A 72089-nucleotide genomic window follows, 5' to 3' on the forward strand; every position below is an offset into this window, starting at 1 on the left:
TTGGCTCAAGACGTTTTTCCTTCTTAAAATTTCTTTTAAAATACATTCAAATATAATATTTCTAGTTTTGGCTATTTTCTTGTTTTCTTTTTTTAATTGGATAATTTATTTATTTACATTTCAAATGTTATCCCCTTTCCTGGTTTCCACTCCAGAAAGCCCCCTTCTCCTTCCCCCTTTCCCCTGCTTCTATGAGGGTGCTCCCCCACTCACCTACACACTCCCACCTTCCTGCCCTGGCATTCCCCTACACTGAGGCATCGAGCCTTCACAGGACCAAAGACCTCTCCTCCCATTGATGCCAGACAATGCCATCCTCTGCTACATATGCAGCTGGAGCCATGGGTCCCTCCAGGTGTACTCTTTGGTTGGTAGTTTAGTCCCTGGGAACTCTGGGGGAGGGGGGTCTGGTTGGTTGATATTTTATTCTTCTTATGGGTTGTAAACTCCTTCAGTTCCTTCAGTCCTTTAACTCCTCCATTGGGACCCCCTTGCTCAGTCTCATGGTTGGCTGCAAGTATCCACATCTGTATTGGTCAGGCTTTAGCAGAACCTCTCAAAAGAAAGCTATGTCAGTCTCCTGTCAGCAAGCATTTCTTGGGATCCACAATAGTGTCTGGTTTTGGTGTCTGTATGTGGGATGGAACCCCAGGTGGGGCACTCTCTGGATGACCTTGCCTTCAGTATCTGCTCCACACTTTGTCCCTGTATTTCCTTTAGACAGGAACAATTCTAGGTAAAAATTTGGAGATGAGTGGGTGGCTCCACCCCCAACTGGGGAGTATTGCCTAACATCTGGATATGGTCTCTATAGGGTCTCCTTTCCCTTTGTTGAGCATTTCAGCTAATCTCATCCCCATTGGGTCCTGGGAGCCTCTTACTTTCCTCGCATCTGGTACACACAGCTCTTCTTTCATAGGGGATAAGGAAAAATTTATCCTGGAACCACTATGAATGACCATGGCCCAGAACACAGATTTGGATTATCTGGCTTCCGTGTTCCAACGTGTCAGCAGTTTCAGGATGATTTATAGGCTCAGAACAAAGAAAAACACAAATGAGGGCACTTTTCAAGTACAGATGCTAACATCAGGTTTGTGTGTGCTTGTGTTGGGTGGGGAGTTTCACCAAAGTAGGAGAATCTCTGCTATGGCTCTCAAATGCTGTCTGATGAAACTGCTTACCTTTTGATTGGTGGAATTTAGTATTTTGCTAGTTAATACATTCCAAAAGCTTTCACCTTTCAGTCACAGGATAATAGGTCAGAAAGAGGTGTGCAAGGAATGACTATTAAGGGAGAAAAGGCTAGCCTAAAATAAATGGTAATTAGGCTTTTGTCTTGCAACGTTCCAGTCTCTCCACAACTAACCTTGCAGAAGGTTCAGGAAGGTGAGGTTCTTTCCAGGAACTTTTGTTCTCAGTGGTCTAATTCTGTCTCTGTCCATATTTACAAAATATGCTGACAGATACAAGTGGTAAAGACAACTTTGTAAAAAAATAAAGTTTGTACTTTGCTTAAAAGTTGTCAATCTGGAAAATTAAAAATATTAACTCCAGACTCAGATTGCAGGATGTTTTCTCACCCTTGGCTTCTATGCACAAACAGCAATGCCGACCAAAATCTCTGCTGCATTTGATATTTTAAATTGTACCTTGCTCTTATAATTTCATCTAATAAAACCTTTGATGGCCTATGAGATGGCTCAGCAAGTAACAGTTCCTGCACCAACCTGAGTTCAAGCCCCATGATCCCCACGGTGGAACCAGAGAACCGAGTCCCACTAGTCGTCCTCTGACCTCCGTGTGCATGCAATTGACTCATGTGAAACCACACACACACACACACACACACACACACGTTCAAGATGAAAACATTTATGGCTTAATTTAAAAACAATAAAGGTAAAAGGCCTGAAGAGACAGGCCACCAGAGAGACTATCTGTACAGCCCGAAACATGAACAGGAATTCAACCTTATCATTCACCAGCACAAGATTCTAGGGAGACTCCAGTCTTTCTCCAGAATGGCCAGCATGAGCAAGGAACCCAGGGCCAGCTGCTGGTGAAAACACATCTCAGGAAACTGCTCCTGGCCTGTGCAGCTTCATTGTAAGCTTCTCTTCTGGAATCAAGGTAGTTTGAGATGCTATGGAAAAGGCCACATCAGGCTTAAAGTAGAACTCCAGAAACTTGTTCCTTAACATTGTGGGTGCTGGAAGAGCTAGTCTAGAAGGCCAGGGGCTTGGGGTGTCTTCCTGGTTTAGAGACAGCCTCTTCTCTCGCCATGCCCTTCATGGTGAGGACTCAGGTTATTTTTTGAAAGAATGTCAATTCCATTCTGAAGGCGCTATGCGCTGGATCCATCAACTGCTGAAAGGCCCACCTAACAAGTTCAGGGGGGGACACTAACACTCCTGTAAAAACAAAACAACAAAACAAAACTAATAAACACACTGGTCCACCAAAGTGGATGTGCATGAAAACCTTTCTTAGCCCGCTAGTGACTTAACTGGGGTGGATGGGTCAAACGTTTCTTTATGTCTCCCCAGGAAAAAAATCACTTGACAACACGAAAGCATACAAAGTTCAAAAACAGGCAAAACCCACCTCTATGCTGATGCAAGGAAGGATGGCGATGGTTTTCTTGAAAGCAGGGAGTGGCCAGTGACCAAGATGCAGGAGAGCTCCCAGGTATAGCTCATATTCTGTTTTCTAGTTTGGAATGGGTTACCCAGGAATGGCCACTGTTTATGAGAGGTGGGGAGGAGGGGAGGGGAAAGGAAAGGGAGAGGAGAAGGTGAAAAAGGAGGAAGAAAGGGAGGAAGAAGGCAAGGGACAGGGATAGGGAGATGAGGAGGGGGAGGAACACTGAGGGGGAGAGACAAGGAGAGGGAGAGACTCTCACATTGTCCAGATTGGCCTGCACCTCACTAATTTGTCAACCAGGCTGATCTCAAACTCAGTAAATCCTCCTGCTTCAGCCTCCTGAAAGCTGTAATTACAGGTGTAAGCTATCATATCCTTTCCAGCCAGAGCTGTTTGTTCTGTGCAAATTCACTGTGTTGACTTCCTCCACAGTTTACGTCCTCTTTCTGGCCAGAGTATTCCTGGTCACAGGTGGTGGCTTTTGACTATTCTCTAGTTCAAGGATGTGGTCTCCTGCCAAGTGAGCCTCCTGTGAAAGACAATGAGTCACGTGTCAGTCACTGCCTGAATGAGTCTTAGGGAAATAGCTGTATCTATAGGTAAGAATAATGGCTTATTATATGTATTATCCTCATCACAAAAAGGTCCTGGCAGGTTACATGATCAATCAAATGAGTTAAGAAAGCGCCATGATCTAAAATTATCTTCTTCCTCACAGAATGTGGGAAAGCAATGATGTCAGAATAATCCATTATATGCTTCCTATGCTTGCTTCAGTTAGCAGGTGAATATTGTCTAGATGTGGGGGGAATAATTCAACTTATATTACAGAAAGGGCAGGGCCCTTGAGTCCTTTATGTAGAGACTTCATTAGTTGGAAAAGATAAAGGTCCCAAAATTTAGTAATGTTTAAAGTACTCACAAGAAGCTAAGACAAAGGAAGGCAGACATGATTCATACTGGTGACAGCAGACAGCAGAATTTTCAAACAGTGAGTTGAGCAAGCATAGTGAAGACAGTCTAGTCTCCATGCAGAGAGAGAGGGGATGGGAGAGAGCTTTTTAGATTGGATGAGTCTGGTATCCTTTTCTTTATTTTGTGGTTTTACCTACTTCCTTTTAACCAGCTTCATGGAGCTGTGAATCACTCAAGTGAAACAGTATGAACTATGAGTCCCATTCTCTACTGTATGAAATTTAAGAATAGTAGAGCTTGGACAATTATATATATATATATATAATCGTGAAAAAAACCTTATCTGCTGCATGAGTTGGGTTTTGGTCCAGAAAGCAGAAATAATATTAAGAGAAGAAGGGGAACTTTATCTTGTTGATGGTTGGGTTTCTTCCATCTTGCTGCCATTTCTGTAGCCACCAAGAGAGTTAGTGGAAAATGGCCAAGTGCAGCCAGCCTCATGGTATGGTGGGCAGCAGATTACAGTCTAATGGTTCTATCCAATCAGACTGCATAACCAGTTTTCATCAGAATGAAAAAGAGAACCGGAGTGTTCTTATGTCCTGACGGCCATGAGACAAAGAGAATTTTATCTTCTTACCTTTGTGATTTTGACATGGCTCATCAAGTATGCTACCAGTGAGGGGGATCTGGGCCAGGCATTTCTAAGTTCTTAGTCTTTTATTCAAAGAGCTAAAAATAGGGGCTCAAAACTTTGTAGAAGTAAAGGTAACCATTTGGTGCATTGCAATAGTGCAAGTTACACAGGAGCACACCATCAAGACTGATGGAACTGATGATGAGCCTCATGAGTGAGAGAACTTAAGAGACCCAAGCTACAGCCTGGCCTTGCCTTTTATGGGATCTAAAGGAGTAGAGGGCTGGTTACTAAGGGAAGTTGTTTGAGTGGTTCTCTATTTGGATTCATTAGATTATATAATCATATCTCTACTACACATATCCCTTCCCATAATGCCTCTGATTTTAATCATATGCGTGTACCCTTATCCATAGGCATAAGATGGTAAATAGGAGATTCTTCTTAAAATGTTACTTAAAGAATATAGCTTTATCTTGCCATGCAAGGACCCCAAACTAAATCAGAACTTATCAACCCTCTGTTATTCATACCTAGATATGTTTGGAATTCACTCAAATAGAAGCTATTTAAACTTGGTTGTTACCATGGGTGGAGAAACTCATAGAATTGTTCAAATATGGCAATGGGAAAACTAGGAGTTCTGAGGTTGCTAGGTGCACTGTTTGGAGAAGGGTTTGTGTGCGTGGTATATAAAGGAGAAGGAATAAATTGCATAGCGTATTATTACAGGGCACATACGTGGGTGCATAAAACCCAAAACCAAATGGAAATCCCAAGTTAAACTCTCTCCTACGCTTGCCTGCTTCACCTTGGCTGCTACACTCCTTGGGTCCACTGTCACTTGTCTGAGACAGCTCTGGGAAGGTAAATATTGGTGACACTGGTATCTTTTGCAACAACTACCATCCTTTGTCCACACTCTCCTTCTGATTGGAATCCCGATCTCGTTATCTGTCTTCCTCTACATTTTACTGAAAGCTCTGGTCCACCTGGAGGGAGGATTCTAAGAACTCTTGTCTGACTGTGGTCTCCTCCAGGGGCTGTTTAGATTATGGTTTCCAATGAACAAACTCCAGACAGACACCCGAGAAATGCTACTGCTGACTTTTGGGCCTTCTGTCTTAGACATATGTTCGGTCCTGTGGTTATTCAGTTGCTATAGCCTACCTTGCCACTAGCCTGTGGTTAAAGCCAATACTGCCATAGTGAGACAGGAAGAATCTGGCTTGCTCAGACCCTGTTCCTCTTCTGCATTACCCAGTCTTCAGAACCCAGTATGGAGAGAGAATTTGCTTTATTATTATGCAGGCCTGTTTGAAACAGGGATTTCTACTAGCTGCTGACAACTGAGACAGAAGCTCAACGTGCTATGTTAGAGACCCTCTTACCATCAATTGTTTAGTGAACTAAGACTAGGCCAGAGGCAAGACTGAAGCTCCCCAAAGCTGCTTTAGGTCCTTGTCTTCTGGCTTGCTTGTTTGTGTGGAGCATGAACACCTTGCACTGTGGCATAATTTCCACATTCATATGGTAATGATATTTGGAAATAGGACCTTTGAGAAAGCAGAACCCTATGGAATGGCTTAACCTATTTGCAGATTAATAAATTATTAGATTAGGGGCCATCTCAGAGGTGGCTTTGTTGTAAGGTGAGCTCCCCCTAGCTTCCTGCTCTGATTCACCAAAAGATGCCTCCACAATCCTACAGTATTGAATTTTTGAGAAAATGAGCTTATTTTCTTTAGAAATTACCCAGTGTCAAGTTATAAGTCACACCAGCTGATTGTCAACTACAAAAACATCTGATTAAAAAGAGGCCACATGATATGTATATTGATAGATGAGTTTGACTGTCCATTGAATCATACTTTCTGTTCACAAATTTGTTTTTTTTTCCTCAAGATGCAACTTCCTCCCATTTAAAGCCCCTATCTTAGTTACTTTTTCATTGCTCTGTAAAACACAGTACTAAGGCAACTTACAAAAGAAAACGTTTAATTTGATGCTTACAGTTTCAGAGTGTTAGAGTCCTTTGCGGTCATGGAAGATAAGCAGGCATGGTGCTAGAGTAGTAGCTGAGAGCTCACATCATCAGAGAGAACTGTGAGGAAGGGGGCAGAGGGATTCTCTTTAAACGGTACAAATGTTGAAACCTAAAAGTCTACCCCAGTAATAAACCTCCTCCAAAAAGGCCACACCTCCTAATACTTCCTAAATAGTTCCATGAATTGAGGGAGGAGGCAAGTGTATGAGCCTATGAGGGCCATACCCATTCAAACTACCAACTACCACTCCCTGGACCTCATAGTCTTCTGGGTATAGCATAATACGAAATGTGTTTAGTTCAAGTTTAAGAGTCATTAAAATCTTTCAATCTCCAAATTATTTTCTGAGATTAAACAAATCACTGAATTGTAACCCCTGGTCAAATAAAAAGCACATCACATTATGTCTAACATACAATGGCAGCTCATATCCATTACCAAAATGAGGGAATGAGAGTATAAGAAAGAAATACTGGATAAAGCAAGAGCAAAACTTAGAGTGGCAAACTCTAGATCAGTTGCTCCGTGTCTGATGTTAGAGGGGGCTCTTCCCTTCCAGCTCTGTTGCCTACCACACACTTCTCTCTCTTGGGCAGGATCCAATTACTGTCTGCAGTTCTGCTGGGCACTTGTTCCATGACCTTGGCATCTCTAACATCTTGAAGTCCACAACGCAACCCAGCCTTCCCTTTCACAGCTTCATGCAATAGTCTCTCAGGGCCTCTGTGTAGGGACTTGTCTACTACACACCCGACCTCAGCTGCTGTCCTTACCCGCAGAAGATTGCACTCCTTTACTTGGGTATTCTTTGTGGTTCTAAAGCAAAAACCATGCAGAAAACACTGTCACATTGACTACCCACTTGGAGACTGGCCCCTCCATCAATTACATCTGTATAAGCTTTCCTTCATAGTTGCTTTCTAAAATTAATCTATTACTTTATTTACTCACTTTATATCCAATATCAGACCCTCTCTCCTTCTAGCCTCCCCTTTCACAACTCTTTTCCCCATCTCACATTCCATTCTCCTCTGAGAAGGGGGAACTTCCTCTGGGTTACACACACACACACACACACACACACACACACACACACACACACACACACACAGAGTAAATCAGTCACTGCGGGACCAGTGACATCCTCTCTCACAGAGGCTAGGCAAGTTTACCCAGTTAGGGGAAGGGGATCCACAGGCAGGCGACAAATTCAGGGACAGCCTGAATTAGGTAATAACTATAGTTGTTGGGGATCTGCATGAAGACTAACCTGCACAGCTGCTACATATATGGGGGGTAGGGCCTAGGCCCACTCAAGTTTGCTCTTTGGTTGGTGATTCAGTCCCCTAGGGTCCAGGTTAGTTGACTCTGCTGCTCGTCTTTTGTCTTTGGATTCTTCAATCTTTTCCCTAACTCTTCCATGGGACTCCCTGGGTTCCATCTAATGTTTGACTGGGTGGGTGGGTGGGTGGGGGTCTCTGCATCTGTTTCTGTCAGCTGCTGGGTGAAGAATCTCAAAGGACAGTGATCTGTCCAGCTAGGGTCCTGTCTGCAAACATAACAGAGTATAATTAATAGTGTCAGAGATTGGTTCTTGCCCATGGGATGGGATGGGTCTCAATTGGACTAGTCATTGGTTTGCTGTTTCCTCAGTTTCTGCTTTACCTTTCTCCTTGTACATTTTGTCAGCAGGACAGATTTTAAGTCAAAGGTTTTATGGGTGGGTTGCTGTCCTTATCCCTATACTGGAATTCTTTCCTGGCTCCAGGAAGTGGCCACTTCAGGATCCATATCCCCTACTGCTAGGAGTCTCAGTTAGAGTCACCCCTATAGCACCCTTGCCTTCCCCAACTTGACCAAGTCTCTGCCACATCCTACAGATGCTTCCTGCTACCCACCACCAATTTTGTTCTCTCTCATGCTTTCCTTACCTCTAATCTCCTATCTCATTCCCTTTCCCATCCCCTCTCCCAACCAGTTCCCTCCATCCCTTCACCTCCAATATCTATTTTATTTCCCCTTCTAATAAAGTTTCAACCAGCATCCCTTGGGCCCTCTTGTTATTTGAGGTCTTTGGGTCTGTGGATTGTAACATAGTTATCCTATACTTTATGGCTGATATCTACTTATAAATGAGTACATACAAGACCCTACTACAGTAGCCCATTAACACTGGTTGAAACATTGCTTACACTGTTTAACTGCTTTCCTAGTTCAAAGTCCCAAAGTCTTCCACATTCCAAGACATGGCAAGATTAGCAATATTTCACTCCTGGATATTGCTGTCTTAGTTGCCCTTTTGCTGTGATAAAATTTCATGACCAAGAAAATATATCAAACAATGTGTCTAATTTGAGACTTATAGTTTTAGAGAGTTAGAGCCCATGATCACCATAGAAGGGTGCATAGCAGCTGGCATGGTGCTGGAGAAAGAGCTGTGACCTCACACTTGTTATATAATTATGAGGCAAAGAGAGAGAAAGAGAAAATTCCAAGTGATGTGAGACTTTTGAAACCTTCAGGTTTACCCCCCAGTGACCCACCTCCTCCAACAAGACCACACCTCTTAACTCTTCCCAAACAGTTTTACCAAAATGAGGACCAAGTATTCAAACATGAGTCTACGAGGGCCATTCCCTTTCAAACCACCATAGCCCCTTTGGAAAAAAATGTAATCATTCTTAACTGCTGTCAGAAGTATAACCTGAGCTCTATAGTACCTCAGGCAACAGACCAGACACCAAACTTTAGTCAGAGGAAGGGTTCCTAAGGGTTTTTCCCAATCGTATTTTCTGATATTTTGACTTTCCCTCAGGATCCATGAGTAGGCCTCTCAGGGTGGGAACAATTATTCTTTAAAAACCCATCAAGTTCTTCACTCTACAACTTAGTTTGGTGTATGCCTGTTTGTTCTCCCAACCGAGTCTCTTGAGAGTTGCCTAGAAGAGAGAGACTCACAGGTTTAGAGTGAGGAAAGTGGACTCTCCTATGTGGGACGTAGAATAACACCCTCTTCCATCCTTTCTGAAGAAGCAAATGGCTAGGACAGAAATTCATAACTACTATTCCCAGCCAAATTTTCAGGCAACTCATTCATCCAACACACATTTATTGAGGGCCCACTGGGCCTAGGACTCAGTAGTGGCTCAAAATTAGCTTCTGGAGCCTGCTACTGTCTCTCTGTCTTTAGTTTATGGGAAAACATTGGGATCCTGAGTCTAGAAGAGAATAGAGTAGCAGATGGAAATTTGGGTTCAAATTTCTCCTTTTCCTCTTTCTGTAATCTTTTCTTCTCTAGTAATGGGGCAGCAAGAAATTGCCCTTGTGAGTCTTTGATTGTACAACTGCCCATTGTCTTCCTCTTATGTTCCCATGTTTTAGACACACTCAGAGGAAGAATACTGACAGACATTCTGAAGTCTTACCATACTGTCCTTCCCAGTCCAAGAAAAAAATGCCCCTAACTCATTTGAACCTGGCACATGTATTGGGTTACAAAGTAGAGCGAATTGAAGTTTGATCGTGGGTCTGCCAATCTAGTCTTAGTGAACTGGAGGGCAGCATTATAGGTTTGCACACATCCTTTAAGGGCCCGGGGAATTTGGGAGATTAAGAGCCTACTGTGTGCATCCTCAGTCTGTGCTGCCCACCTGAATTTTCTATAGTCTTCAAGAAAAGAACAATACCTTCTTCCCTTTGTAAAACAACAACAACAACATGAACCATTCATTGTTATCTGTCTCCTCCCTAGGCTATTTTCTTTTGGGACAGAACAATTATGCTGGTTCATTTTTGCAAGCCTGATACAAACTAGAGTCACTTGGGAAGAGGCGACCACAGTTGAGGAATTGTCTCTATTACATTGACCCGTAGGCAAGATCATGGGGTATTTTCTGCAATGCTACCCATGGGCAGGCAATAATGGTTTATATAAGATAACAAGCAGAGCAATTCACAAAAAGCAAGATAGTAAGCCACGTTCCTCTGTGGCCTCTACTTCAATTTTTGCCTCCAGACTCTTCCTTGAGCTCGTACATTAGCATCCTTAGCAGTACACTGTGTGACGTCAAAGTGTAAGTCAGTTTCATTTGTTTAGTGCTTTATCACAGCAACAGAAATCAAATGAAGGCAGCCACCTTCTGCAGCTTTGATTGCTTTTGTGTCCCTCTTGTCCCTTTTTGATATCTTTGAACTCTTGCCTCCAGTCGAAACCTGGACATGGAACATCAACAAGACTGACCAAGGGTATGGGATTATGTCCCACTGATAGCTAGACACGATTTTAAACAAGTCTCTGGAGGCTGCTGCTCTTTGGACCTAGGGCTCAGCTAAAACCTCAGATGCAGTAAACATGCCAGGGGAGGGGCTGTCACAGGCTCTGTAGCCAATTTCTCCTCAGTGCAGGGCTTTGAGGATGTCTCGAGACTGTTGCAGACTGACCAATAGCTTTAAGGGCTGTAAGGTCTGAGAAGATACTGGGGCCATCCAAGACTCTGCCCCAGATCATGCCCTCTGCATGGCCCAATCCAAGCTTCCATTTTTCTAGCATATTAGGATGGTTACCAACAGGGCATATTGTTGCCAGGGCACTCTGATTTGGCCTGTGCTGTTCTGGTGGCCTGAATGCCATCCCGCTATGTCTTATCTCCAAGGACACATCTCAAGGCCTTTTCTGTAAGCTGTATCTCCTGGTGCTGCTTCCAGCACAAAGTCACTTGCAAGCCACTAGCGCTGCTTTGCAGTGAAGCAGCAGTTGCTGCTACCCACTTCCTTTGGTTTTATTTTGTTGTTTGTTTTCTGGAATATGCTCTTATGTAATTCAGGCTGACCTCAAATTTGGTATCCTCCTGTCTTGCTCTCCAAAGTGCTGAAATTATAGATGTGTAGTACTGCTCCTTAAATGCTTCTGGGTTGTCTTTTTTTTGGGGGGGGTGTTGGGGACAGAACCCAGGGCCTTGCATGTATCAGAGAAGCACTTGTCCATTAAACTGCATCCACATCCTACAAGATTCTCTCTTCTGTTGAATTGTGTTTCCATTTCCTTTGAGAGGAGGAAAGTGGCTTTCATTACAGATCATGTAATTGCTGCATGCCAGTTGCTATATGTAAAAATGACACTTAATCAGACTGTCTATGTCATGAGGCAGCCGGCATTGACATATTCATTTTACAGATGAAAACTGTGCAGGAAAAGCTGAGAGCCAGAGTTAGGATTGACACTTGACTGATGCCAATGCTGTATCCTTGCAGCATGTTCCCTGAGTCCTAGGGTCTCCTTCTCCCTTCTCGGCAGTCATATTGAAATGACCTTTATATGAATGGTTCTCAAGAAATTCCTGTTTTAGTGGATAGCCTCAGAGCATGAAGAGAAAGCAACCAGCTAGCGTTAGTAATTTAGACTTAGCCAATAGCTTCCTAAAGAAAGGGGTTTATACTTAAGTGTGTGTGTGTGTGTGTGTGTGTGTGTGTGTGTGTGTGTGTGTGTGTGTGTGTGTGTGTGGTGATAGAAGAGAATGTGCTGGTCTCCAATTGATAAAAGGCAGGGATGTCTACCATTTCTTCTGTCCCTCTATTTCCCTTAAAGAACAGCAGGGCACAGCACAGTTGGGCAGGACTGGCATCCAGGACCATTCTTTACTTGCCCAGGCTGGCCTGTACTGCCACCCTCATATGCACAGGCCTTGGTGGGGTTGTAGCTGATATCTTCCATCTTGTGTGATCTCTATTATACTCTGGACTTGTATTCTGACAGAACAGAAGGCCAGAACCTCTACCCCAACTGGAGACACCATGCTCCCACCTCCGTCACTGCAAACACAATTCTGTCTCCCCTCCCTGCCATTGGACTCTCCATACCTTGCAGCCTGCTACAGAGCGTCTGTCCTTTTCAGAGGGCCAGAGTGGTGACAGGGCCCCTAGCCTGTCTTTGGTGCTCCAGGTTCAGGAAGCATCATTGCTAGCTGCATTGCAGTATTTCTAAATATCACCGCATAGACCTCTCCAAGTGGGTCTGCTAGGATTCTTCCCTGTCAAAGTAAGAGGCAAAGGACATTTGGCAGATATTTCTGAGACTTGGACTCTTCAAGCATCTGTCCCTTAGCTCTCACTCTGAGTCACAACTAAACTGGCTGTGGAGTCAGCTCTCCAAAGTTGTCTCTCTGAATTTGGCTCTCTGCTCTGACTCCGGCCTTGACTCAAAGACTGTTGGTAGAGGTTGGGGCAGAAGGCTTTGAGGGAGAGCCTTTACAATGGATGGTTTGGCCTTGTCTCTGGTCTCAATGTCCATGGGACAAGTATCCATTGGACAATTGTTGACACCAACCCAGTGGCCACACAGAGTCTCGCAGCCTGACTGCTTACTGTGAATTACTATGACTCTTGACTGGAAGTGAGTCTCAGCTCTCTGGTTTGCCTCCTATCGATGCCCCACACAGGATTTTCTAACTCTGGACAGCCAGAAACACATAAGAAAACATGACTCTTATTCTCTTCCTGGAAACATTCTTTCTTGGGTTCTTGGGGGTATAGACTTAAAAGCAAAGCAAGCCCAAAGCAGGGGCACTTGGAATCATACATAGGATCAAGAAAATGCATTCAGCATTTCTAGATACAAAATTAACTCAAAGTCGTAGCCCTGCTTTACACAACTGCTAAGTGGGCTTGGAAAGTTGTTAGGGAAACAATACCCTTCACAGTAACCACAAATAACATAAAATACCTTGGTGTTACTTTAACCAAGCAAGGGAAAAACCTACATGACCAGAACTTCAAGACTCTGAAGAAAGAAATTGAAGAAGATATCAGGAGCTGAAAAAAGATTCCCCTTGCTCATGGATCAGCAGGATTAACGTAGTGAAAATAGTCATCTTACCAAAACCAATCTACAGCTTCAATGAAATTCCCATCAAAATCCAGCACAAGAATCTTTCAAGATTCTTTACAGATCTTGAAAGAACAATTCTTAACTTCATATGGAAAAATAAAAAAACTCAGGATACCTAAAATGACCCTGAACAATAAAAGAACTTCTGGAGGTATCACTCTCCCTTCAAATACAGACTTCAAGTTGTACTACAGAGCAATATTAACAAATCTGCATGGAGGATTGGTATAGAAACAGAGAGATTATATGAAAAGAGAACAGGGGAGAGAGAAGGGAGATCAGCTGTGGTGGGGGCCAGTCTCTAGAAGGTGCCAGAGACCTGGGATGGGGAGAGACCCCAGAGGGTCTTAGGGGGTCTCTAGCTGAGATTCCTAGCACATTCTGGATCCTCAGGTGGCCACTTCCTGTAGCCAGACAGGACTCCCAATGGAAGGATAAGGACAGTAACCCAACCACAAAGCCTTGGACCCAAAATTTGTCCTGCCCATAAGATGTGTGGGGACAATGATGGAGGGAATGGCCACTTAATTACTAGACCACATTGCCCATCCCATGGGCAAGAACCAATCCCTGACACTATTAATGCTACTCTATTATGCTTGCAGACAGGAGGCTAGCATAACTGTCTTTGGAGAGGCTCCACCCAGCAGCCAATGGAAAGAGATGTAAAGACTCACACCCAAACATTAGATGGAGCACAGGAGTCTTACACAAGAGTTGGGAGAAAGATTGAGGGACCCGAAGAGGACAGAAACTCTACAGGGAGACCAACAGAGTCAATTAACCTGGACACTTGGGGGTTCTCAGAGACCGAATTACCAAAGAGAGCACTGACTGGACCTGGACCCCCTGCACCTATGTAGCAGATGAGCAGCTTGGTCTTCATGCGGGTCCTCCAAACAACTGGATTAGGGCTCTCCCTGAGCCTGTTGCCTGCCTGCCTGCCTGTGGATCCCAAGCTCCTAAATGGACAGCCTTGTCTGGTCTCAGTGGGAGAGTATGTGTCTAGTCCCGCAGTGACTATGATGCTCAGGGATTCATACCCAGAGGGTGTATTCCCCTTCTCAAAAGAAAAGGGGGTATGGGGGGAGGACTTGTGTGAGGGAGTCCTGGGAGGAGAGGAAGGGCTGATATTGGGCTATGAAGGGAATAAATAAATAAATGTAGTATAAAAATAATACATTCAAAATATCCCTCACATCTCTGTGTTGCCTGTGACTTCATGTCAGTTATTCAACTTCTCTAGGTCTTATTCTCCTGATAAGTGTGCTGTCATCAGGAATGATTGTGCATGTGTGCGGGTATTCATCAACATATCTATTTTTTTCCTGGTTTTGGGCTTGCATAAGCGAACAACATATAAAGCTCTAAATGTCCTAAAAACAACAACAACAGCAGCAGCAGCAGCAGCAACAACAAACTCCTGTAGCACCAGGCCATGGATGACATTTAGTGCCTCAATCAAGATCCAAAGTTGTTGATATTGTCTGGTTTTGCAGAAAGTTAACAGGAAAAGAAAATCCTGTATTCTCCAGACACACATTTTCTTATCCCAGTGGCATCGATGTCCCAGGCTTTGTTCCCCAAGACACCAGCACTTTCAGGAAAAAACTCTAAAAGTTGTTTTTCTCTCCCTACATGAGGAGAGAAGTAGCAGAATTTTGTTACTTAACTATCAGCAAAAGTGAGATAAACAGGAGAATGTACTTGTCAAAACACGTCTCCTATGTGGGGGAAGACAGGATTTGAAACAATAGCACTCTGTTTTCAGTATGTGGACTTTCTGTCTTAATCCCTTAATCTGAAAGGGTCAAGGCAGGTGTTCCAGACAGAGAAGACAAACATGACTGAGGAGGCTGCAGGGTTGGGATGTGTGCATCCATGGGAAGCAGCGGACCATATATGGGAAAGAAGTTGCTTCTGAGAGTCACCACATCACCTACATCAATACAGACCAGAATGCTCTCACCTCGGGAGGATAGCATGTGGCAGTCCCCAGAAAGCCCTTCAAAACCCATACACCTAACTTACCCAGTCCCTCCACCACACTGAAATTCCACAGAGATTTCAGTATGCCTTCCTACTCTACAAGTACCGAGCTTGGGGTGGGGCAGTCCACATTCTCTCTCAGATTACCTATACTATTTCCATACCATTCATAAACCAGAGTCTAGACAAAAGGGTTTCCTACTTTCTGACAATCAAATTCTTCCCCAGCCCAGGCAAGAGTGTCTTAGCACAACTCCTGGTGTTCACTGTCCTTATAAACTTGACCATTTTTTTTTAGATAGAATAAATACCATAAGCTTCTATGCAATGTTAAATTGCCAGTAGCTGGAGACCACAGTGACATGGATAAATGATTATTCACTAATCCTGACCCTCTTTTGGGTTGGTCATTTTAACTCTCCCTCACTACAGCTTAGCTCTCACTACAGCTGCTAATATTGTATCTCTCCTCAACGGCTTAAGCCCTATCTCTCAACCTTGCCTCAACCCACCTTCTGGTCCAGGTGTTAAGTAACAAAGAAGCCACAGGTCTGCCCGCAATTCAATGAAGGAGCTGTGAAGTGTTGTTGTGTCTTCAAACCCCATTACAAGAACAGCAAATACTGAACTATCTAAATCATAAAACGATGAGTGGGTGAGTACTACCAGGGTGCATCACAAACATTCTTCTTATTCCATAAGCAGACTCCCCGTGAGAGTTTTTAGTTACATGGTTATTAATTTCAAAGCGCTCTTAAACACCCTTTTCTCAAAATACTATAGTAACACATTTTTGCTTAATAGTTTTACAAGTTCCACAGAGCTTCTCAACAGCCTGTAGGTATGGTGCAATATAAACAATAAAAAGATGCAACCATTTCCCCTACCAGCTTATAACTTAAAGGAAAGAACAGCGTGCCAAACAAGAGTACGTGTCATAATGGAAGGCACACAGTGAACTGGTAAAACATACAGGCAAGCTGATTACATAGATGTGTCAAGGAGATAAACATTAACTGAGTGCACTTGTGTTACTTTAGAAGTTCCTGTTGTCATATCCTTATAAGCAAGTGCCCCAGGGAATGAATGCACATATGATTGCTATCTAAGTCAACTGGGGCTTCTACAGAGCTACTGCTGTGGTACAAAGAGCAAATATTTGCGAGAAGAATGATGTTGGTGTGGATGCCACTGCAAAGGCTTTTATGGGAGCCCCAAGTAGTGTTTGAAAAGAATTCCAACAGTCAGTGTGACAGGAACCACAACCAATAGAAATGGACCAGCAATAAACATGATGACACTTTTGAATTAAGTGTCTTTGGCATTTATTGAAACTTTAGGAGCATGCAAATGCATAGGTAGTGAATTGACTTGAAAACTGTTTCTCCTGCCTCTCTTATATCCTCATGTCATTTAAAGAGATCCTCTTTCTCCACAAAGGGAGTCCTTGCAGAACCCATCTGAAGTACTTTGTTGGTTCTTCAGGCCATGGGTACCAACGCTTGTCCCATACATAGCAGGGAGTTGAGATGGAGTGCCAGGCAGACATAGACGCACAGGGAGAGGTGCAGAAAACTACCATACAGGAACTATGTGGAAAACAACTGCAACTTGGTGAAGATACTTCCCAGGTTAGGAGACCCAATGATGGGGGTTATCAATGGACCAACAGCTCTGTAAACTAGCTTCATAGAAGCTATTTCTTCAATGCATAGAAACTTAGACCTGCAGGGAGTTTCAGATTACCACTCTCTTAACAATGGGAAGTAGGATTCTTTGGACTTAAACCTCTTTTTATTGAAAATATATTATGAGTATTTGGATCAGATTATTTCAACTTATATCTGTTTTAAATTAGGTCTGTATTTTTTCTCCTCATTTTTTTTTCTGTACTGGTAACAGAACCTAGGAACATATCTTACTTACTGTTCTGTTGCTGTAAAGAGACACCAGGATTAAAGCAATCATAAAACACTGTGTTTGTTATGTTTTCAGAGATCTGTCCATTGTAAGCATTGCAAGAAGCATGGTGGCAGACAGGCAGGTATAAGACTGACAGGTTATATTCTGATCTTCAGGCAGGCAGGTGGGGAATAGAGAGGTTGGGGGAGGGACTTGGCCTGACATGAACTTTTGAAACTTCAAAACCCACACCCTAAGACAACAGGCCTTACCCTCTCCAGCAAGACAATACCTCTTAATACTTCGAATTCTACTCAAATAGCATCACCCTCTAGTGACTTAAGCATAGGAATATATGAGCCTATAGGACCCATCTCATTTAAGCCACATAGAGCTACATACTTCTATGCTTCCAAATTTTACTCACACAGGGGCCAGTGAGATTGTGCTGTGGGTAAATGTGCTTACTACCAAGCTTTGTGACTGAGTTTGATCCCCAGGACCTACATGGTAGAGGAAAGAACTGATCTCCATGAGTGTCCTCTGAGCACTACTTGTATGCTATGGCATGCAGACACCCACACACAATAACAAAGAAACAAATGGATTTTGTAATACATGGTGTCTGTAGCCCAGGCTCATGGTTTATTTGGATTAGCTGGTTTTTATTTTTATTGTTGGATAACACACATGCTGGAAATTATATGTGAATCATAACTGTACACATTGAGAGAGCTCCACCAGCTGAATATTTCTGTATATCCAGTATATGGTCAAAGAAGTACAGCTTCACTCAACTCCCAAAACCCCCTGTGCCTCTTTCAATTTGGTCTTTCTGGAAGAGCAGTCAGTGCCTTCAATCACTGAGCCAACTCTCCACCCCAGAAATGTGTAACTCAGCCTGACTTTGAAATTGTGATCCCCCTGCCTCCACCTCCTTCAGAAAATCCTACTGGCATGCATCACCACAACTGGCTTGTTTCCTTAAGAGAGAGAGAAAGAAGATGTGGAGTTGGAAGGATAAGGAGATGAGGAGGATCTGGGAAGAGAAGAGAGAGAGGAAACAGGAGTCCAAATATATTATATGAAAATAACGTCATTTCAATAAAAATAAGATTAAAATTATAGGATGAAATGGAACTTGATAGAATGTAGAAGTTTCAGGAATAATTTCTAAGGCAATGACAAAGCATAGATGGCTCATATTTTTCTCAGGAAAAAAAATTAATTTCCTGACTTGCACATGGAATTGAGTTTGGAACTAGAAGACAGAATTTGGGAGTTTCTGGCAAAGCAATTCTGTGGTTACTGTCAGTATATACAGTCCTAGAACACTGCTGAAAACTTAAGACACAAAAGTTTGACAGGAATTCCAAGCATGGTAGGACAATAGCAAAGTAACCAGAGAACAATGATAGCAAATTAGGCAACTGATGGATAATTAATTAATTTTAAGATATAAGAAAAAATAAGACCCTCATAAAAGGAATATGCCTTAGTGCAAATACAGTAACAAAGTTGGGAGAGGATGGGAAACAGGCCCCACTGCTCAGACCTCCTACCATGGCTAGTTTTCTTTGATGTTTGCCACACATGGTGTAGCCCATAGGCCAGAAGGTAAAAATGCTGTTAAATCATGTTTTTAGCGAAGGGGCTCAGTTCTTATTTGTAGAGCTGCTTGAATCTCGAATGACATTTGATTTTCTTTGTTAAAATAAGTTCCACTAAATTTAATTGATCTGCAGAATTTTCCTTATAACACTTATTTTTGTATCATATCTAAGAATTTCTGTCAACTTCTTTAATTCTGTGGTTCTCGATCTGTAGGCCATGACCCCTTTCAGGGTTGAACAACCCTTCTCACTAAGACCACCAGCAAGCACAACTATTTATATTATGATTCATAACAGTAGCCAATTCCAGTTATGAAATAATAATGAAAATAATTTTGTGGTTGGGGGTCACCATAACATGAAGAACTGTAGTAAAGGGGTCCCAGCATCAAGTAGGTTGAGAATTATTGACTTATTTTCTTATAAACTAGCTTGGTTTCACATAACTGGTTACCTATTCATTCAACTAAAAGAGGCAACAGAATGATCCCCAGCTCCTAAAAAATTCAAAAGCTCAAATCAGTGTGTCATTTTGATAAATTATACCTTAAAATTGCTACCGAGGAATGTAACCCCAAGGTACTCAGAACTAAAACAGCTTTAGTCAGCTCCTCTAAGGTATAAGGAGATTCACATAACCACCAAACAAAATATGCAAATGAAGTAAACCAACCAACAATTCACTGAGCCGAATGGTCACAAACTCTCAGACTAGTGTTGGTGGCTCAAGTCACAAGCCATTCCCATGGTCGGTTCAGAGACACAAGACAAGGTAGGATGCAGTACCACTAGAGGAAGATTTTACACCAGCAACAGAGGCACACAACACGAAGCTCCTCTTTAGTTATATATCAGTGTGTTTTTTGAAATAGAAGCACTAAAGAAGCTCTTTCTGCTTAGAGCAATAATGCTTTCTTGCAATCTATGCCTGGACAGAAACCAAAGGTGAGATGTCAAGAGATGATGTCATTCATGATCACAAGGTATGTCAAAGGAAAGAAGGCACCGAGATTTATTTTAGGAATATTTTGAGAAGACTATTATTGGGCAATAAAGATGGAAATATTGTATAATAGTTCATCAAATGTCTGAACTCTTTCAAGAAGTGGCCATTCTACACTCAGTGGTGACCCTTGACTTTCTATGATGTGCATATGGTTAGCTCAGTGACTTTCAGTATGTGCTTGAGGTTGTCCACAGCTGCTGTGTTAATTCTTGAATTGATGTCTAGATTAAATCACACTTAGGACTCTCTATGTTGAAAAGTTGGGGGACTGTGGGCAAATATGATCAAAGCATGTATGGAATTCTGAAAGAACTAATAAGATTTTCAAAGGACAACTTAATTTATCTGTAATGGTATGAGAGACATTCAAAGGGAAGGCGTAAGTAGAAACATGTGCCCCTTCCCTACTAAAATAATTAATCAAAGGCGGTAAACCATCCAGGGAGTATTTCAAAGGTTAAGGCTGTCATCAATGTCTAGATAGATGAATGACAATTTCTATAGTCCCTCTGACACACAGAGAACAACTGTATACCATCATAAATTTACATAGAGACTCTATGGGTGCTATTCCTGATATAGAAAACTTAGGGAAGAAAATCAATACACTCTTAGAGCTTTGTATTATACATCTATGATGTAAAGAGAAAACCCACTGATGAGGGGGTTAGAGAGATGGCCCAGTGAGTAAGACGGCTTGCTCTGAAAGCGTGGCAGGCTGAGTTTAAATTCCCACCACTCATGTAAAAAGTTGGGCATGAATGCACATGCTTGTAACCCCAGCACTGGGGCATGGAGAAAAGTGAGTTCTGACCAACTCACCAGTTTGAAACAGTAATAAAACAAAGAGTGATAAAGCAAGGCACCAGATGTCTTCCTCTGACCTTTGCATGTGCACACATGGGTACACTCATGTACATGTACCACACATATCCTACCCCCAACACACAAATAATGTCCTCTTACAATAAAGAGACAACATCCAAACCATTTTTATTTCACCTGGCAAGTTACTGCCATAACTTAAGACAATGTGAGTTTTAAGCCCCATCATATTTGGCCTACAGATCATCTCACCACTGATCTGCTGCATTGAGAAGTTCACATTGGTAGGACTTGGGAACCAGAAATAGAAGATACCTAGATACTTTGTATGCTGTCTAGTTTAATGACAGCTTCAAACTAGAGTTATATGGAAGGATAGAACCTCAATTCATAAGATCAGTCTGTAGGGCATTTTATTAATTAGTAGTTGATAGGGTAGGGCCATCCTATTTTGGTTGGGGCCATACCTGGGTTGGTGGTTCTAGGCTCTATAAAAATGCAGGTTGAGCAAGTCATGAGAAGAAAGCCAGCAAACAGTACCACACTATGGACTCTGCATTATCTCCTACCTCAAGGTTCCTTTCTTGTTTGAGTTCCTACCCTGACTTCTTTCAATGACGAACAGTAATATGAAAGTATAAATCAAATAGACCCTTCCCTCACCTAGTTGCTTTGGTTTTTGGTGTTTCATCACAGTAATAGTAACACTAACTGAGACACCTTGAAATATATATATTAGAAAATAGAATATATGAGAAATTAAAAACTTTAGAGTCTGGTAGTTTATTTAAGTGTACCGGGTATACAGAATTTATTCATTGAAATTAAAGACAATAGGCCAGTGAGATGTCTCAGTGGTTAAAGATGCTGGTACCAATACTGATGGACTGAGTTTGATCTCTGGGACCTGTGTGGTGGAAAAAGAGACCTAATTCCTCTAAGTTGTCCTCTGATCCTTACATGTGGATCATAGCACATGTATGTGCACACATGCATGTGCACACACACACTTGCGTAAGTAAATACAATTTTAATTCTTTGAAATTAAAGTAAATACTGCACTTTGTTCTCCATCATTACTAAAGAGATTCATGCTTAAGAGTATGTTTGTTTGATTAGAAATAACATTGTAAATTTGGTTGTATGAATTAAAGTCATCTCCTGAGTAAGTCCCAGGCAACTGGATCTCAGAGAAAGAATGTTCTTTTTGCTGGTTCAAGCTGCAATATAACCGGATTTCTCACTCAAGCCATAAGAACCAGTACCTTAAAATGCCTATAATGGAACAGGATGCTATATGAACTTTGTGCCAAGACCTAATAGTGGAATACAGCACAACCCATGGGGGTTTGGACTAAGTATATGTCTGTCTCTTTGGCCCTCTCCTGATTCTGACTGCAAGTGAGGGCTATACTTAGAGTCTCTTTATCTGACCTACCAACACATAGGTCATGCATGACCCAGGGAATTCCATCATCATTTGCTTGGCGTGACATATACAAGCTGTGTCTAAGCAAGTCCCAAATGTATGAGTCATTTGCATTCCCAGCTTATGCAAACTCCCACAGTATCATCTGTCATGGTACTGCATCTCTCTTTCAGCTTATATTTATGTCTTCATGTTACAGACTCGAGGACCAGATGACTGAACAAGAAAATAATTCAACTTTAATCTGCAGATAGTTCTGCATGCTGTGTGAATTCCAATCAGAGAGGAACCACTGGAACATATGCCCTCAATTGGAGGTTGCCCTGAAGCACAGTGGACAAGAAAAAATGATCTGAAAAGCAAAATTTTGAGTGTTACAGATGATTTTTCTACTACATCTGGAAGGGAAAGTATGGAGTGAATGAATCGCACTGATTTGAAAGCAATGTCTGAATGGTTAGCCACATAGCTAAGCCAAATGTTTAACTCAAAACAAGGGGCATCTGGGTCCTGCTAAGACTGAACCCCCAGTGAACTAGACTGTTGGGGGGAGGGCGGCAATGGGGGGAGGGTGGAGAGGGGAACACCCATAAGGAAGGGGAGGGGGGAGGGGGATGTTTGCCCGGAAACTGGGAAAGGGAATAACACTCAAAATGTATATAAGAAATATTCAAGTTAATAAAAAAAAAAAAAAAAAAAAAAAAAAAAACAAGGGGCATTAGAAGCGATAAAGTTCATGAAGGTGATTGGTAGAAGAAAGGCTACAGAGGATGATGATGTTTGTGGCCTATGTGTCACTCACTAAAAGTTCTGTTAGGAGGCCTTGTCTTAGTTTCATGACTATTGCGATGAAAAAAGAAAACCTACAAAACCAATGTCAGAGAGAAGGTGTTTATTGTATAGGTTCAGGTGTAGTTGATCATGGCAGAGAAGTTAAAGTGACAGGACCCTGAAGCAGCTGGACACATTATGTCCACAAGACAGCAATAGATGTCAATGCTCATATAGGTCTGCCAAAACTATAATCTGCTTGCATAGTTTTCTGCCATATTTATAGGTAAAGAAACTGAACAGAGATTTTGAATGATGTCTGTGGGATAATCAATAGAGGGGTGTAATTTATAGCACTAAATATGGCCTTCTGACTAGTTACTGAAAGCTGGTATTATAGATGTTGGCTTTCTTTTACCCAGGAATGGTCCTGCCTACAACTAAAATTAGTCTTTTCAGATCAATTAATGCAATCGAAGTAATCTATCACAGGCATATTCAGGTCCATTCCCCAGGGGATCCTTGATTCTATCAATGTGACAATTAGTACTAACCATCACAGTTTGATAGTATCGGTGGCCTATTTGATAGAGGCCAAGCAGCTTCTTTTCTAGGATGCTCTACAGGGAAAGCCCCTTGCCTTGGAACTGGACAATAGGTGCCTCTCATCTCCAATGAGACTATGTCTCCTCCTTACTGGAGTAGACAGTCTCAAGATAAATATTTATGTAAGTATTTCTACACTTCTACAGAAGATAATATTGATTTGAACTGACCTATACATTAGTGTTTTAGATTTTTTTTTAATATTTTTAACTGAACACACAGCATACTTATACTGGCTACATTGGCTGGCCAATGCACTTCAGAGGTTACCTGTCTTTACTCTTCCTATACTCTCTTCCCAGAACTGGAGTTACATTGAGTGCTATAATATTTGGGATTTTACATGGGGGCTGGGGATCCAGATTCAAATCCTCATGCTTGGATGGCTAGAACATTATCTACTGATCCAGCTGCACACCCCTTTCTTATTACATTCTTAAAAGCCATTTGCAACTGGACCATCATATTAACTACTACACTTTTGTCACTGTAATAAGTACTGTGACCCAAAGCAACTTAAGAAAGAATTTATTTGAGCTTAAGGTTCTAGAGGGCTAGATGTTCATAATAGTGGATAGGGTATGGTAGAAAAAGCAGGAAACCGAGGGATCACATCTCAACAGCACATAGAAGCAGAGAGCAGATTGGAAGTTATATAGGCTATAAACTTTCAAAGCCCAAACTCAGATATGTGCTTCCTCTAGCAAACCTAACCTATATGTTCTAAACTTCCCCAAGCAGTGCCAATAACAGGGACCGGTTGCACATAGGGGGACATTCTTCATTCAAATCCCAAAGGTCATACAGGCCTGCCAAAACTATAATTTGCTTGCATAGTTTTCTGCCATATTTATAGGTAAAGAAACTGACCAGAGATTTTGAATGATGTCTGTGGGATAATCAATAGAGGGGTGTAATTTGTAGCCCTAAATATGGCCTTCTGACTAGTTACTGAAAGCTGGTATTATAGTAGCCACAAATGTATTTTATTTGTTTCTGCTGGGCGTATTTTCCTCCATACTAACCACTGACCAACTCTTTTTTTACTAGTTCTCTTTGCTTTGCTGAATTATATAAGTATTTTTATCACAAGTTAACTATGTAATTCAATATTTGAGCTTCATGAAATTAAAAAAAAGGATTGGGACTGACCTGAAGGAAATGGAATTTCACCTGATACTGAAGCTGTTAGGAGAGAAATTAGGGTTGTGCCCTTTCGGAGAGAATATGCTGAAGACCGGAAGGACAAGCACGTCTGCAGAACACTACTGGCATTATGTTGAGAGAATATATTCACTGCTGTTGCAGAGGAATCAGACCACAGAAAAGTGGTAAACACAAATGTTAAGTGTCTCAAGCAGTGCACACCATGTTTACCACCTCTCTTGACATTCATCCTAGGTCTAACCTATGGTATTCCATGCTACAAAAGCCGAGTACAAAATACTTATCTTGCTCCGATTTCATTGACACCATGACCTACCGATTCAATACAGTTAGACCATACCTTACAACTGAACCACACACAAAACAGAGGCAATTACAAAGCATCCACTTGGGAAATGGATGGTGGCAAAGGCTATTTGTTACCAACAACCTGTTTGGAGGAACTCCCATCAGCAGCCTGACAGCTTTCTCAGTTGCAGGGCTAATATTCTGTCCCTTTGCTTTTTAAAGCCTCAATGGCAAAGCTCCCATTTATGGCAAGAGCAACCAATATGAGTCTGAAGACTGAAAGATGCTGGGATTTCTATAAAGAGTTTAACAACAAGAGTGAACTTCTGAGAGCTGTCCCATTCCCTCTCTGCTTCATGAGCTGCAGATTTCCATTCTGCCGAAACCCTGGCTGATGCTCTGGGGATGGAAGTGGGAATCATTGTTGAAACAGAGTTCTGGAAATGACAACATCCTTTCTTTAGACTTCAATGATGTTTACAGACACTTACATAGACCATTAAAGGGATGATCAACAGTATTAACACTATATGAAGGGCACTTCCAAAAACTAGTCTAATTAGTCCTTGGGACTACTCCTCTGCCCCCAAGAAATTCTGTATAAGACCTGCCTCCTGTTTAGTTTCCTGCTGTTTCTTACCAGAGCAGAGGAAGCCATCCTCTTGTACCTCTCCTAATAAATCTCTGTATGAGTTTTTTGGAATGGTGTGACTTTATGGTATTCCTTAGCTCCCAACTTCCAGGACGCCTTTTTCTTCAGAGCTGAAACACCTCCCTCCACTGGAGAAACCTTTCCTATCCTTTCCTATCACACTGGCCTATAAGTCCAGTGATGTAGGGCTGGGATAAGAATAGCCTACAGTCTCTAGCTCTGGGTTCAGTGAGTGATCCCATCTCCAGGGAATTGGGCAGAGAATGACAAAGCACAGTACCAAGTGTCTTCCTCCAGCTCCATCATGTGCACACATACATGTTTCTGTACTCATATATACATATACTATACATGCGCAAACTATGCACATATACACTATTCTCACATACACTCATGCACATATATCACATTAATGTACACATACATATATGTGTATACAGAGTTGGGCAGGAAGAGGTAGATAGATAGATAGATAGATAGATAGATAGATAGATAGATAGATAGATAGATAGATAGATAGAATTCTCTCTAGAGGACATCTAGATTGGCATTTGATTAAAAATTAGGTCTCAAGAGTTTGTCACATAAACAACATCAGAGCAACTTTGATTGGCTTGTATTCTACACATAAAACTTGTATTCTGTGTTAGTTGATATCATCACTATGACAAAATAACTGAGAAAGTTAACTCTGAGGTGGAGTGCTTCAGAAGACTCCATCCATCTATAGTTACTTGGCTTCGTTGCTCTAGGCCTATATTAAGGCAAACATAGCAGAATAATGAAGCTTAGCTCTTGGTGGCCAGGAAGCACAGAGAACCAAGGGGCTGAGGTCCCAATATACCCTTCAAGGACACACTCTCAGTGACTACTGTTACCCACCTTCTAAAGTTTCTTTTTCCTCCCATTAATGCTATCAGCTAGAGACCAAGCCCTCAACTTGTGACCCTTGGGGAAGAGTCAAAGTACAAACTATGATGTCCTTCCCCATGGAAATGTGGGAACTTGCTAATGTCGCCTTCAAGCCATGACTACAAGTCAATAATCTGATTTTATATGAGCTCTTCTGGACTTCAGCAGAGTCCACATCCCATGTTCTCTGGGCTGATGTTTTTTTGAAGCATGTCTGATGTGCAGACCATAGTACATGAGAAACTGAATGTGAGACAGATGAGCTCGGAAACTGAGAATCTGGAGTCTAGAGGCAGAGCTGGCTCTGCATCCTACTTCTGATGGTTACTGCTGTGCAACCTGAGAAGAACATTTAATGTCTCTGAGTCTAATTCCAAGCAATGAAATTGGGAAGTGTACATCGGAAGCATGTTGGCAGAAGTCAGTGGGTATTTACCATATTAATATCTGTTGAACAGCTGTTCTGAGCCAGGCACTGTTGGAGTCCCTGGCACAGAAGAGGTAAAGAAGAAAGAAGAGACAGCATGTCTGAAAGTCACAGTCAAGGAACGTTTGTATGCTCATTTGGCCCAGGCCAGAGTCACAGTTAAGCAGAGCTGTTATCATTTCCTGTCAAGAGTCATTGGCTCTCAGGAAAACCTTCATGTGAACAGACAGAAAACTCCTTGTCCATGTTTTGGTGAGGCAAATGAGTGATGTTAGATTGCATTGCCATGGTCACTTGGACATGATGGTTGTTCTTTGTGGATTAAAGAACAACAAAGGATTTATCACTGTCTGACAAAAATGAGAACCCAGCAATATGTTCTAGGGGGAGTCACTTACAGGAATAGTTTCTCTTACATAAAATGAAATTCGGGGCAATAAAGTCAAATCATGAGAATCTAGCATGTATGAAGAACAATGGGGAAGGGGTACAGGAAATGAAGACTGGTCCAATAAAGCCATTATTTTCCCATGGAAAAGCAGGCTGTATTGCATGCTCACCCAGAGGATACAGGTCAACAGGTCCTTTTGCAGCTTTAGTCCCATAGTGAAAGGTGTCTAGTTTTTCCTTCCTTTCTTCCTTATCTGACATCCTCCCACCACACCCTCCAAGATTATAGGTCTTAAATCTTGGAACCTGAGAATGAACCATTTTCTGGGACAAAGAGGAATTAAGGGTGCAGATTGAATTCATATAGCTGCTTCACCAGTGAGCTGTTTACTGATCTGGCCTAGGCCCAACCCACTCACAATGAAGAGGGAGATAGTAGGTCAGAACCAGCAGATGACTGTGAGGAATTCACTCACCCAGCCATTGCTGGCTTTGAAGATGGAAGGGAACATGCCCCAACGACTGTGGGAGTTCAACAGTGCTGGGACAGGCAATAGCACAAATTCCCCGTGAGCCTCCACTGAAGCAACAATCACATAATTAATCCTGCTGCACATTTAGATTATGTTGAGTGTGTGGGAAGGATGTAACTTTCCCTAAGACAAATAAAAGTTAGAAGAAAGAAATAGAATGATGTATAGCCAACACTAGTGAACTAGAATTTAATAAATACTGGAAATATATCTTCAGATCAGCACTTCTATGTACTAGCTAACCTTGAACATTTTGCCTATTGTGGGTTTTTCTTTCTTTTGTTATACAAGATTGTATAAGGTCATTTTTATTTAAGCATATGATGTACTTTGAGTATATGTGCTAAATGTCCCATTACCTCTCTCTCCTACCCCTTACATTAGTCCCCTTTGTTTTCCTAAACACTTTAAATTATACTTTCATATCATCTGTACAAATATGTATTTATGTGTCCATACAGTCTAGAACACATAAATGAGAGACTAGGCAAAATTTGTTTTTCTGAAATTGACTTCATTCATTCAATATGTTTATTTCTATCCATTTTCAACCAATGCTGTAACTTCATTCTACTTTATGGTGAAAAAATATTTTCTTCTTTATTCATCCCTCTGTTGACTGATACCTAGATTGGTTCTATAGCTTAGGTCTGGTGAACTTTGCTCTAAGAAACATTGGTATACAAGTATTGCTGTGACGTAATATCCAGAAGTCACAGCTGGGTCACATGGTCGAAGATGAACAGTTAGGGTCATATGATGGGAGTTGATATTGAATCTGTAGATTACTTTTAGTAGTATAGCCATTGTCACAATGTTAATTTTTCCAATCCATGAGGGTGAGAGAAATTTTATAGCTAAGGAATTTTTTTATTAAACACTTCTTTTCATCTTGTCTTCTTCACTTCTTCCTCCTGTGTTTTCAAGTGTTTATTACTGAAGCAATTTACTTCTTTAGCTAGGTTTCTTTCTACATATTTTTTGAGGCAATTGCAAATGCAATTGTTTTCCTAATTACTTTCTGTGTTCTTAAATTTACTTTCTTAAATCTAATTTTAATAATGGTTCTTAAATGCTTTAACCTCTCTTCTAGCCCACCACCCACTAGAGGCAGTAGAAAAGAAAGGTTATTAGGAAACAAGGGAAGTGGACTTGTTTAGAAATTGTTCTTTGGAGCAAATCCAACCTGCATTGTGAGGAAAGCAGCAGTTCAGTTCACAGGAGTCAGCAGTGGCAGCTTGATCTACTCACAAACACTTCATGGATATACCAGCAGTGCAGTGTGGTAGTGCTGGGAGAGCAAACATCAATCAGCAGTAGTGACATGTCTTAGCAGATACAACCAGGCCTCAGCTGAATCAGCATGAGGCTGCAAGAGTGATTAGGACCAACAGAGATACCAGGAGAAGTTCTCTGCCATGCCTCTCTCAACGAAGGGAAAGTCAGCAAAAAATGCAAGACCAATGAAGTGTTGCAAAGCCAGCTATGCAAGCCCCCGTCACTGTCTGTCAAGTCCTATTTATACTTCCACCAATATCATATATCCTCGAAGGGTCTTGCTTCACCTTGGGTCTTGCCTTAGCATGAGAGTCTTAGCAAAACTCTACATGAGTCTGTGTCAGCTGACATGACTCTGCCAATTGACCAAGTCTGTAGTAGCAGCAAGAAGCTGTTAGGACACCACCAGAAGATTTTTGGTGCATTTCTCTCTATGGAGTAACAAAATATGGAGCTCAGCTATGCAATGTAAGGCGAACCAATACATATGCATTGTTAGTGAAGAATCAATCCTTCATTGTGAGTCTTTTCATGCTTGCCTTAGCAAAACATCCCTTCATCTGTGGCTACTTCAGCAAAACATTCCTTCATGTGTTTGCCCCAGCAAAACACCATCTGACACAACTGACTTTCCAAAAATTCTATAGGTTTCCACTTCAACTTTCTCAGCATGTTTGCAGCTAGTGTATATGTTTTGTCAGGTTTAAAGATTTTCTACTGGAGTCTTTAGGGACTTATGAGTACAAAAAAATTATCATGTATAAATAAAGACACTGTGACTCCTGTTTCTTATTTGTATCTCTTTTATTTTCTTCTTCTGTTCAATGGCTCTAGTCACAACTTAAGCAGTATACTGACCAAATAGTGGAGAGAGTGGGCATCTTTGCTTTACTCTGACTTTACTGGAAATGTCTTCAGATTTCCTTACTTAATACAACATTGGCTGTAGGCTTGCCATACACAGTCTCTATGCCTAGCTACATTCTCTCCACAGTTTCTCTTTTTTTCAGGATTTTATCATGAAGAAAGATTGGATTTTGTTAAAAGGCTTTTCTACACCTATAGAGACAATGGTGGGACTTCTTTTTCTCTTTGAGTCCATTTATGCAATGCATTACATTTATTTTTTTCATTTTCATTTTTTAAGATTTATTTATTTTATGAAGAGATCATCAGATCCCATTACAGATGGCTGTGAGCCACCATGTGGTTGCTGGGAATTGAACTCAGGACCTCTGGAAGAGCAGTCTCTTAACTGCTGAGCCATCTCTCCAAACCACTCTGAAATTTTTTAAATCTTTTTAATTTCCTTCAATGGCTCATCCATTATTAAATAGTGTATTGTTCAGTCTTTGTGAGTTTGTGTATGTCATACATTGCTGTAGCTTTATTCCCTGTAGTCAGATAGAATTCAATAAATTACTTCAATTGTTCCATCTTTGTTAAGACTTGCTTTGTATCCTATTACATGATGTGTTTTAAGGAAATTTTGATGGACTATTGAGATAATTTTGTACTCTGCAGTGTTTAGATGGAACGTTCCATAGATGCCTCTGAGATACATGTGATCCACGATGCCACTTAATTCAGATTTTTATCTGTTTGTTTTGTTTCATTTTGTTTTACTTTTTGGTTGGGAGGACCTATGTTTTCGTTAAAGTAAGCTATTGACATCACACATCACTCAGTAGTGTTGCATTTGAATTAATCTATGTTATCTCTTCTGAATTTTCTGTTTTAAAGTCTATTTTAACAGCTTTTAGAACAGCTTCCCCAGCTTGCTTTCTAGTTCCCTTTGCTTGGAGTACTTTTTTCCATCTTTGTCACATTAAGGTTCATTTGCCTTTAATTCTTCATGTATTTCTTAGAAGAAACTGATAGATGGATCCCTTTATTGTTTTCTAAGGTAGTCTACTATCTTTTGATTGGAGAATTTAGTCTGATAGTTTTCAAAATCAATATTGAAAAATATGTGTCAATTCCTGTCATTTTGTTGAATTTGTAGTGTCTAGTACTGACACTCAGTACCTTCTTAATACTCAGTAGTGGTTTACTCCTCCATATGTTTACATTTCTCTTCAGTCTAAAAGATCCCTTTAAGTGCTCTCTATAGATCTGTTTTAGTGTCATGAATTTCTTTGGCTTGATTTTATCATGGCAATGTTTTTCTCATTTGTTTATCACATATGGATTTGTTGCATGTAGTAACTAGATTGACAATCATTGTCTTTCAGCACTTAGAATACATTGTTCCACAGTCTCCTGGCTTTTAGGGGTTTTGTTAAGAAATTTGCATTACTCAGTAATCCTCTCAGATCTGGTAGATTCCGATATTCATTCAGTACTAGAGGATCTGAAAAAAAAGTTTTCAGCCTTCTTCTTCTTCTTCTTCTTCTTCTTCTTCTTCTTCTTCTTCTTCTTCTTCTTCTTCTTCTTCTTCTTCTTCTTCTTCTTCTTCCTCCTCCTCCTCCTCCTCCTCCTCCTCCTCCTCCTCCTCCTCCTCCTCTCCTCCTCCTCATCCTCCTCCTCCTCTCCTCCTCTTCCTCTTCTTCCTCCCTCCTCCTCCTCCTCCTCTCCCTCCTCCTCCTCCTCCTCCTCTCCCTCCTCCTCCTCCTCCTCCCTCCTCCTCCTCTCCCTCCTCCTCCTCTCCCTCCCTCCTCCTCTCCCTCCTCTTCCTCTTCTCCCTCCTTCTTCTTCTCCAGTCTTCTTGTTCTTCTTGCTCTTGTTGTTGTTGTTGTTGTTGTTCTTCTTCTTCTTCTTCTTCTTCTTCTTCTTCTTCTTCTTCTTCTTCTTCTTCTTCTTCTTCTTCTTTCCTCCTCTTCCCCCTACTCTTCCCCTTCTTTCTCCTTTCCCTCTTGTTTGTCTTTTACTTTACTGTATTTCTTAGCATTGCTTTCATTTAAGTTTTGGAAATCTTTATTTTTTAAAGAAAATTTTTATTGGTTCTTTGTGAATGTCTCATCTCTCTCTATCCCACATCTCTCTCAAACCCACATTCCACTCTTGCAGCCTTTCCCCAAAGAAAGAAAAAAAGAATCTCATCATGGAAGCTGTAGTGTGTCACAAGGTATCCCACAATATACCCCTTTGTCTACCCTCATTTGCTAGCAAATGTTCATTGCAATGATTCAATTGGTCTGGTACAAGGCCTCTGGATTCTGCTGTTCTCAGATATTCTATTATGGCCCTGTGTCAGAGATCCTGTAGTTTGGTTTCTGTAGGACTGGCCCCTTTGATGAACTACATTGATGGATATAGATGTTGGGGAGGATGTAGATGGGGGAGATGTGGGGGAGATCCAATTCAAAGCCTTGGATCTAGACCTGAGAGCTGGTCATCCCAAAGATTCTCCTGCTCTTTTACACTATGGGATGGCTCACCAGTGATCCCTGTAACCAGGGTCAGCTCTACCCTGCTGCCCAGGTGAGATGAAAAGCATACTCTTCTACATGTTGCAGCTGATGAGGGACATAGTCAATTTTCCTACTTTCACATCCCCACAGTCAGTTCTCCTACCTGTCATACATGGTAAGAGACATAGGAGAGCAAGAGGCACTTTGTTCTTACCCATGCTGACAAGAAGCAGGGCCCAACTCTCCTGCATTCATGCCCTCAGGGCTGTCTCACCAGCAACTTCCACATCCAGAGCCAGCACTAATGTGCTGCCCTGGCAAGGTGCAGACCCCACTGTCCAAATGCTGCAGTACGTGAGGGGCATGAACTGCTTCCATGATCTCAGGGCCAGGTTCCACATCTGGTGTAATTGGTGATGGGAAAGAGGGGAGGAGAGTGTGATGGTTTGTATATGTTCAACTCAGAGAGTGGCAGGATTAGAAGGTGTGTCCCTGTTGGAGTAGGTGTGTCACTGTAAGTGTGGGTTATAAGACTCTTATTCTAGCTTCCTGGAAGTCAGTATTCTACTAACAACCTTCAGATAAAAACATAGAACTCTCAGGTCCTGTGCCATGCCTGCCTAGATGCTGCCATGCTCTTTCCTTGACAATAAAGGACTGATCCTCTGGACCTGTAAGCCATCCCCAATTAAATGTTGTCCTTTAAGAGTTGCCTTGGTCATGATATCTGTTCACAACAGTAAAACCTTGACTAAGACAGATGTTGTCTCTCTCTTGAATTATCCTAGATGCACAGAACACATGAAACTCAAGAAGGATGACCAAAATGCGAATGCTTCACTCCTTTTTTAAAAGGGGAACAAGAATACCCTAGGCAGGGTATAGGGAGGCAAAGTTTAGAACAGAGGCAGAAGAAACACCCATTCAGAGCCTGCCCCACATGTGGCCCATACATATACAGCCACAGAACTAGATAAGATGGATGAAGCAAAGAAGTGCAGGCCGACAGGAACCAGATGTAGATCTCTCCTGAGAGACACAGCTAGAATACAGCAAATACATGGGCGAATGCCAGCAGCAAACCACTGAACTGAGAACGGGACCCTTGTTGAAGGAATCAGAGAAAGGACTGGAAGAGCTTGAAGGGGCTCGAGATCCCATATGAACAACAATGCCAAGCAATCAGAGCTTCCAGGGACTAAGCCACTACCCAAAGGCTATACATGGACTGACCCTGGGCTCCAACCTCATAGGTAGCAATGAATAGCCTGGTAAGAGCACCAGTGGAAGGGGAAGCCCTTGGTCCTGCCAAGACTCAACCCCCAGTGAACGTGATTGTTTTGGGAAGGGTGGTAATGGTGGGAGGATGGTGATGGGAACCCCCATACAGAATGGGAGGGGTTAGGGGGATGTTGGCGGTGAAACCGGGAAGGGGAATAACAATCAAAATGTAAATAAGAAATACTCAAGTTAATAAAGATGGGAACAAAAAAGAAAGTTTGTGAGAGCCAAAGGTTTGGGAGATCAGTGTCTTCTGGTCATGGCAAGGCTACTGCACTCATGACTTCACTGAAGATGTGGCTACCTGCATAAGATCTGCACAAGGACAAGACAGTCAACATTCTAGTATGGATGAGGGATGGGCACACAAAAACCCATCCTTATCTGGAAAGCTATCGGAAGGTAATGTCTACTAAAAGAGAGAGTCATTTTTCTTCAGGAATGTGACCCTTGGTTAATTTCCCAGGCTCCTGCAGATATATACTGCTCTATACCTGTACCTGAACATAGTGTACTTATATCTATACAGACCTATACCTTCCGTATATGGACAGGACTAACTGGACTCATTGGGTTTTTTAAAAAAAATGACATTAATTTTGGAGAAGGGCATTATGGGAAGGAAGCTCCAGGAATTTTATTAAAATATGCTGTATACATAAATTTCTCAAAGAATAAATGAAGATATTATATAATTTTTTACTTTTCTATATACTAAAAAATTAACCTACAAGAGAAAAGGTATGGAAATAATCTCATTTACAAAGTCTAAAAACAACAGAAAAACCCAAAATGCAGAATTCCTACAATGAACATTGTAAAGCATCAAAGCTCTTGGAGAGTACATTGAGAGATGGGAAAAGATCAGCAGAATCGATTCTGTGAAAATGACTCTGTTGCCTAAAGTGATCTATATAGTCAATGAAACCCTGTGACATTTTTCAAACACACACACACACACACACACACACACACACAATTATACACAGAGCAGTCCTAAAATTTATGCAAAAACACGAAGATGTTAAATAGTCAATAGTTGAGCAAAAACAGTGAAGCTGAAATTATCAAAACACCTGATTTCAAATTATACTATAGAGGCAAAGTAAGAATAATTTTAAAATTAAACAAATGAAATGTGCTTACAATGTTCGAAGAAGTGCGGCTAACCACCAAAATAACAAACAATCCAATCTAAAAATGGTGTATAAAACTAAACAAAGAATTCACAACAGAGCAATCTCGAATAGATGAAAAGCACTTAAATGTTCAAAGTCTTCAGTGATCCAGGAAATGCAAACCAAACAACCATGAGATTCCACCTTATACCAATCAGAATGCTAAGATCAAAAACTCAGGTGACAGTACATGTTGACGAGGGTGTGGAGAAAAAGGAACAGTATTGCATTGTTGGTGGGATTGCAGGCTGGCGCAACCACTCCGGAAATCAATCTGGAGGTTCCTCAGAAAGTTGGAAATAGATCTACCTGAACACCCAGCCACACCACTCTTGGTTATATGCCCAAAAGATGCCCCACCATGCCACAGGACCACGTGTTCCACTATGTTTATAGCGACCTTATTTGTGACAGTCAGAAGCTGGAAACAACCCAAATGTCCCACAGCAGAAGAATGGATACAGAAAATGTGGTTCATTTACCCAATGGAATACTATTCAGCTATTAAGAACGAGGACATCCTGAGTTTTGCAGGCAAATAGATGGAAAATATCACCCTGAGTGAGGTGACTCAGACCCAAAAAGACTTGCATAGTATGTACTCACTATAAGTGGATATTAGAAAAAAAAAAAAGGTACAGAATACCCACAATACCATCCACAGAACTCAAGAAGGTTAACAAGTCAAAGGGCCCATGTGAGGATGTCTCAGTCCCACTTGGGAGGGAGAAGAAAGTAATCACAGGGGGCGGAGGGAGAGACCAGAGTGGGAAAGGGGACAGAGAGGGGAAAAGGATAACATAACCAGGTATTGGGGGAAACAGGACTGAAGTCCTGAGGGCCAGCACAAGAGTCGAAACAGGTAGCCTTGGGAGATAGGAGGTAGGTGGGAGTGCTCTCTAGAATGTACCAGAGACCTGGGAGGTGAGAGACTCTCAGGACTCAAAGGCCTCCAGGGACTTAGGGAAAGGGAACTTGTAGAGTCCACCTCAAGCAGAAAGACATGGCATCAAGTGAAGGAATGGGATTGCCATCTCACAGTCAAAAACAGGCCCAGAATTGTTCCCATCTAAAAGAACTTCAGGGACAAACGTGGAGAAGAGATTGGGGGAAAAGAGGACCAGTGACAGGCCCAAATTGGGATCCAGCTCAAGGGGAGGCCTCAAGGCCTGACACTATTACTGATGCTATGGTGTGCTTACAAGTAGGAGCTTGTCTTCCAAGAGGCCTAACAAGCAGCTGAAAGAGTCAGATATAGATACTTAATACCCAAGCTGGGGACCCCTGTGGCTGAGTTAAGGAGAAGCTGGAAGAAGTGGAGGAGGAGGATGGCCCCATAGGAAGACCAGCAGTCTCAATTAACCTGGATCCCTGAGATCTCTCAGAGACTGAGCCACCAGCGGGACAGCATGCATCAGCTGATAGGAGGCCTCTGACACATACAGCAGAGGACTGCCCTTCTGGCCTCAGTGAGAGAAGATGCACCTAACCCTTGAGAGACTTGAGGCTCCAGGGAGTAGAGAGGTCTGGTGGGATGGGAGTGGGGGTATGGGGGCATCCTCTTGAAGCCGGGGGTAAGAGGAGGAGGAGGTCTGAGATGAGGAACAGTCAGAGGGTGGACTGGGAGGGAGATAAAGACTGGACTGTAAAAAAAAAAAAAGAATAAAGAATTTTTTAAAATGACTGAAAATGTCACAATAATGCTTCCTTACTTCCCTAATAAAATTATCATATTAAACAGAGAGAGAGAGAGAGAGAGAGAGAGAGAGAGAGAGAGAGAGAGAGAGAGAAATGTGGTACTGCCACAAAAAGACACATCAGCCAATGTTAAAAATAGAGGGCTCAGAAATAAACCTACCCAGCCACAGACACGTGATATTCAAATGTGACAAAAGCATGCATCAGAGAAAAGACAAGTCTCTTAAACCAATGGAAAAAGAAAGGATCCCCATATCAAACAATGAAACTTGATCCCTATTCCTCACCTTGAAGCTAAAAACAGCCCAGAGACCATAATGTAAAGCCCGGAACTCTGAAGCCATTAGAAGAAAACACTTCAAGACTAGGGAGATGCAGGCATTGACCTGCTGAAGGAATCAAGCAGCTCAAGAAATAGCAAGAATTGACATATGGGATTATTTCAAAATGAATAGCTGGTGGACAGTAAAGGAAACTATTTCAAGAGTGAAACTATAGCCAATAGAATGGGTGAAATATCTTCTAACTATTTAACCAACAGGGGAATAGTATCCAGAATATAAAAATAATCCAGAAATTAATCACCAAAAGCTAATATTCTCCAAAAATGGGTGAATGAGCTTAATATTTCTCAAAAGCAGAACAAATGGCAAATAAAAACATATGCAATACCTTTAGCTGTCACAATATTGAGATTTCTTATCACTCTATTCATAATGACAGATCATCAAGAAAATAAAGCTAACCCATGCTGGCAAAGATGAAGAAACATAAGTTAGTATAGCCACTGTAAAAATAATAATAATAAAAAAACAGCTATAGAGGGTCCTCAAGATCTAAGGAGAGAACTACCATATAATAGTAGTTGTGTCACCTTTGAGTTACATAAACTAAGGGAGCAGAGTGAGAAGTTCATCAAGATATCAGCACACTGAGTTTTATTGTGGCACTATTCACAATAACTAAATTATGGAATCGGCCTGTATGTCCACTAGGAAATGAACAGATAAAGAAAATGTGGTAGATGTGCATTCTGTAGTAATTCAGGAAAAGAATAGGATGGCACTTTCAGGAAAATTGATGAAATCTGAGATCACATTGGGTAATACGTCACACTCAGAGAGAATAACTTCACTTTATTTTAATCTCATATGCAGAACCTAGATATAAAATAAAATTCATGAAAGCAGAACAGGTAGACTGGGGCCACCAGTAAGCAAACAGGAAAGACATGATGGCAGTGGGGTAAGGGCCAATATGATCACAATATATTGTTTACATATCTCAAAATAAAGTGAAGCACATTATTTGTACAATTAATATATGTTAAAGTTCTTTAAAATATGGCAGTAAATAAAACAAAACTTACTAACCGAATGAGAATGCATTTAATGGAAGTTTCTATGCAGTTATCTGAGAAAGCCTTACTCAGAATAAAGAGAAAATTTTAATAACAATAAAAGAACTCATCAGGAATATACAACAATTCTAAGTTTGGATGTACTTCAAACACAGTTGAAAATTTTTAAGTCAGAAGTTGAGAAAATTAATTATTCAAATTCATAATCACAGTAGATTAACATCTTCCAAAGTTAGTACAGCCACTGAAAAACAATAAAAAGCAACAGGGGAGTTTTTCTTGAGGGCAAAAGGGGAAAAAATTCTATAATATATATAAAAAAAGTCTTGTACATCTTGATTTTTAGATAGTTGGCATAGTGACACATGGAGAATACTGAACCCCAAATCAACAATCTATGACATCTTTAACTGCCATTGAAACAGCCACAAAAAGTATCCAGACCAGGAAGTGAGTCATTCAATTATTTGAAATCAGAGGACTGAAATCATACAGAATGTAATCTCTGGCTAAGATAGATTAAGGAAAGAAAAACATATATGCCTCATATACTTCTAGATAATACACAGAGGAGAAAGAGATAACACGTATTAGATTATTTTGAACAGCTAACCCTGAAAGGAGGTCATCAAAATGTATGGGATATGGCCAATGCCACAGAAGCAGGGTGCTTAAAGATTTGACTTGTAGGGCCAGAGAAATGTCTCCGCAGCTAAGAGCGAGTAAAGCTCTTGCAGAAGGCCTGGCTTCAATTCCCAGTACCCATATACTGAATAAAAGTGTCTGTAATTCCAATTCAATGGAATCTGATATCTCTTCTGACTTCTGAAGTCACACACACTAAGGCTGTCACTGATCATTTAAAGGCTATAAAACATGATATAAATTTCCATATAGAAAATTTGAGGCAAGAATTGAAATTGTAAAGAATATGAAGTCCTTGTGCTTACAAGTCCAAGGGAAACCAGGAATGTTAGACACACAGAGTTGTCTCTTCAAAGGAAGATGTATAGCTGCTTTCCACCTGGAAAGCTGGGAAGAGATGTTAATAACCTTGTAATCTGCATTATCTGGCGGACCAGACTAAACTTGAATCCTACAGATTACTATGTTTGTTTATCCCTGACTCTTGCTCTCCAGACCTTTATCTTGAGCATAGACAATAGAAGTCATCCTTATAGGAGATGTCACTTGTATTTTACAACAGCCTAGGCTACTTCTGTGCTATCTCTAAGGCCAGGCCAACTCTGACTCTCTCTGGCTTTCGTATTTGTCTCAGGCATTGTTCCTAGACCATTATCTTGAACATTGTTTCTGACTCAACCTAACTGATCTTTATGGAAGATGCCATGTATGCTTTGAAAAGAGTTTCAATGTTAGTATCTTAAGTCTTGTTGTTAATGTTATTGAGTTAATTACCATCAAGAAACTTTTCCCCCAAATTGTACTGTGCTTAACTATACCTATAATAAACTGCTCCATCAGACTCTATGAATTTGAATAAACCTGGCTAACTAAGTCTTCTTGAACCTAATTTACTTTCTTGCCTCTTATGTTGCTGGTGCTGGTGTTTCCTGAGACCCCCATATGAAATGTGTTGTGATTAAAGGCGAAATGTCCCTCACAAGTTCATATGCTTGAAACCTTGGTTCAGTTGTCCAAGAAAGATGAGTATCTTTCAAGTGATGGAGCCTTTCTGGATGAAGTACATCCCTTTGAGGTTTTACAGCCTGACCTTAATTAGCTTCCAGATTGCTAATAAAATGAGATGAAGCACCTCAGGCTCCTTCCACTATGCCTTCCAAGATGGACACTATTTCTCTAGAACTAAGAGAAAAGAAAACTAAAATAAATCAAGATGGGGGAAATTGTAAAAATTAGAACAGAACTTCAAGAAGTAGAAAGCAAGCATGCTACAAAATATATTGTTTATGAGGGCAGGGAGATATTAAAGCCTCTATCTGTCCACTGTGAGGACCTACAAATTCAAGGCAGTGTGGAGTGGAAATGGTGCAATTCCACAGGCAAAACTCTGGTGGCATACTGGTAATTTTTTAGATGTAGTTTCTCCTCAGGTAGGACTGCCAGCTGAATGTATTGGGCAGCCTGTAAGACCAGAAGGAGTGAGGAATTGGAGCAAACATTCAAGACAAGATTCATGTCTTTGGGAACATGATATTGCCTGCAACTACATACAAAAAATGCCCAGGCTCTCTGGAAGAAAAGAAAGGAGGCCAGTCTAGAGGTCACACTAGACTAGAGGCCATCACTGGAAGGGTGCAGAGATACCAGCTCCAACACAAGCAGTTGAGTAACCCTCTCCATGGTGCCTTTGCTTCCTCACACTGTGCCTGGCACATTCCTCTCTCTGCAGCTATTTTCAGAAGGAATAGAGATGCACACAGCCCAAGGAAGAGTGAAAATATTAGATCAAAGCTGATCTTTTGGGGGAATAAACCAGTGTCCCTGAGAGTAGGACTGTGTAAGCTTAGATTTTTCAAAACCTACTTTCATAAGGATTCTCAAATACTTTGACCATCCTCCTAGCCCACCATCCAAAGGTAGGGGAGAAAAGATGATAAACAAGACAAGTGGATGTGGACCTGTTTAGAAGTAGTTCTTTGGGGGTGATTCCAATCTCTGTCAGCACATGGGCAATCCAGTTCAGTAGAGTCAGGCTACTAATAATCCAGTTCAAAAATGTCAACAGCAGCAGGATACAGCAGAAACCACCAGGCCTCCGCTGAATCAGCATGAGTCAGTGGGAGCAGCCAGGACCAGCTAGAATGCCAGGAGTTCTCTGCCATGCCTCTCTTAATTAAGTGAAGATCAGCGACAATGTAAGACCCATGAGGCATTGCACAGCTAGCTGTGAAGCACCCCCTCACTGTCCATTTGTTGAGTCCTACTTGTACTCTCTCCAAACATCGAGTGTCTTCTCACAGGTCTTGCCTCAATAAAACACCATGTGAATCTCCTTCAAGAAAACATCACATGAGTCTGCATCATATGACCCAATCAGAAATTTCCACCTTAGGACTTTATGGTGCGTGGAGAGTCAGGAAAGAGACCAAGGTGCAGTTTGGTAACCCCAGAGAAATGGAGGAGATATGACATGTAGAATAGCCTGGTAAAGGAGCCTGCCGTTAGAGTCCATTCCACTGACACACCAGTTCTTTCTTAGGGGTGAGGTTAGCAGACATAGCCAGTCCCATATTGATATCCCTGTTGGATTTTTTGTATGAGATGTTTAGAATAAGTTTAATTTCCTGTTATCATCATATCTGCTATGGTAGTATAAGGGGTAAATGGATTAATCAAGGTTCTTTAGAGAAATAGAACCTGTATAATATATATATATATATATATATATATATATATATATATTGACTATACATATATGTTAGAGTGGCCAACATGATTGTGTCTGGGTAGTTCAACAATGAATACTTTCAAACTGGACAGGCTAAGAACTGGCAGGGTTTTTTTTTTGGTCTACAATGCTGGGCAGCTCAGAGGTCCCAGTCTAGTGCTTCAAGATTCCTGGGGATCCACTGGTGCTTCTTTGATCACCTCACAGAAGAGAGATTCTGAAGAAATCAGAACAGCAGAACAGATGAACTCTCCAGGGATACACAAGGAAATCAAAGCAAACTACAGATCTCCTTGTATCTGGGCCACCTTCCCAATGAGTCTTCCATTTAAACTAACCTAATAAATTCTCTTATAGATGTTCCCAGAAGCTTGCCTCTCAGTTAATTCCAGATCTGGGCAAGTTGACAACCATTGTTAACCATCACAGTGAGTTAGAGGATAATATCTGTGGGGCTTTGGCTTATCCTTGATGTAGGGAGGAAGATCCAAAGGTTCTGTGATGGTTCTGTGGTGGGTTTGATGGTCAATCAGGTAATGTATACAGTGCTCTGAGAATTTAGTGGGCCTGACATCAGAAATCCTTCGGCCCTCAAGCCTAGAGCCATGGGTCCAGACCAGCACTATGAAGGCAGGGCATGGGGTGCATAGGTAAACCTGATAACCCTGTGAAGAAGAAGACAGAACCAGCTGGACTAACAACCTCTGTCCTGATTTGTTCCCCTAATGTTCTAACATAATTTAACTTGATGTGCATATTGGTTTTTAACGTGTTTCACATGAAACATAAAAACATAATTTTAAAAAATAAATTTTTTCTTTTGGGAAAAAGCTAATAGAATGTATAAATTATGGCAAAATAAGCAACAAAAGAATACAGACGTTATCAGGAAGAAGGGAGCATTGTGGGTAATTTTACAGGCAACAGATTGAAAAATAGAAATGGAATGAGAAATTTTTAGAAAGCATAATTTACCAAAATGAACACAGCCTGCAGTAGAAAATCTAAATCATCACGCATGTATTAAGGACATTTAAACTGTCATTTAACTCTAACCCAAGTAAAATTCAGTGCCCTGATCCTTTGCTGATGTGGCTTCCAAATGGTCAAGAAGGAAGTGAATTACTGAGCTTATGCAAACTCACCCAGGGGCTGAAAAGGAGGAACCATTTCTCAGTTCATGTAATGAGGAAAATTACCCTCCACTCCAATGTTAACAACAAAAACAAAACCTTATAAGTCAACCTCTCTCACAATATAAAGGGGGGAATACAAAACATTACTAGTCAAATCTAGGAGCTAGCAAGAATGATAATGAAACAAGAATGAATTGGATTTATTCTACCAATATCAGGTTGATTTGGTGATCCAAAATGAGTCAATGTAAGTCACCACAATAAGACAATAAAGGAAAAGCATATATTTGTCTAAAGAAATGCAAAAAAACTTGTAAAATTTAATGGTCTTCCATCACACAAAAGAAAGCTCTTAGAGTAAATATTTTAAGCTAGGATTACTATTGCTGTGATCAAAAATAGTGACAAGTCAACTTGCGGAGGAAAGAGTTTATTTCACTTGCAGTTCCACAAATAGTCCACTATCAAAACTTGAGAAGTCAGTGTCTTAGGGTTCTATTTCTGTGAAGAGAGACCATGACCATGGTAACTCTTATAAATAAAACATTAAATTGGGGCTGGCTTAGTTCCAGAGGTTTAATCCATTATCATTATGGTGAGAAGCATGGCATCATGCAAGCAGACATCGTGCTAGAGAAGGAGCTGAGAGTTCTACATCTTGATCCACAGGCAGCAAGAAGTGAGTTGGCTTGAACGTCTGAGACTTTGAATCTCATCCTCTAGTTATACACCTCTTCCAACAAAGCCACACCTATTCAAAGACTACAGTTCCTAATAGTGCCATTCACTGTAGGAACATGGGGGCCATTTTCCTTCAGACCACCACATTCCACACCCTGGCCCACATAGACTTGTAGCCCAATTCTAAATGCAAAACTGCATTCAGTCCAATTCAAAAGTCCTCATAGTCTATCATAACCTCAAACCCTGTTTAAAAGTTCAAAGTTTCTTCTGAGATTCATTCAATCTCTTAACTGTAATCCCCTATAAAATCAAAATTAAAAGGCACATCACATATTTCCAATATATTATGGAACGTAATATACATTGCTATTCCAATTTGGAGTAGACCATAGTGAGAAAATGCTGGATGAAAACAAGACCTAAAACCAGCTGGATAAATCTCAAACTCCGCATTTCTAAATGCTTTAGGTCTTCAATTCCTTTCAGCACTGTTAACTGCAACACATTTTGTTTGTTTGTTTGTTTGTTTGTTTGTTTCTGTTGTGGTGGATTCACTCCCAGTTAGCAGCTCTCCTTGGCAGGTTTCCATGGCTCTGGTACCTCCAACATTTTGGAGTCTCCAAGACAATTCAGGGTCCTTCTTTATAGCTTCACACAATGGCTTCTCTAGGCTTCCATGCAGAGATACCCCTTAACCCATGCCTGACTTCAACAGCTTTCTTTAGTCATGGAGGGAGATTCCATAACCCTTACCCTCTACCCATGACTCTAAGGCCAGAACCACATGGACTAAAGCTGCCAAGTTCTGCTACTTGCTGGGTCTGGAACATGGCTTCATCCTTCAATTATAATTTTTATCAGCCTTCTGTCCTCCATGGTTCTTTTCCCTATCTAAGCTTAGCTGTTCTGGAACTTGCTCTGTAGACAAGGCTGACCTCAATCTCAGAGATCCACCAGCCTCTGCATTCTGAGTGCTAGAATTAAAGTTGTGTACCAACCCAGTCTGCTCTAAGCTTTTCTTTAATTCCTTTTCACAAGTTAGAAAGCTTATCTGAATGGGGCCTTTCCCTGAGGTCTCACTCTCTTTATTTCATTTAAGATCAGGTTTTCCTTTAATCTGTTTATTTCCTTGAACACGGGATTTAGCTCCACTCAATCCTGGCATTCCCTTTCTCCTTGAACTATACACTTTGTATTCTTCCTTGCCCAGCTTTCTCCTTTGCATTATAAATCTTCATAGAAGTGAATACTAATAACAACATGACGGAACCAGTACTAGGCTGTTTGGAAATTTCTCCTACTACTATGATTAATCTAAAACTTTTCAGTTTAGCCCCAGGTAGACTTCTTGGACAAGGGTAAAAAGCTGCCACATCCTTAGCCAAAATATCACAAACTATCACAGTGTGACCATATGAAGGCATTTTCCAAATTGAGGTTCTCTCCTCTCAGGTTACTTTAGCTTGTGTCAAGGTGACATAAAACTATCCAATACAGTGAGATTAGGAGGTCCTTATCTTCATGGAATTAGAGAGAATTCCTCTAGAAATACTAATGAAATATTGAAAGCTTTTCCTTGCATTTATGAATCAAGGATGCTCATAAATGTTGGTTCTATTTAATATTATATTTAAAAGTTGAAGAAACAAGGGGGAAAAAAACAACAAAATCTGTACGTGTTGGAAATAGGGAGAATTAAAGTCATCACTACTTACAAATGACATGATGGCTCTGCCCACTGCTGGGGAGATGGAACTTGGGTAGCTTGACTGTGTTTACCTTGTGCTGCTCAGGGGGTGGGAAAATGCAGTCTAAGGTGTAGGAGGCTGAAGCTGGAGTTCCTAAGCTCCAGGGCATCCAGTCACTGCTGAAAACCTGCACAGAGGAGTCAGGAATGAAGTATGGGAGTTCACAGGCTGTGACAAGGCCAGGACCAGAGTTTCCTAAACTGCTGGACATCAAGGCACCTCTTGGTCACGCAGCTTAGAAAAACTACAAGTCTGGGGCCAAGGGAATGGGGAACTTCAGCTTAGCTCATCAGTGAAAGTCCTTAGCTTGGCAGTGGCTGTCTAGGAGTGCAGAGGGGCCTTCTGTGAGAGACTTAGGCTGCAGCTCTGTAGGCGAAGGCCTTCTCCATCTCCCCATGGGGTTTTCATTGGAAGAGACAGTCCATGTTTATCTATACCGTTTTTTGACTGCTCATCATGGAAAATGGGGGCATACCGATTCCTCAGGGTGGATCAGAGATTAAATATCTTTTACAGGGAGGAATGCCTGAGAAGAGAAGATTATTGGCTAGACCATCAGGACCTCTAGCTGCCTCATTAGCATGGAGAACTCTGTGATCATAGGTCACCTTTCCTATGTGAGAAGTATGGCATGTGTTCCAGGCCAGGAACCTGGTCGGGAGCAGGGAACTGCCTACTGTCTCAGGTGGGTGCCTGGGTAGCAAGGACTCTCAACCTGCTCAGACTTACCATGTTTCCTGGCATGGTCCATTGTCCCACAGACATACATGTATGTTTTTTTAACCAGAACAAAATTATCAACAAGACATGACATTAACAAACAAAGTTAGGAGTACAGTACAGTTTCACTATACAATGCTTAACTGAATTTCTGTACTTCAGCAACAAATACAATTTAAATACAATTTAAATGATGCAGTCAAAGCAGCAAGCACTAAGGAATGAATCTGGGATGTGTTTGTGCACAATATAGAAAACTATAAAATGCCATGAAGAATTAAAGCCTGAAAAAGTGGAGTGATCAGTCATGTTGGTTGTTAGGAAGGCACACTGTGAAAACCTTAATTCTCTTCAACTATTAACTCAGAACATAATAAAAATACCAGTGGAAATTTTAATGGAAATTGGCAAACAGAGATGAAGCTTTATATGCAAATGGGGGAGACACACAATCACTAAGACAGACTTAGAAGGAAGCTGTGATATATGTTATACTGGTAAGTTTTAACCTACTGTTAAAGCTTCCTGAGAAGCTAACTCCACAAGCAGAATAGACAGACCCTCTCCTTTTTCAGACCAGAGTGCTTGTCTCAAACTGTCCTTCAAGGCTTGTGTTCCAGGGACAGGTTGACTCTTTGTCCCTATGACAATGAGAAAAAGAATAGCAAAGCAGCCCAAGAGTAAAATCCTCCCTTCTTAAGATAATCTGGAAGGTGACCATTGCCAACAGAGGTTACTACTTTCATCTCATAGTGCATAAATACTACAGAGGGAACAAGAAACCAGAAGCTCGTCTATGGAGAGAAAGCTCAGTTTGAGCTCCCTCACAGTCCTGACTTTCCCGTCAATTTTTGCTAGAGGTTCGTAAGCCTGCAATTTGAAAGCATCATTTGGTTACAGTCGAGTCTGCTGAGTATTATAAAAACTTCTGATTTGATGATACTTGCTATCTGCTGCTTCCGTTTGTCTCGGGTAGATTGGCCTGTGGGCATGGTTGTGAGGAATTTTCTGGATTACTAATTGATACAAGAGGGCCCCATCTCTCATGAGCAGTCCCATGCCAGGACAATTCAGCTATGTAAGAAAGGTAGGTGAGCATCAGGAGAAGCAATCACCTTCTCCTTCCCTCACCTATCAGGCAAATAAACCTTTTTCTTCCCAAGTTGTTTCTGGCAATTGTTTCATCAAGCACCTTTCCATACCCTCAAAAAAGGAGGTGTGTCAAAGTGGAAATAAATGAGGCTTGAATAAAATATCATTGTATTTCTAACTTCCAACCATTGGCATAAAATAACGCTGCAGTACCTTATATCATTACAGCATGGGTAAGCACAGAGAGTGGTAGCAAGCTCTAAGGAGTGAAGCACTCGGTAGCACTCCCTCCAACATCCTGCATCGCTCATGAAACAGTAGGGCAACATATGAAAGCCAGCTTAAATTGGTTGTAAATGCATACTGCAAACTCTTGGGAAACATGCTAAACATTTTCAAGTGTAATTGGTATGCTAAAAGAGGCTAGAAAATGAAATCACATAAAATGCTCAATTAAAACCACAAGCAGAAAAGGAAGGTAAGAAAAGAACATAAGAATATGTATTTAGGAAAGTAACAAATATTAATAATTACTTTAACTATAAGTGGTATGTAGGTTGATGTCATCATGCAGGTAAAGGCAGACAAGATTAAATGAGGCCTGTCATTGGATGAGAAGGAAAGGAGGCAGGAACAGAGGTTTTAGAAGGGAGGGAGAAGACGAGAAAAAAGCCGGAGCAAGAAGGAGGAGCTGGGAGAACATGGCGGCAGAGGTTAAGATTCTTCTCCGTTCATAGATACAGGTTGTCATGACAATTTTTAAGGGATGGGTGTGTACAAGATTTTGTGTTGCCTTGATGGGCAAATTGTATCTTATCAATTGGGTCAAAGGATATTGTACGATGTGTTCCTTCTTCATGTGATGACTTAATTGAGTTCAAGAGAGTGTATGGTGATGGGATGCACCTGGCCTCCACGAAATTGGGAAATGTATGCATGGTGTGGTAACAACACGCCCTGGGAACTAGATGGGTAGAGAGATTGCTGCCTGGGTCAGAGAGTATTTGGGGACAGCGTGGAGCCACTGAGATAAATTAGCACTAGTTCCAATGGCACACTGGAACCAGAACTAGCAAGATTGCAACCACCAGGGTAAGCACAGGACTCATTCCATCATCTTTTATATTTTACCACAACAGTGGCAAGCAAAAGACAAAGGTTGCCATAGTGAATTCAAAAATTAAGCTCTGACTATGTACATTTTCAAGAAATCTACTTAATTTTAAAAAACATTTTCTCAAGATATATATTGCATGTTTTGTATACTTCTTCCCCACTCTCTCCTACTCTCTATTTTCAAAATTTCTCTTGTTCTCTTGACAATTTCTCCTCCATTTCTACTGAATTTGCACATATGTGACTTTATGTGGTAACATAAAATCTAAGAATCAAAAGCAAGAGAAAACATCTAGCATCTGTCTTTCTGAGATTGGCAGGTCTCTAGTTGAATCTTCAAGAAACCTACCACATACATATATACATACATACATACATACATACATACATACATATATACATACATACATACATACATACAAACACATATGCATACACATACAGATTAAATAAAATTTATTCACCTAGATTGACACTTCTCTCCATTAGAGACATACTGTCTAACAAAAACCCCACTCTCACTCATGAGAAACCCCCATTTTGAGATATTGGTCAGAGAAGTAGAAGAGACTCCCAAACCAGTATAGGCTATTGTTGTTGCCATTGCTTTTCTGCCAGTGGTTGAAGGTTAGTTTTTATTGCTGAAGATACCATGCACTTTGAACTCAGGACCATGAGGTTTGAAGCTGGATCTGACTTGAAAGCTTTTTCCCTGAGATTAGCTTTCGTGATACCCAAAGATGCTGTGTAAGCTTCCAAGGAGGGACGCAGGCAGTAGACCTATTCAGCCACAATGTCTATGAGTTACAAAATGACCATCCTGCCATGAAACCAAAAGGAATGAAATACTCATGCTAAAGAAGAGGCTTGTTTCTAGTGTCTTCTGCTGTGATTAAAAAGGTCTGGTTGGACCCCAATGAGACCAAGGAAATTGCCAATGCCAACTTCCATCAGCAGATCAGGAGGCTATTCAAAGAATGGGTGATCATCCGGAAGCCTGTGACTGTCCATTCCCAGGCTCACTGTCGGAAAAACACCTTGATTCAACGGAAGGGCAGGCATATGGGCATAGGGAAGAGGAAGGGTACTGCAACGCTCAGATGCCCGAGAAGGTAACCTGGATGAGAAGGATGAGGATCCTCCGCCAGGTGGGAATCTAAGAAGATTGACCACCATGTGTATCCCAGCCTGTACCTGAAATGGATTCTCATGGAGCAGATCCAAAAACTGAAGGCAGACAAGGCCTGCAGAAGCTACTGGCTGACCAGGCTGAGGCTCACAGGTCTAAGACCAAGGAAGCATGAAAGCGCTGGAAGGAACGCCTCCAGGTTATAAAGAAGAGATTATCAGACTCTGTCCAAGGAGGAAGAGACCAAGAAATAAAGCTTCCCTCATATCTGTACATAGTGGCTTGACTGTGGCCCCACATGGACCAGTCATTAAAATAAAACAAGCCTTTGTCCATTACAGAAAAAAAGAAGGATGAACTAGTGGCACCCACTAATTAGACTTAAGTTGTACTCAACAAGAGGAAAACCATGCCTGACACTGAAAACTTACTCAAGTAACGAGCAAATAAGGTCATGGATCTTGGAAAAAAATCTACAACTGGTATTTTACCAAACCAGCATAATTCCCAGTTGCATTTTAATGTTTATCTCTGTAATGCATATGGCTCTCATCTCTCACCAAAGACGCTTCTCTTTGCAGCAGACGAACCATTACAGAAAACCATGACTGATAAAATGAAGAGAACAACCAATCATGCACTGCTCAGCTACAACTGATATATCTACATCATAGCTCTTCAGTCTAAGGCTCAGGAACATCTCAGAAAAAGAGACCAAAAGATTCTAAGAGCCAGAGGAATGGGAGGTCTGCTATGAAACCGGGTCTCCTCGAAATGTCAGGGCAGCTAGACGCAAGATGTCTCAACAATACAGCTGCTAAACAAGGCTGGAGCAAGGACAATGTCCATAGTTATGCTAACACGGTAGTGGGGAATCTCACCCAGACTCCAACCCTAGAAAAAGAACAACAGGCAATGCAAGGGTGTTAAGACTAGGGGATATAATCTTTGCCTGGGAAGAGGCCCTGGATCAATTATCTAATACCAAGTGGTCACCCATGAAGTCATATGCACACAAGAAACATTATACAGACTGAGCGGATTGGGTTGACATATTTAGAAACACACCTATGCACCCATCACTACCACCACCACCACCACCATCACCACCACCACCACCATCCACAACAACAATTAAAAAGAGACCATGAATTTGAGAGATATCTCACACAAATCAGGAGATGGCTCAGTGAGTAAGATCACTGGGGGTTGGGGATTTAGCTTAGTGGTAGAGCGCTTGCCTAGCAAGCACAAGGCCCTGGGTTCAATCCTCAGCTCAAAAAAAAAAAAAAAAAAAAAAATCACTGGCTGCTCTTCCAGAGGCTCAGGGTTTCATTTTCAACACTCATATGGTTGCTCATGACCATCTGTTACTCCAGGTCCAGAAAATTCAACACCCCTTCCTGGCCTCCTTAGGCACCTGTGTGTATGTGTTAAACAGACATATATGTAGGTAAAATACCCTTATACATAAAAATAAATAATATAAACTTTTTAAAATAATTTAAGGCATCTGTGTTTAGTTTAGACCAAAAGCAGCATTACAGAGTAATGAAGGGGCCAGTTGTCAAAGATAACATCAATCCTTGATGCATATAGGATCAAGTAGTGTTTAAAAATATGTGAATTAGAACCAGAAGATATGAGAGTTACAGACCTAAACTCTATCAATGTGCAATTAACAGACATAGTGGCAGAAATTCAGTATGGATATGGATAGCTGAGCTTCACCACCAATTAACAGACCTTATTAACATTTGTCTGACACTTCACACAACAGCAGAATATACATTCTTAAGTTCACAGAAAACATATACCAAGGCAGAACACCACCCCGACCACAAATGCCTAAGATCATTAAAATAACGGCAACCATGCAAAGTATTCTTTCAAACCACAATGGTCTATGAGTCAATAGCAGAAAAGTAGCTGGGACTGGACAAACTCTTTGGATATTATAATCTCAAGAGAAATGTTAAGTACTTTAAGTTAAGTGAATGAAAGTACAGTATGTGGGGTGTAGACGGAAATCTGTGCCTAGAGGGGAATTCATAGCATTGGGAAAATATATAAAACAAAAGAGAGATGTGAATTATGCAGTCTGCATTTCCACCTAAGAGGCTAGAGAGAAAATAAATGCAACATAAGCCCAGGGAAAGAAAAAGAAAAAAGAAAATCCAGGGCATCAGTGAATAAGACTGAAAACAAATGATTACTAGAGAAATTTATCCAAATCCAAAGCTGGCTCATAAGATCAATATGATTCATAAACCTCTGGCCATCTAATCAATAACAAAAAGAGATAATGCAATACTCATCTAGTGAAAGAGGCTCATCACTACCACCCCACAGACACTTAAAAAGACGGTAAAAGAATGCATAAAACCTTATGTCAACAATTTAAAACAAATGAAATAGGTAATTTCTGTGAAAGACACAATCTGTCAAGCTCATATATAAGTAGATGACATGAATAGGTTCATGTTTATTACAGAAATGAATCAACAATTAATAATCTCTGAAAGGAAGCTGGAGACAGAAAGAAACAGGCCCCCATGGAGAATTCTATCACATATTAAAGGGGAAAAGTATACCAGTTTTTCTAGTGTCTTTCAAAAGATAGGAGTAAACAAACGAACAAACAAAAACCTTTCTAATTCATTCTACAAGGTAAACACCACCCTAGTGACAAAGTTAGAAGAGGACAGTAGAAGAAAAGGAAACCATGGACCAATATCTCTCAGGAACAAAGATGAAAAAGCCTTAAAATATCATGTTATCATGTGGATGTACTGGTAACAGCATATTCTCACAGATGTAGTGATGACATATTATCACATAGATGTTATAACATCATGTTATCACATAAACCTAATATTGCTTGCAACAAGTTACATCTCATGACCAAGTGGATTTATTCCAGATATACAGGTTGGTTTAACACTTGAAATTTGGTTTTGGTTTTGTTCTTTTGTTTGTTTGTTTGTTTGTTTCAAGACAGAGTTCCTCTGTGGAGCCCTGGCTGTTCTAGAATTCACTCTGTAGACCAGTCTGGCCTTGAACTCAAAGATCTACCTGCCTCTGCCTCTCAAATGCTAGGAGTAAAGGTGTATGCCACCAACACCCTGCATAACACTTGAAATTTAAACCATCTCATCATCTCATTGGCAGGCTAAGAAAAAAAATCACATGATAGCATCAATAGCTGTGAAAATTATTTTTAAGTGTTAATGTTACATGTTAATATACATGCTAATATGTATGTTAGTGTCTGTAACCTAGTATGACGGGTGTTCTCAGCATAATAAAGAACATGTACAAGAATTTCAGGTTCCAATCACATTTAATAATTAAAAAGTGGTTCTTTCTCTACAAAATCATAGTCAAGAACAAGGTGTCTCTCTGACCACTCCTATTCAACATTGTACCAGAAATCAGTACAAGACTACATGGAGGATAAAGGGCAAATAGATTAAAAAGGAATAAATTCCAAAGAGTTGACCAAAACCTGCCTGAACTGGTCGATAATAATATTAAGATTACAGGATAGTTACTACATAAAAGTTGTTTAACTTCTTATAGTCTATTCATGGACAATTAGAATTTGACATTTTCAGCTCAATATAGCTCTTATTACCCAAAATGAAATCTTAGGACTAAATCTTAGAAATAATCTGCAGGAACTCCTGCAAGCTGAGGAAAAACTGTAAACCGCTGATGATCTAGGCAAATGGAGAGGCATTCTATGTCCATGGACAGGAAACTTCCATGTTGTTAAAGTGTCAGATCTGCGCCTAATTGATCTATAAAAGCAACACGATCCCAGAGAAAATTTCAGCATGTTCCTGTATAAAAAAAAAAGTTTATATGAAAAAGTAAAAGACCTAGAATAATCAAAATAATACAAAAGGAGAAAGTCAGAACTGCCACTATTTGACTTTAAACAATCCAAGGCTAATGTAATGGAGGCAACAGGATGTTAGCAGAAAATGGATAATATGATCAGTAAAAATGAACTGAACCCAGGAAGAGACTTTAATAAACATTGTCAAGGGAACAAACGTAATTTAAAGGGAGAAAGGATTCTTTTTAACCAATAATAATGCTAAGATACCTAGACATTTATTTTTATAAATGGGAGATACTTGTAAGAACATGGGCCTGTACTTCATGGCTGACACCTGCCATTTTACTTCAACATCACTTAACAGTACTATTGAAACTCAAAGCTCCCAATGTTTGAATTGCTAGTATTAGAGTCTTCCCTAGAAGCCATTTTGGAAAGAAAAAAATGGGAAGTAGGCAGTGGACACTAGAAATTGTTTTGCTGTGTCTGACTGAGATGCCTGGCTAGGTGAGCCATACAGAAAATGGGAGACTAGGTATCCTGCCAAGTCTGACTTCTGCCCATGTTGCTGTCTCCTGATGACATCTTTCACAACTCCTTGCATCCTGCAGAGCTCTCCCTGGTAACTTGGTGTTACCCCTACTCAACCTTGCCCCCCTGACCTGGACTTCACTCAGTTCCTCCTTGACATAGGACTAACCACTAACCACTAGCCCACTCTCTGGGAACCATAGTGGGCCTTTTGTATTTAGGTTAATTACTCTCATCTATGTGCCCTTTTCTTCAAAAAAGAATTTCCCATACTTGGCTTTAATAGAGCATCAAATAGAGAAGAAAAAGGCAACACAAACTGGGCCTATTTAGCTACCCACATAATTGCATTTCCTTCCCGAAGCAGCAGGCTGACAGAGATAGTGCCTGCTGTCATTCTGATTCCTTTAGTCCTGAGGTCATGAATAGTAAAATATGCAAATTGATCAATCTTGTCCTGCATTGGTCAATAATCTATTACCCAATGCAACCTCCCTGGAGCATTGTGGTCCACCCCTGGTGAGAAGAGGTTTCTCAGCCTCGCGCAAGCCTGCAGTGTATCTCTGCAGGTTAGCCTGTCCTTTGAAATCCAGACTGCTGCCCAAACAGCATTTTCTCAGGACAACCCCCAATTGTGAGTTTGCTCCTTAGGCTCTCCGAGAAGGAATTCTGTTTGCCCAGGCTACAGCCAGGAAGTAGAAAATCGATGTCCCATTTAGCATTTGTATTAGGTACCCTCCCTTCCCCAGAAATGGATTGCAGACCATTATTTGCATTTATAAACTAAGGGACCAAAACACAGTTGTTAGTTTTTCTTCTTTCAAAAGAGAAAAAAAAAAATCTCTGAGACCCTTTGGCTGATGTGACTAACCAGAAAGGCTGCGTGCGAGGTAAAGTTTAAAGTTGCGGTCCCTTTCATCACCAAGCCGCTTTTGAAGCCAGGGAACTAAGCTTTCTTGAAAGAGCAAAAAGGTCCCTCAGAGAGGTCTGCTTGATGGCTTGAAGGCTGAAACTTTGTAGTCCTGCAAATGTTGCATATTTCATTTGCACAGTTCTGGGACTGATGGTAGAGTATTCTGACAGTGTGCAGGCTCGAAGCTTGGGGACACATTAACCATCTCTGGTGGCCCTACTTTTTAAGGCCCAAATGAGGCCAGATGGTTTAGCATGTTTTGTGTTTCTAACATGTGAAACTCCTCCCACCCTGATTATAAAATGGTATCTCATTAGAGTCAGATTGAGTGGGTCAACCTACGCTGACCTCCCGCTGTGTCATCCTCAAGGCCTGGACACCTGAGAGTAGAGAAGCAAGTCCCACTTGAGGGTAAGTTCACTTTTTAAGCCACTGTTTTACTAAGTGGCTCAGTGCACAGCTGTTTATAACAGGAGTCACAGCAAGTAATGCATTCCCTAGTGGGACCAGAGTCTTCCCATGGCATAAGAGAAGACAGGGAAGAAAAATGGCCACATAGAGGTGTGTCCTCTTGTAGAAGCCAGCCTCTCAAAGTGGCAAAATCTCATAAAGCAAGAATTATCATAGACAATGCAGGATAAAATGTGTCCAAGTAACTGAGGCGTTTATCCAATGGTGCTATGGAGAAGAAACTGTAGGAACGCATGTCCAGGACACCTATCCATTCAAGTACAGAGGAGGCCAACTCAGGATCCACACATCACCAGTAAGGCCTGCTCTCTCAGCTTTCTCCCTTTCTTGAGGCTCTTTGTCTTGCTTTGAGATTGCCTTGGTTTTGTTTGTTTGTTTTCCCTCCAACATCTGGATGGATCTAGGTCTTTACATTTGAGAAAAGTGTTCTTGCTTCAACCAAAACTTTACTCAAATTTGCATAATACCAAAATATATCTAACAATTAAAGAAAATGATTGTCCTTCTCAGAAGGGAGATAGGGCCCTGGGCACCTGGGAAATGCGACAATGGACTGGAGGTCAGGATTGCAAATTTTGGTTGATATGCCCACGGTAAAGACACTGACAAAGTCAGTGGTGAGTGTTGAATGGATGGACCATTCTCTGATGACAAAGCGTCTCCCACCCCTCGGACCTGGTACCTTCTATTTAAGAAAATAGCATCTTCCCATAGTGTAGATAAGAGAAGGGAAGACCATTGGTAGAAGACAGTAAAAGATCGCTGTCACCACCATGCATGTTGCATCCCACTCACTACTTAAGCATGGCCAAGAACAGGGTGGCCAAAACAATCTTTCTACAGAGCTGAGATTTTTCATGTCAAATTTCAGTAAACCCAAGGCTGTGTGCCTCAAAGTATGGATTCAGGGTGCTACAGTGTGGAAATGACCCAGGGTTCCATCTAGCTCTGGAGAATTAGACACTTCAGGTCAGCAGCTCTGTAGAAAAAACAGCAGAGTCAGCATCATGGAATATTCTCGGGGTCAGGCTCCTGACCTCGTAAATCATGCGTTCTTGGCTTGGAATCTAAATCTGTTTTAATAAGCTTTCCAGGGAACACAGGCAGAGCAGTGGCTAAGATAAAGTCTTGGCAGGTTTAGAGCGCTCCCCCGGATTTATTACCTCAGTACATAGATAAAAGGTCAAAAGGAAAAAGGAGGAAACAAATAGAAAGCCTGTAAGTTGACACCATCTGAGCCAGCCGTGTGTGAATCAGTCTCCATGTTCATATCCTGTTTTATAGTTCTGTCCGACCCTAACCCTAACAATGATCTCTTCTCATGCTGCCCTATCTTCACCCATTACCCCACCTACAAGATCCCATTTCAAAGATTAGACCTTTTAGGTCTACACCAAGTTAGACTAAGGCTTTCTGTATACCTGTGACTTGTCCTCTTATTCTGTTGGTTTCTGAATAGCTGTGGAGAGAAAACAGTTGTGAGGTGTGCTGCATGGACTAATTCCTACTCCTGTTTTTGCATGCACATTTTAGAATCAGCAGGTTTTCTAGTTTCTATATTTGATATTTGGAAACCAGCTAACCAAAGGCTGTGTCTCCCAGAGTTAACTATTTCCTAAAAATAGTAAAACAATCTGTGAGTATACCTTTGATGTGCAACCAGACAATTCAAAGCCTCCAGACAGTTTTGTATATATTTGTGCATGCACATGCACCAGTGTTAGGAGTACAATGGGATCAAGGGCATCCCATGATTGGAAAGTATTGTCATTGGTTTATATCCTCAGCCCTACCCACCTCCAGTGGCTCTCACACTCCAGTCAACTAGCTACCATCTAACTTATTCATCCCAGATCAAGTATCAGACAACTAGTAACAGCCCTATTCCCCAAATCCTATGAAATATTCTCAATCTTGAGCCTACATACCATGCATCTTGGGGTTTGTTGCCAAGGGAACTGCCACTGATGCCACTGTCATAGCTCTCCCCTCATATTTCATCTTCAGGTGACTCTGACAAATCCCTAATGATTCTTACTCCTTTCTTCTGTGGAACCATGAACAACCAACTTTACAGTGTCAGGCATCTCCTGATCTAACTGTAAATAATATTTAAGTTTCAAATACTCTTTCCCTTCCTGGAGGAAGAACATGAAACCTTCTTAATGCACAGGTCTTAGCTGATGCCCAAGGTGCCAGCATAGCTTAGGTATGTGCATGGGTGCACCATGACCACCAGGGGAGTAGAGGAAGACTGAATCACCTTAAGAGCTCACCCCTTTCTCTCTGGGATGCTCCCAGTCAATACCTCTTTCTGTCCCTTGTGTTCCCCAAAGTAATGACGTTTTTAGTTGAGCATCTGACTACTCAGAATAAAGACTACATTTTCTAGCTTCCCTTGCAGCTACATATTACCTTGTTTCTGAAAAATGAAATTTGAGTTTGTGTTCTGTGGCAGTTGGTAGGACTCTTTCTTAGAGACAATGCAAAGGTGCATTTTGCCATGTCTCTACTTTCTGTCTTCCCAGATAAAATATTGATGTGATTGCTATGCTAAAGAAATTCTTTAGAGATAAGAATTGGTCCCTAGTAATCATGTTCTTGCCATACCAATATTCACTGACCTATATGGATTTGAAAGGGAAATTAATATCTGTCTTGAATAAAATTTTCTCTCTTTTAGATCAGAAAAAAAATCCCAATACCTAATTTGTTTCCATGGGTGATGTTATAGAGGTGGTTAACTAAACATTATGTACCATGAGGCAAAATAAATTCCATATTCCATGTTGAAAAACTATTACTTTAGTTGCAAAATAGTTTTGTAAAATGAACAGCAACAAAAATATTGACTGCCTCTATGCGTGTTGACACACACCTATAATTTCAGCACTCAGAGGCTAAGGCAGAAAGATAATGAGCTTGAGGCCAGCCTGAAGTACTGGGTGAGACTGTCTCAAAAAACAAAGAGCAAGCAAAACCACCAACTATAAGCAATGATATGTTAAATCAAATATCAGAAAGAGGCAAAAGAAAAAATATTTTTTCATACTATTTTTATATGTTTGATTTTGCTTTGAATTTTTTGAGACAGGGTATCATATATACCTCAAGCTGGCCTCATATTTATGATTCTTTTGCTTTCTCTTTTGAGTGCTATGATTTTATAAGCATTTGCCTCCACTACAGGTTTTAATCTTTTTTTAATGTGTGTGTGTGTGTGTGTGTGTGTGTGTGTGTGTGTGTGTGTGTGCATGTGTATGTGTCCTTAAATTTTGCACTGAGGCAAGATCTCATTAAACCCATTCTCTTGCCTATGATGTTATCCCATAATGTGCTATATCCATGGGTGTATGAGAAAGAAAGATTTAGAACACTTGAATGTGCTTGTAACCTCTCACCATCTCAACATGTCTTTTGAGAGGTAAATTAACTTTAACTACAACTATCTTATCTTAAGCCCAATGAAGGGGATGAAAGTGCAGATTTATCTGTGCTCTATGATCTAAACTCACTGAGAGTTAATCATTTAGACCTTCTGAGCTGAAAGCATCAACTGTTTCTGTAGCCCTCGGTTATATTACTGTAAGCAGTGACTTCAAAGGGACAGCCTTGACCAGTCATTTTCAAAGCAACTCCTTTCATGTTAACTCTGCTGGACAACAGGAGACTCCCCAGTAGCGAAGTCAAATTGAGGTTTTTGTCTTTCCACTTAAGCTTACCATCAAATGTCCTCAAGGAGGACACCCCTGAGTTAAAAGAGGTAGATAGGCAGAACATAGAGGCTCTTAATTTAGCTTTTAAGGAAAACAAAAAAAACAAACAAACAAAAAATCCCTTTGTCTACACTGATATGCAACTGTGGCTATTGGTACAAGCAGCCTACTGAAGTCAGACTCAGGGGAGGTCTGTACTTTTGGAGAAATCAAGTCACTAATAGGCGACAAAGCAGACAGGAAGTAGCCTGCTATGTCCTTGAACAACTCGCAGACCTCCTACCTCTGGCCTAGCTGGAAGTGTGCACCATCCACTAAGAAAACACTTTCTCTAGCATCCCCTTGAAGACAAGTGCAATCTATGTTACTATTTCCTGGCACAGAGCTAATTTCTTGGAACTTCCTGGGTGATAGGAACATCTTTTATTCTCAAGAGTTTAGTTTTAGAGGACCCTAGGCAGGAGTCTGGTCACCATAAAAAACAAGCATTGATTAAGAGTTGGGAACTCATCCTTACCCATTTTCTAAAGGAAAGGAAGATCCTAGCTTGAGTTATATAAATCCCTGACCTGAGATTGGAATGGTGTCTGGGTTGTTGAAGGCAGAGGATTCTCTGAAAACTATACATAAGGAGAGAATGTCAATATTTCATATCGTTTCCACATAACTTATCTTATAAATTTCTTCATCTTTGTGATGGTTAATCTTGGTTGTCAACTCATGGATTGTGGAAATTAACTAAAAGACATGTGTCTGTGTGGGTCATGAGGGTATTTGCAGATCAATAAACTGGGGGAAAAGACCATCCTCCAGGGAGGGTAGCACCTCTTTACAGTGTCCCAGGTTAAAAAACAAATCCTAGGTTAAAGGAGGGCTACTTGTCTGCCCACCTTTGCTTCTTTCCGGTTAGCATGTCTATCTATTGCTGCTCTACTGTCCCTCTGACATCAGATCCAGCTTTCTCAGGATACAATAGGAAACCAGCATTTTGAAAGTCCTCCAGGCTCTCAGCACCAGACTAAAAGTGCTATACAGTAAAACACGGTCTCAAAAACAATGAAAGTTGGGAATGATAAATCAGCCTTTTAATCACAGCCCTAGGGAGTTACATGCAGGTAGAGCTCTGGGAATTTTAGACTACCCTGGCCTACACAGTGAGCTCCATGACAGCCAAGGCTACATAGTGAGATTCAAAACAAAACAAAACAAAACAAAAATCACATAAGTAAAAACAAATATCATATCTTCCCAAATTAAGAACTCACCTCTTCCAAGATTTATTTGAAAAGAACTTTTTATGGGTCTACATGTGGGATCTCCAGGTAGGGCAATTTCTTTATGACCTTTCCTTCAGTCTTTGCTCTACTGTTTGTCCCTGTATTTCCTTTAGACAGGAGGAATTCTCAGTTAAAATTTTGGAGATGGGTAGGTGGTCCCATTCATCAACCAGGGGCCATGCCTAACCTCTGGATATGGTCTCTATAGGTTCTCCTTCCTCTTCGTGGGATATTTCAGCTAATGTCATCCCCTTGGGGTCCTGGGAGGCTCTTGCTTTCCTGGCACCTGGGACTTTCTGGTGGCTACCCCCACTTCCCCATCCCCCATTGCTACACACCTCTGTTCAATCTCCCTACCCTCTGTACATCTCCCCCATCTCTTCCCAAACCTGATTCTGCCCCTCTTTTTCCCCTTCTCCTCCTTTCTTCCTCCCAAGTCCCTCTCACCCTCTACTTCCTGTGATTATTTTGTTCCCCCTTCTAAGTAGGACTGAAGCATCCACTCTTTGGTCTTCCTTCCTCTTGAGCTTCATGTGGTCTGTAAATTGTATGGTGTGTATTCCAAACTCTTTGCCTAATATCCACTAATCAGTGAGTACACATCATGTGTGTACTTTTGTGACTTGAGTTACCTCACTCAGGATATTTTCTACATCTATCCATTTACCTGCAAATTTCATGAAGTCATTGTTTTTCATAGCTGAGTAGTATTCCATTGTGTAAATGTACCACATTTTCTGTATCCATTCCTCTGTTGAGGAACATCAGGGTTGTTTCTAGTTTCTGACTATTATAAATATGGCTGCTATGAACATAGTGGAGCATGTGTCCTTACTACATGTTAGAGTATCTTTTGTATATATGCCCAGGAGTGGTATAGTTAGGTCCAAACCCATACACTATTGCTGATGCCAAGAATTGCTTACTGACAGGAGCCTGATACAGCTGACTTCTGAGAGGTTCTGCCAGATCCTGACCAATTCAGATACAGATGCTCAAAGCCAACCACTGGACTGATCACAGGCACCCCAATGGAGGAGTTAGGAGAAGGACTGAAGAAGTTGAAGGGGCCTAATCTGGCATCAATGGGAGGGGAGACCCTTGGTCCTGTGAAGGTTTGATGCCCCAGTGTAGAGGAGAGTATAGGGTGGTGAGGTAGGAGTGAGTGGGTAAATGGGGGAGCACCCTCATAAAAGCAGGGTAAGAGGGGACAGGGTAGTGGATTTGCAGAGGGGAAACAAGGAAAGGGAGTAACATTTGAAATGTAAATAAATAAAATATCCAATTTTTAAAAAGAAAAGATTTTTTTAAATTTAAAATTATGGTAACTTTTTTTTGGCTAATAAACTAGTTGTTTGCTGTTTGACAATCTTAGTAACAACTGAGGTTTATTGATACTGCTTCTATGCTAAACACTAATATTCTGAGAACAGATGCAGAAGAGATAAACATATGAGTCTGGTAAAGGAGTTGAAACAAATGTGAAATTAAGGGACATCAAAACAAAGCCAGTAATCATCTCTGAGACTATGATAATTCTACATATGCCAATTATGCATCCCAAGACGCACCAGATCTGTTAACTATCATGAGCCAATTCAGAAGGCACCAATTCTGGATGCATTCCAATCTAATTGGATATTTTTGTTTCTTCAAGAGATAATTACAAAGTGCTTATCATGTTTTATATACACATAGAGACCATGTTCATCTGAAAATATAGTAATAAGAATCATGGGACTTGCTGAACTTGAAGAACATCTTCTTCTATAAAAATGAGGTATGAGGTATGAGGTTTTCACCAGGATCTGTCCTACCTACCAACATCCACAGATCCCTCCTGTACCACATCCCACCTTTCAACTTCATCAGATATACCTTCATACTTCAGGCATAGATCAGGAGACACATGATGAAAACCAGCCTAATCTACTATGGATAACTGACTTCATTCCATCCAAGCCATTTCCAACCACTAGGCCCAACCTGCCTGCATGCCTTCTTTTCTGCCTCAACCTACTGTGTTCATATCAAACTTAAGGCTAGCAAGAAAAGTTCACCTACCCAGATCTCATCACAAAAATACAAACAACATGAAACATCAAGCCAGAACCTTCTTTTTAAAACTTCTAACCATATAGAAATGTTTGTCAATGAAAATTAACTAGATGAACCCCCAAAACACAGAATTTAAAAGAACAGTCATAAACTTCATTAATGACTTCAAGGAGTTTAAAGAAGACAAAGAAACAGCACAATAAAATTAAGAAGAAAGTGCTTAAGGAAAATAAATGTTTGATGTCCATGAAAATGTAAACATAAGGCTGATGTAAATGCCAAAATCAATCAAAAATTTGAGGATGGAATTTAATAAGGAGGTAGAAACACTGAAGATGAGTCCATCTAAAATGAAGATGGAATTAAAAACCAAATAATTCAACTAGAAATAATTCAACTAGAAAAAATTCAAAGGAAAACATTATAAGAATAAATCAAGCAGAACATACATCAGGGCCTGAAGATAAAGGATCTAGACGAAATGAGAAAGGAATATGAAAAAAAATGGAAGGAAAATGTTAAAAATATGAGCAACATGAAAAAACTCTTCAAATTATAGTCATGGAAAAAGGAAAATAATACCAAGCCAAGGGCATAGACCAGATCTTCAGAAAGATCACACACAGAAGAAAACTTCCCCAAACTAAGGAAAGAAATACCCATATAGATATAAGACATAGAACACCAAGTAGACAAAACAAGAAAAGAAAATCCCCACTGCATATCATAGTTAACAAACTAAGTATACATAACAAAAAATCTATTGAAAGCTGCAAGAAAAAAATGTAACTCATATGTAAAGAAAAACTCATCAAAATAGCAGCTGATTTCCCAACAGAAACTTTGACAGCCAGAACAACCTAGAACAATGCAATCTAAGTACTAAAAATATATGAGATCCAGCCTAGACTAACATACCCAGCAAAACTATCTACCATAATTGGAGAAGAAAGAAAACTTTTCCAGAATATAAGCAGCCTTTAAAATGTTTACTAAAGGAACCAAACCTAAAGTAGATATAGCAAGTGATATTTCTGGATGAAGAGAAGAATGAACATAGACTGTGGATAGAAAAATGATGTGATGATTTCTGGCTCACTGAATGTATCAAGTAACAAAATCTATCTACCTTTTGTCTATTAGAAATATGTCTCGACTTTAAAGATAGGCATTGCCTTAAAGTAGTGATCCTCAACCTGTGAGTCATCACTTCTTTGGGGCTCATATATCAGATACTCTGCATATCAGGTATTTACATTTAAGATTCATAACAGCAAAATTACAGTTATGAAGTAGCAATGAAATGATCTTATGGTTGATGCTCACCACAACATGAGGAACTGAATTAAAAGGTTATATTAGAAGGTTGAAAACTGCTGCCTTAGGATAAAAGAATGGGAAAAGTACTCCAAGTAAATGGGACCAGGAAGCAAGCAGGCATTATGCTCTAATCTCAGACAAAATAAACTTCAAATTAAAACTAATCAGAAGAGATAAATTGGGACATTTCATCTTAATCAGGGGAGGGATTAACAAGAACACATTACTATCCTAAACATATATGCACCAAACTCTAGAGCACCTAATTTTATTAAAAGTGTACTATAGGATTTAGAGACTTTGATTAACATCAATCAATCAATAGTGGGCAATTTCAATAAACTACTTTCTCTAATAGACAAGTCATCTGGAGAAAAATTAAACAGAGAAACACTAGAATTAACTGACATCATACATCAATAAACTTAAGAAATATCTACAGCACATATAATCAAAAGAGTAAGGAGTACACATTCTATTTTCTAAAAATAGAAAAGCATCCTGGGCCACAAGACAAATCTTTGCAAATTAAAAATAAATAAAATCACTCCTGTACCCTATCTGACACAATGCAATAAAACTTTAAAATTACATTACATAAATTTCTAGTAAATACACAACCTGATGGAGACTAAATAGCTCATTATTGAATGATGAATAGGTCAAGGAGAAAAATCAAGAAAGAAACAAAAGAATTTTCTGGAGCTAAATAAAAATGTAAAAAAAAAAATACAACAAAACCTCTGGGACACATTGAAAGCAGTCCTATGAGAGAAAGTTTAAAAATCTGAAAGAGCACAAATAAATGGCTTAATTATGGAGCTTAGCATTTGGGAAGCCAAGAACAAACCAAATCCACACCCAGTTGATGCCAAGAAATGATAAAATTGGAGCAGAAATCAATGAAGTAAAAACAAAGAAAATAACATAAAGAATCAACCAACCTAAGAGCTAGTTCTTTGAAAAGATGAACAAGATTGACCTTTGCCCAAATAACTAAAAGAAAGAAAGAAAGTACCCAAGGGGACAAAATCCAAAATGAACAAGGAAATGTTACAACAGATATCAAAGAAATTCAGAATATTATAAGGGAATCCTTAAAAATGTATTTATTAAATTGAAAAAAAACTAAAATAAACAAACAAAAAAGAATAAATTTTTGGATTCAGCTAAACTATCAAAACTAAACTGAGAAAAAGTAAAATAAATAAATAAATAAATAAACAGACCCATATCAAATGAGGAGATGAGGAGATTAAAATAGCAATAAAATTCCTCTGGCTTTTAATAAAAAAACTCCCAGGGCTAGAGTATGACTTCATAGCAGAATTATACCAGACATTTGAAAAAGTTCTACAGTCAATATTTCTTAAACTATTCAAAAAATATAAATTGAAAGAACATCCCCAAACTTCTACAAAGCTACTATCACTCTAATACTAAAACCAGGTAAAGACACAAAGAACAAGAAATAAAACTCAAGCCAATATCCCTGATGAACATAGACACTCAATAAAATACTCGCAAGCAGATTATGGACATACATAAAAACAATTATATACCAAATGACCAAGTTGGCTTTATCCACCAAATGCAGGCATGGTTCAACATACACACACTAATAAATGTAATAAATCTCATGAATAGACTTATGGATAAAAAAGTATGTGATCATCTGCATAGATGCACAAAAAGTCTTGAACAAAACTGAACACATCTTCATGATAAAAATCTTTAAAATAAAGGGATAGAAAAAACACACCTCAGCACAATAAAAGAAACCCACATGCAGGACCCCTAACAAGTGGAGCAGGGGCTGTCTCTGTCTGTGTTCCCTCCTATTGGATCCCTTCCCCTACCTGGACCGCCTGGTTGGTTCTCAGTGAGAGAAGATGTGTGTAGTCCTGCTGGGACTGGATGTCCCAGGGTAGGCTGGTACCTGAGGGGGTCTGCCCATTCTCTGAGGAGAAGGGGAGGTGTAATGGGAAGAGGGATTTGTAAGCCTGTGACTGGGAGGAGGAGGGAAGGGGGATGTGATGAGGATGTAAAGTGAATTGTAAAAATTAAAATTAAAAAAGAAACACACATATATACACAATAAAAGAAGCACAGTTCTCTATACAAGAAACCCATAGGAAACTCCATCCTTAAATTTAGAATGAAAAAAAGATTGAAGCAATCCCCCTGAGTCATGATGGAGACAGGCCTACCTGGAAGTTCCATTTTTCCCCCTAAATTATTGTACTGGGGCACTGGTTAGAGCAGTGAGGCATGAGAAGGAAATTAAAGGGATGCATAAAAGGCAAACTCTCCCTATTTGCAGATGAGATGAGAGATCACAAAGTTTTACCAGAACACTTCTAGAAATTATAATTCCAGAAACATGGCATGATACAGAAGGGAGCGGCACAAATCCATAGATTTCCTACACATCAACAGCAAGCACACAGAGAAGGAGATAATGAACAGATGTCCGTTCATGACAGCCTCAAAAAAATTAGAAGTCAACCTCACTGAGGACGTGAAGGACCTCTACAATAACATGTTAAACCTCTGAAGAGTTAGAGAAACACCTTAGAAAATAGAAAAAGATCCCATGCTCACACATGGGTTGAGTAAACATTGTGAAAGTGACCATTTTACCAAAGCTGTTTACAGATTCAATACAACGTCAACCAAAATTCCCATCTCATTCCTCACAGACATAGAAAATGTTATCCTGAAATTCACATGACGCCACCAAAGACCCTGTATATCCAAATAGTCCTAAAACAAAACCAGAAACAAAAAGAATGAGAAAGATTCTAATTACAGAACCATAGTGATAAAAATAATATGGTGTGGTTAAAAAAAGAAACACGAAAGAAATGATTAAGAGCCAAACGAGAGCGTAAGTAACTTTACCTACTTAATTTTTTTGACAAATATGCAAAGAATAAAAGCTGGAGAAAAGAAAGCTACTTCAACAAATGGTGCTGGGGAAACTGGATGTCACATGAACAAAGAGTGAGAATGGACCTGTATCTAACTTCACAGGGATCAAAGGCTGAGCATGGAGCCTGAGGCTGCAGAAAGTAGGCATAGGCAGCACCATGCAGAGTGCAGGTGTGAGAAAGAACTTCCTCACTGGAACTCAGTTTGCCCAAGAGTTAAGGCCAACAATGCACAAGTGGGGCCTCATGAAACTGAGAAGCCTCTGCACAGCTAAAGAAACATTCAACCCATCCAGTCAAGGGTGGTGCACACCTTTAATCCCAGCACTCAGAAGGCAGAGGCAGGTGAATCTGAGTTTAGAGTGAGTTCCAAGACAGCCAGGCCTACTCAGAGGGGAAAAAAGGAAAGAGGGGGAGGGAGAAAGAGAGGGGGACAGAAACAGAGAGAATCAACCGAGTAAAGAGGAAGGCCACAGTGCAAAGGATCTTTGCCAGCTATAAATCTAACAGAGGATTAATATCCAGAATATATGAAGAACTCAAAACAAACAAGAAAAAACTCACAATGCACTTAAAATATGAGCCAATACCCGAATAGAACATTCGTGAAAGGAAATGGCTAAGAAATATCTAAAAAAAAAAAAAAAAAAAAATTCAGCATTCCTGGAAACTAGGAACTTGCAAATCAATAAGTTTTAAGGAAGCAAGGACAGAAGAGGTGGCTGTCAATTACTGTCAATTACTGGCTTTCTCATTAGATGTCCCTTGTGTTCTCTATGTGACTGATTATGTGGGTATGTACAGTGTCGTATATTACTAAATGCTCCTAAAATAGAGCCTTCAAAAAGTCCCCAAGGGAACATGATCTTAATAGTTCGGGTATAAAGCAAAGGCCCCTGATGGCTCAGCACAAGTCCTGGCATGAGCTTTTCAAAGCCCTCATCTCAGAGGCAGGCAGGGATGATAGAAGCAGATCTGATAAGGGCTTGGCCAAAAGTTTTCCTAATTACCAAAGGAATCTTCCAGCAAAAGGCTTTATCTCCCATCACTAACGACGATCTACTTGGAAGTATACTGTGGATAAAATATTAGGTAATCGTAGCTCTGTTCTCATGTTTGATTGGGGAGGGATTCAGTTTCGAAATCTTAATCACTGGGACTTAAGATGGATTATCTCTCGACGAGAAGGTGGGCAGTCCCTAGAAATAATGCTTATGGGATTTATCAAAAACTCAAACCTGTTCTGTCTTCTAACTCGACTTTTTTACCAGGTAGCTCAGTCCCTGTGTTGCGAGGCAGCTGCTCTTGTGTCACAGGGATCGGCATCTATTAATAGACACCTCAGCTGCATTGCTGACAGGAAGAGGGGCAAAGGAGGAAGGATGGGATGACGAATAAGATGCAATTATCTGCTCCAAGCAGCTTTCTTTTTCAGTGGCTGTCCTCATTTATTTGACAATTTTTATCTTCCTCCTCATGGGAATTAGGAGCTCATGTCTCCCGGAGGGTGTATGCTCCAGGCTACACATGAGGAGCCCTGGATTGCTTTCTTTTTAAGAGTCATTGAAAACATCCCAGCCGTGCCTTGCTGTGACGATTACTAGCCAGCGCTCTCATCGTGTCACTTTGTCATTGTTAATAAGATACCATTAGTTTTATAATTCTTAATGTACCATAAAACTGTACATCAACCCTTGTACCAGCAAAAAAAAAAAAAGGAAAAAAGAAAGAAAGAAAGAGAGAGAGAGAGAAAGCAAAACCATACTGACAATGTAAGACTGTTAACATTTGTATATCACCCTTCAGCGACATGTTATTTGGTTGACACATAGTGTGTTTTGACATCTTTGAACAAGACGTGTGTATGTGCTCTCTTCATGACAAGGTCGTCACCTTTTTGGTATCTCTAAGGGTGGCATTTTCTTTATGTCTGATACTAGGAGCCTCTGGATAGCACAGGTACTAACAGGAGTGCCAAGGTGATTTCTGGGTATTTTTCTCTCTAGAGAAGAGAGGAAACTATAAATTAATTCCTAGAAAAAATAGCATGAATTGTGGCATGTGAAATACAAGATATATATGTATCATATATGATACATACACACATATATATATTTATATACATATATTTGTATATGAGTACAAATCTATGCCTGCATTCCCAAGTATATAAGAAATAGAATATTTGTCGATTCCTCAAACAATTTTATTTCCATTGGTTCCTGAGCCATTAAGATATATTTAACTCAGTCTTCATGAGCCTCTGCCTGGTGAATGGTGGAAGTTGTGAATGGTTTTAGGATTATGTATGATGACAAGGCCTGGAGAATCCCAGGGAAACTCCTTCTTTGGTCATGTGTTCATACGTTTCCATGGAGAATGTCCCCATCCCAACATGAAAGCTTCCTCAGGTCCCAGTGCCGTCTATGTTTCTCCAGTCATGTTTGCAATGCTGGGAGATCTTCAAGCTTGCTCGCCAGCCTAGAAGCTGCCCCACAGCCTCTCTTTGGAGTCTTGCCAGCTCACAGCACCATCTTCTCTCTGTTCACCATTTTTCCAAACCCACACAAGTCATTTTTCTTGCCTGGAGATGGGAAAATTTCATGTCCTCTATGGTTTCTGACCAGATATTTTATCCATGCTCCAGATCCTTTAGACAACTTTGGAATTAGACTTTTAGGCACATAACAAAGTCTGAGGGACATCAGCAAGGTGACTGACCACAGGTATCTGGAGTGCTTTCCTTCACAACAGAAAAGAAGTGTGGTATGGGGGTGTGGAACATACTTCACAGGAGAGTTAAAACAGTGTGCTGGGGCAATGTGGCCGAGATGTTACAGGGCATAGAAATACAGGGGCCTTATAGAGAAGGAGCTTATTATAAAGCATTTTATTCTGTCTCTTGAGGTCAACCTCTGTTAAGAGGCCAGTCTCCTTCCTCCCTCAGACACCCATCCATTTGTTCTTGGAAAACCCTGAGGCACTCACAGGCCCTAGTCCCAGTGTGAGGTCAGCCTAGCTATTGCATCACTGCAGAGAAATAAGCAGCCCACATTGCACCTTTTCTTAAACCATCCTACTCAGGGTCCTGTAAGGTAACTGGGCACTTTTCTAGCAGCTCAGCTGACCCAATAAGTAAGACATCCAGGAAGCTTCACCCTCCCTCCCAGCTCTGGAAAGTACCTAAGTAATTTGCCTTGCATTACTGAACTGCAAAGGTCCCCAGAAAACAATTGGCTGGCCTCAATCACCTTCTTAGTACCTAAGACACTCAAACACTATCCTAGGCCTTAAGGTGGCCTAGAGCTTGTGCCCCTCAGTTCCAGGATATAGTTGGGCAGCTTGCTCTGAGCAGCTTAGATCAAAGAAGTACAAGGAAGTAGATGAGGTAAGCAGCTCTTCCTATCATCCCAAGGCTCCTGGAAATGTTTAGCCTTTTCTCAGAAACTCCTCCCACTTGCCCTCAGCCCTAGGGCTGTGGCTGGTCAGCCTCTCCCGCCTGAGGAATCCTAAAAAAGTCTACATTCAAAATGCAGTGAATACACTGAATACACTGAAAGGTATCTCACGTTGGCTACTACTGTACCCTGAGCCCCAGGCAAGTCTCAGACACTGACCAGCACCTCAGCCAGACACAAGTACCTGGTGGGTTCATGAGTGACATCATCTTCACACAACCCACAGAGAGTGTTAGTTGCCCCACATCTGTAACCAGATACACCCAGAGCTAACACAATTTTTAGATTAACACAGATAAAAAGAGAGAAGACCTAAATAAACAAAATCAGAGATGAAAAAGCACACAGCACATTAATGTCACAGAAGAGAAAGATCATTAGGGAACTGTTAGGAGTCCTGTGGAAATCTTCCTGGACAGCAATCAGAGTGGAAGAGAGGAGATGTCATTGGCAGGCCAAAGCCAGCACAGCTCCTGAAAGGCCTTGATCCTAGGTCAAGTTTGTGTTCTCATTTTATATTCTAAAGCTACAAAGTGTGGTGGGCAAGCAAACAAGATTTTTACAGAAGCGTATGTGGCAGTCTGTAGGTTGTTAAGGGCAACAGCCCATTGTCTCAGCTGCTTCCCCAGGTCATTCTCTTTCAGGTAGGAAGTGAAATCCTGCTTGGCATATAGGCAGTGTAAGTAATGCTTTAAGAAAATCAATAAATCAGTATCTAGTCTTTTCTACCTCAATTCTACCCCAAGAGAAAGTGCATACCTTCCTCCATGTTTGAAAACTTAGGTGAAATGAATACATTCTGGATAAATCTTGTTGGTATCAGGAATTGCCTTCATCTCCAGCAGTGGCACCATTTGGTCACTGTTGCCATGGCAATGACCATACATTCCCAGTATACCTTTTGGCTCAATTCCCAAGTCCACCTGGGAGCAGTTACATCATATTCCAAAGGGAAACATCATCTGCCCTCTTTCTCTTTTCTCTTCTTTCTCTCCTCTCTTCCCCTTGTCTCATTCTCCCATTAAATTTCTCCACATGGAACATGCTGGCTTGGTGTGCTTTATCCAGGCACAGGCTGATATTTAAACAACACCACATGTGACCTAGAGGGCCATCAGGATGTGGAAAAGCTAAACTGCCTATTAGCAAATAATGATATAGAGCTAGTAATGTAAGGTCTCCAACAGAGAAAAACCTAGAGGTGGATGGTCTCAGAGCCAAACTTTACAAAACATTGCTTAAAAAAGAATTCATTCTGGGTCACTTAATACTGTCCCATAGTGCTTGGATGGCTTTATTTGTCACCTTGTTTGGAAAGCATGTGTTTGTATGTCTGTCAGGTGTTTCTAGAGTCAACTAGATCCTGAGGGCACCAACCTACTCAGTAAAGTAATTCATTGATGGAGTCATCATGATATGATGATGTCATTGAGAGGTGGGACCTCTGGAAGAAGTAGGACACGTTGGCATGTATTATTCAGGGTTCTCTAGAGTCACAGAACCCATGGAATGTCTCTATTAAGAAATTTATTGTAATAACTTCCAACTAACCCAACAATGGGCAACTGTGAATGGGAAGTTCAAGGATCTAGTATTGCTCAATCCAATGAGGCTAGTTGTTTCATCTGTACAAGCTGGAATCTTGAAGAAGTAGGTTCCAACAGATATGCTGGCAAGTAAGTGCCAAGCAGGCAAAGAAGAATGAGTCTTCCTTCTCCTGTCATCCTTATGTAGGCCTCCAGCAGAAGGTATGGCCCAGATTAAATGTTTGTTCCACTATGCCTGGATCTTGCTATGTTCTAGTCCTTCAACCCAGAGATCTGCTTACCTCAATCTCCTGGGATTAAAGGCATGCCTGGGCCTAAACTTTTCACGGCCACTATGCCTCAAGATCTGATTCAAAAGCATGAGTCATCCCATGTTAATATCTGGGTCAGGAACTTGTGTCTTCCAGACTCAAAATATGGATCACAAGGTGCTCCCTCACCCCCATTTCTGCATTGTAGTCCATTCCAGATGTAGTTGACAACTAGGAATAGCCATCATAGGGACATATATCATGCCGTGCTCCTTTCCTGTATCCCACGATCCTATGTATACTGACCACCAAGCTGTGTACTGTTTCACTCTACCACACCTTCCCAGCCATGATAGAGTAACCCTCCCTTTTAAGTTGCTTTTATTGGGTGTTTGGTCACATGCACCCAAAAGTCTACTCAACATACTAATTGAAAGGGAAACAACCTTTCTAGTCTCTTTCTGTAAAACCAGGCCACACCGATTCTAAAACTATACAAGAACACAAGAAAAGGATATTTAGACCAGTACCCCTGAGGAACCTGTATATAAAGGTTCACAATAAAATGGAAGCAAATAAAAATTAAATGACATATAAAAAGACCTCAGGTCATAATCTAGTGGGACTTAATCCAGGGGACACAAATTAATAAGTGTAACAAAGTCTGTCACCAGCGTTAGGGGTAAAACAATACTTTGATAAATAAAAATGGTTAAATTCAACATTCCACCATGAAAAATCACTATAAAACTAGCTATCTAAGGATACCCTAACACAATAATATCTACCTACAACAAACAAATAAGCGATGGTGTCTAGTGGTAAGAATCTGAAATCATTTGTTCTAAGAGTAGGAACAAGAGGAAAATGTTCACTTTTACCATTCTTATTCAATATATTGGAAGTCTCAGCCTGAGCGGTAATGCATGTTGATAGTAATGCGTGTTGAAGAAATAAGACATGTGAAACAGGAAAAGGGGTT

This window comes from Rattus rattus, chromosome 14, assembly GCF_011064425.1.
Source record: "Rattus rattus isolate New Zealand chromosome 14, Rrattus_CSIRO_v1, whole genome shotgun sequence".
Taxonomy (NCBI): Eukaryota; Metazoa; Chordata; class Mammalia; order Rodentia; family Muridae; genus Rattus; species Rattus rattus.